The sequence below is a fragment of the Panthera pardus genome, unplaced genomic scaffold (assembly GCF_024362965.1).
Source record: "Panthera pardus isolate Hobbes unplaced genomic scaffold, ASM2436296v1 HiC_scaffold_6, whole genome shotgun sequence".
NCBI lineage: Eukaryota > Metazoa > Chordata > Mammalia > Carnivora > Felidae > Panthera > Panthera pardus.
In genome coordinates, this window is record NW_026526991.1 from 19,004,046 (window position 1) to 19,076,134 (window position 72,089).

General features: G+C 41.2%; 2 long non-coding RNA genes across 2 annotated transcripts; one reads left to right on the plus strand and one right to left on the minus strand.

Moving 5' to 3' along the window:
• Positions 1 to 3,151: 3,151 nt before the first annotated feature.
• On the minus strand, positions 3,152 to 12,107 carry LOC109265275 (uncharacterized). The gene is made up of 3 exons (XR_002079090.2): positions 11,711 to 12,107; positions 4,673 to 4,723; positions 3,152 to 3,343 (listed from the first exon to the last, which is right to left on the minus strand). It is a non-coding gene; the product is annotated as an uncharacterized LOC109265275 (long non-coding RNA).
• Positions 12,108 to 18,757: 6,650 nt separating this feature from the next.
• On the plus strand, positions 18,758 to 36,568 carry LOC109265420 (uncharacterized). The gene is made up of 3 exons (XR_002079175.2): positions 18,758 to 18,865; positions 20,985 to 21,169; positions 35,871 to 36,568. It is a non-coding gene; the product is annotated as an uncharacterized LOC109265420 (long non-coding RNA).
• The last annotated feature ends 35,521 nt before the right edge of the window (positions 36,569 to 72,089 follow it).

The window sequence follows — 72,089 nt, forward strand, 5'->3', positions numbered from 1 at the left end:
AGGTAGTTTTCAGGTCTTTTTCATAGGGAACACGTCCATATGTAGCTGATTTTTTGTGTCCGTGGAAGGAGATGGCTTCAGGATCTTCCTACACAGCCATCTTGAACCGCCTTGCTGAAATATTAGGACTCAAAGCCTCCTCATGGACATTCCGTGTAAGTTTAATTTCCTCCATGGCCATGATTTTGTTAATGTTACTACTATCTTAATAGCCGCACGTCCTTTCCTTGTTGGGCAACTCTCCACCAAAACTTTCTTCTTTAAAAAGGAGATTTAAGATTTAAGATTTAAGATTTAAGATTTGAGATTCTCTTTTTGGGGCTCCTGGGTGGCTCAGTGGGTTGAGCATCTGATTCTTGGTTTCGGCTCAGGTCATGGGATCGAGACCCATGTGGGGCTCCATGCTGAGCGTGAAGCCTGCTTCAGATTCTCTCCCTCTCCCTCTGTCCCTCTCCCCTGCTTGCGTGTGCTTTCTCTCTCTAAAAATAAATTTTGAAAACAGGAGAATTCACCTTCAGTGGTAAGCGTGCCAGGAAATGGGGTACACTGGTGAGGAAGCTGGGGAATCACTGCTCGTCTGAATGTCTTCAAAGGGTTAGGTGGTTCAACCTCACCACTACAGAGCTTTGCAAGAAAGGACAGTTACATGGCCAGGAAAACCATCACAAGAACTCAGTGCGCCTGACTGGTGCTTGGCTGGCAGAGTGACTGGACAGTGACGGATGGTCCTGTGCGGGCTCCAGATGCAGCCCACGGCCTCAGGCTTCTCTGCAACACCAGCAGCCTCCGTAGTGGTACCAGTCACACTAGAGATTTCTTTACAAGTCCTTCAGGCGCTTCTGATACAGCTGACATTTGGGAACTAGTCTCTAAAGCTGTTGTTCTCAAACTTGGTTGAACATTAGAATCACCCGGGGAGCTTTTACAACTTTTGATGCTCAGCCTGTACTCCCAGCAATTAAATCGGAAGCCATAGGCATCGGGCTGAGGCAGCAGTAATTTTAAAGCCCCTTCAGGTGAGGCTCCCGCGCAGCTAAGGTTGAAGCCCGTGGCTGTAAACCAATGTTGCAAAAATTTCAGCTTGTGCAAGAATCACTCAACGTGCAATCTCGTAGCGTCCCAGGGCCAAGTAGGGCCCCAATGGTTCCTAATTGAAAAGGAGGTAGAAATAGGGCTGAAACCCAATTTTCCTGGCCCCTCATCAGGGTATTTGCCACCCGCAAACCCTCCAGGCAGGGTAGTGAGAGCTACATTGGGACTACCTGCGTCCCTACTATGGGATATGTTGAGGAAGTTCAGACACATAGTTCAATGGCTTAATCCTTCCAGTCTTAGCTTGGACACAATTCCCAATGGCTCATTCCCCATCTTGTTCTTCAGGGTTGAGACCCTTATCCAAAGAGCCCCAGCTCTTCTGAGACAGAGGTGTTTTTCTCAGCATACGGGGCTCTAGACATAATGGCTTTCTTTCTGCATCCTCTTCCTCCCACCTCAGGACCCTTGTACAAGCTGTTCCCTCTGCCAGGAATGCTCACTCTTCTTCCCTCTCTCCAGTCATTTCTTCAAGAAAACTCTTCTTGATCCCCCCACCAACAAGCCCAAATTCCCCCTACTGTATATTTTGTATGGTACCCGCGCCTTTCCTACATCACACTTGTCACAGTTTTAAAATGACGTATTATGTTGATACTTGAGTAATTTCTCTGAACAATTCCCACTAAGACAGAAACGACATCTCTGACTCAGAACCGCATCCCAGCCACTCGCACTGTGCGTGGAACACAGTAGGAACTCAATGAATTCTTGACTAAATATAAATCACTCCTCCCAGGCACCAGAGGCCACAGGTCCCTTACATATTCTCCCCACTCCACCCAAGACGATCACCATTTGCCTCAAACAGACAGGCACCCCTATTCTCATTTCATTTGCCAAGATGACTCCTGTAGCCCCTGCTAATCTTCTGGGGACGTACTTCCTCCTTGGATTACTATCCACCCCCAAATTCTGGACACTGTCAGCCCATCTGAGGACCCTCCTTCATGTCTGGGTACAAGTATTAGCATCCTCTGCACAACCCCCCAAGGGACTGAGCCTCCATGGACTTCTTTTGGTGCTACTCTGGCACTGAACTTGCAGAATTCTCCGAGTGTTTTGGTTCTAATCACAGTATAAAGCAGGAGGTATTATTAGCAATGTTCTAGTATATCTTATACTCCTCTTGTCTAAAGTGGGAATAATAATACCTACCTCAGAGGGTTGATGGAGAATTAAGTGAGGTAATCTGCACCTACAATACAAGGCCCAGTCAATAAATATTTAGGATTTTTATTACCACTAATAACTTCAAAAATCCCAGTGGACCTCCCAAAATGTATCTGTGCTTCTGGGTGTACTTAGCGAGTAAGATGATGGGAAATTAATGTGGATTCGATAATAATTTTAAATGAGCTCACGTTTTATTGGTTATGAAAGGATTACAATCCAATAGTCACCTAGGAATGGAGAATAATGTTTATTTCCACTTTCAGAAAATGTGTGGCATGTCTGAGGATGTAAAGGTCCTTCTTAACACTTCCATGCTTTACCCTTCCCACCTGGGTCCTCAGGCTTCAGGTTGGAAAGCAGCTTGAAACTGTAAGCTGAAGGCACACACTTTGGCAAATATTACACACGTGGTCTCTCCTCTCATTTTATTTTTCCTTTAAGCACACTTTGTCAAACAAGCCAGAATACTAGCCCTATTGTCAGCAGTTGCTACTGTTCATCTGTAGAAAGATCGGGACTTTCAGGCTATCTATTTTGTGGCAGAGAACTTGGAAGATATCAGGGCTGGATCCTGAGTATGGGGGCGGGGGGTAGGGGAAAGGAATCTCAGTGTGGCTTCGATCCCATCAGAGAAGGTGTGGGCAGACTGGAGAGGAAAGTAACTCATACATTTATTCTTTGACTCAACCAACCTTTATTGAACACCCTACTATGTGCCAGGAACTGAATTTGGCCTAAGGACTCCCTAGCAGTGTGACCTGAGGCAAGTTAATTAATTTTCCCATCGTTAGACTGTCAGCTGTGACATGGGCATGTAGATTAGCTAAAACAGATTAGCTAAAATAGATTAGCCAAGATAACACGCACAGGGAGAGACACACAGTCAGCGATGTAATGAGTTCTAATTGCTGCTGCTGCTGTTCATGTTGAACACAGTGGATGCAGTGTTACTATCATGACATTTGGGATCAAATGGAACACGGAGAAAAGTGCACAGGAAATTAACAACAGCGATTAAGAGGAGAAGTAGAGGGAGTGATGTGAGCCCGTAGGAAAGGCATCTAATGCAGACCTCCTAGAAGAAAAAGAATTTTAGGTTTACAGTGAGACATGAAGGGTGGGTAGTACCTGTTGAAGAAAAATCATCCTGGCGCTTATTAAAGATGGCCAGGAAGACTTTTTTCAAGGGGGACCACTGCAGTGTGGGTTCTGCAGTGGGAGACGTCAGGTTCAACTCTGAATAGTTAAGGGAGAGGGGATATAACCAAGGAGCTAGACGGAGGTCAGTGGATGGAAAACTACCCAGATGGGTAGGATAATTCTGGCTAAACTGACCAAACAGGATTCTTGCTGAAGGCAGGTCAAGGTGATCAGATGTCACCTGGGAATGATAGGGGATGAGGATGGTGATCAGATATTGAGGGGAGGGATCCTGGCTAAACTGACTTGTCAGGATTCTTGCTAAAAGCGGGCTCTACAAGGACAGAGGCGGAAGCTCCAGTCAGTCTAGCCAAGCAGAGGGCTTAGAGGAATCTGATTAAAGTCTGGTTAAGGAGAGAATCTTTGTCAGCAGTTCCCCGGGGTAAAGGGGGTCAGATAGAAAGACAATCTCATGTGAAAAGACTCAAGGCAAATGGAATCACATTCACACCTCTCTCACGGTCAATAACCCATCTCCAAGAGAAGGATTAACTTTTGCTGCATATTGGAATCACCGAGGGATCCTTTAAAAATACTGATGCCTCGATCCCACCCCCAGAGATTCTGAATTAATTAGTATTGTAAGCAGCCTGGGGTCTGGGTTTGGTTCTTTCCCTAGCTTTATTGAGATATTATTGGCATAGAGAACGTCGTGTAAGTTGAAGGTGTACAATGTGACGATTTGATACATGTATATACCGCAAAATGTTTACCACAATAAGATCAGCTAACATATCCTTCACCTCACATAACTACCATTCTTTTTCTTCTTTGTATTATTATTACGGTGAGAACATGTGAGATCCACTGTCTTGGCAGCTTTCAAGTCTATAATACAGTATCTTAAACTATGGTCGCCCTGCTGTACATTAGATCCCCAGAACGTATTCCTCCTGTAACTGGAAATGTAAACACCATCTCCTCATGTTCCCCATCCCCAGGCCCTAGAAGCACCAATCTCCTCTGTTTCTATGAGTTCAGCTTTTTCAGATTCTACATGTAAGTGAGATCACACAGTATTTTTCTCTGACTTATTGAACTTAGCGTAATGCCATCAAGATTCATCCATCCTGGCAGGATTTACTTCTTTTTATGACTGAATAATATTCCATTGTGTGTATGTGTCCACTCATCTGTCAGCGGACACAGAGGTTGTTTTCATGTCTTTACTGCTGAGAATAATATAAACAGAGGGTGCAGATACCTTTATGAGGTAGTGACTTCCTTCCCTTCAGATACAGGTTTCCCCAGCCATCTGAAAGTAAAACATTTCTTTAGTAAGCTGAAATGGCATCAAGTGAAAAAGCAATTACTATTAATTCGCATGAAAATATTCTTGAGCATTCCCAGACCCCAAAAATAACCTCTTTTAGCTTTTTTAATATTTTAGAACACACATCTTGCTAACGAATGCACAAAAGAAGTGCAGAGAAAGCACAGATACTCACAGACACAGTGCAAAACTCTGGGGGCTTGGTGCTGAGATGCTGAGTGTGGAAGGGGATGGGCAAGGCCACAGTTTTGCTGCGCGGGGTGGGCAGCTGGCTCTAGAACAGCTTGCTGCGAAACAAACGCTGAATGCTACATTTGCTTCTTGCTTTTATTGAAAAAGCGAAAATCCTCTTCGGATTTCTTTCAGTTTGCAAGAACAAGTAATGATGTAGGTCCTTCATAAATGGGGAGAGATGTAACATAAACTTTTGAAAATCACAAGATTCCTGGGTGCCTGGGTGGCTCAGTCGGTTAGGCGTCTGACTTTGGCTCAGGTCATGATCTTGTGGTCCATGAGTTTGAGCCCCGCATGGGGCTCTGTGCTAACAGCTCAGAGCCTGGAGCCTGCTTTGGATTCTGTGTCTCCCTCTCTCTCTCTTCCCCTTCCCCACTCGTGCTGTGTCCCTATCTCTCTCTCTCTCTCAAAAATAAAGATTGAAAAAATTAAAAATAAAAGAAAATCAGAGGATTCTTTTATATAGCTAGAAGTGGAAACTATGGAAGGCACAGTATTTCTATTTTTAACTTTTGGAAGAACCAGCATACTGTGTTCCGCAGTGGCTGTACCAGTTTGCATTCCCAACAACAGTGCACAAGGGTTTCCTTTCCTCCACCTCCTCACCAGCATTTGTTTCTCTTGCCTTGCCATTCTAACACGTATGAGGTAATGTCTCATCGTGACTTTGGTTTGCGTTTCCTTAGTGATTAGTGATGTTAAACACGTTTTCATGTACCTATTGGCCATTTGTATGTGTCCTTTGGACTTCAGAAAAATGTCTATTCAAATATTTGGCTGATAGATAGATAGATAGTTATGGCATAGAAATAAAAGTATGAAAATTCATACAGAAGAAACATACTCCAACAGAATAAAAGCCTATATGACAAGCCCGAGGTTAACATCATATTTGATGGTGAAAGGCTGAAAGCTTTCTTTCTAAGATGAGGAACGAGACAAGGGTGCTCACTCTCATCATTCCTATTCAACATAGTGCTAGAAATCCTGGCCAGAACACTCAGGAAAGACAAATAAAATAAAATAAATAAAATAAAATAAAGTAAAATCAAATAAAATATATCCAAATTGGGGAAAAGGCGTAAAATTACGACATGATCAAATGTCGTTAAGTGACAAATGACATGATCTTCTATCTAAAAAAATTTTTTTTAAACATTTATTTATTTCTTTTTAGAGAGATAGAGGCAGAGTGCAAGAGCAAGAGAGAGAAATAGAGAGAGAGAAAGAATCTCAAGCAGCTCCGAGCTGTCAGCACAGAGCCTGATGTGGGGCTCAATCTCACAAACCGTGAGATCATAACCTGAACTTAAACCAAGAGTCAGACACTCAATCGACTGAGCCACCCAGGAGCCCCACGTGATCTTATATATAGAAAATCATAGGGGCGCGTGGGTGGCTCAGTCGGTTGTGCGTCCGCCTTGGGCTCAGGTGATGTCACGGTTTGTGAGTTGGAGCCCCAGGCCAGGCTCTGTGCTGCTAGCTGGGAGCGTGGAGCCTGCTTCAGATTCTGTGTCTCCCTCTCTCTCTGCCCCTCCTCTGCTTGTGCTCTGTCTCTCAAAAATGAATAAATGTAAAAAAAAAAAAAAAAAAAAAAATTAAAAAAAAAAAAGAAAGAAAATCGTAAAGACTCTACCAAACAACTGTTTGAACTAAAAAATGAATTCGGTGAAGTTTCAGGATTCAAACGTGACATGGAAAAATTAGTTGTGATTCTATACAGAAAACCAAACTATCTGAAAAAGGAAATAAAGCAACCCCATTTACAATAGCATCAAAAACGATAAAATCCTTAGGAACAATTTAACCAATGAAATGAGAAAGTTGTACACTAAAACTATAAGACTTTGATGAAAGAAACTGAAGAAGACACAAATACATGGAAAGACATCCTGTGCTCATGGATCAGAAGAGTTAATATTATCAAAATGTTTGTACTACACAAAACCATCTATAAATTCAGTGCAATACCTGTCAAAATTCCAAAGACATTTTTCACAGAAATAGAAAAACAAAACAAAACAAAACTAAAATTCGAGTGGAACCGCAAAAGATCCTGAATAGCTCTGGGGTTTTTAAAAGCTCCCTAGGCGATCCTATTGTGCAGTCAAGGCTATGAACAACTAGCTCTTTTCACTGCAAGGATGGGGCCTTTACCCTCCGCATATCAACGTTTTATCAGCTCGACTCCTATTATTTCTGTAGGTATTAAATTAGTATCTGTTTTGGGGAACCAATGATAATCATACTGTAGTGGCACAGGCCACGTTTCTCAGACTTTAAACTGGTAAGATTCACCTGCCCATCTTGTTAACATGCAGATTCTGTTTTAATAGGCCTGGGGTGGGGCCTAATAGTCTATAATTCTTTTTTTTTTTTTTAATATTTTTAAAAATGTTTATTTATTTTTGAGAAAGAGAGAGCAAGAGCAAGGGAGCAGCGAGGTGGGGGTAGGGGTGGTAGACCGAGAATCCGAAGCAGGCTCAGAGCTGTTAGCCCAGAGCCTGATTCAAGGTTCAAACTCACAAACCACGAGATCATGACCTGAGATGAAGTTGGACATTTAAGCGATGGGGCCACCAGGGCTCCCCTAAGATTCTGTATTTCTAACAAGCTTCCAGGTGATATTAATGTTGTGGACCTCAGACTGAAATTGGAATCTCAAGAACCTATATGTAAAGCTTTTCTAGTTTTTCTACATTTGAAATAATATATATACTCTCTCTATACTTTTTAACGTTTATTTATTTATTGGGAGGGGGAGGGGCAGAGAGAGAGAGTCCCAAATAGGCTCAAAGGGACATGGGGCTTGATCTCACAAACCGTGAGATCATGACCTAAGCTGAAATCAGGAGTCGGATACTTAACTGACTGAACCACCCAGGTGCGCCTGAAATAATATATTTTTAAGTACATAGCATAACTGGATAGGTCATTCCTAAGGAGTACTGGAAGTACAAAGACAATATAGTATGACTATCCCTGATCAAATGATGTGCTTTACTAGACAGAGGCCAGTTATAGTGATTTGGCTGTAAAATGAATAGCTAAACAACAAACTAGATTTGGACTATTGGTTTTCATTAGAAGAGTGGAAACATACATTTTCAGGGAACAGCTCCCCATGGAATCTGGAAAACTACTGAGGAAGATGAGGTTATATATACAGCCACAGAGAGACCAATATAGCATAATTATTACCAGTTTTGTCTCTGGATTCAGACTCCCTAGGTCTAAACTTGATTCTCTCATTTTCTAGCTGTGTATACTGGTTCAGAGAATTAAACTTCTCTGAGCTGCAGTTTTCTCCCTTGTGGAATTAAGAGAGTAAACTATTTCCTTGAGTTGTGAAGATTAAGGAAGCAAATGGTTGCAAGAAGCTGAGGGGAGTGCATCTATGGCACATAATTTGTAATCAGTAGAAGTCAGCCAGGATTACGTGACTCCCCCTGGGTTGTGTAGTGATGCTGTGATTCTTGAGAATTTACTGCTAGTTCACTCTGTCTTTGAGAGAGGATTCTGCCCAAACCTCTGTTGTGGCCACATTGCTCTCTCTTCCTGTGTTTGATTCTTCAACTTTTTGCCGCAGAGCTCTTTATTCAGCTACTACTATGTGACAATCACTGCCTAAGCACCAGGGTACAAAAACCAATCTTCTGTTATCAAGAAACCCAGAAAGGAGGGCCACCTGGGTGGCTCAGTCGCTTAAGCTGACTTTGGCTCAGATCATGATCTCACGGTTCAGTGAGTGGTTCGTGAGTTTGAGCCCCAACAGCTCAGAGCCTGGAGCCTGCTTCAGACTCTGTGTCTCCCTCTCTTTCTGCCCCTCCCCTGCTCACACTCTGTCTCTCTCCTTCTCTCAGAAATAAATAAACATTAAAACAAAATTTAAAAAAAAAGAAAAGAAAAGAAACCCAGAAAGGAAAGTGAAACAACATCAAGAATAATCATGATGATTATTTGTGTGTGTTTTTTTTTAAGCCTATTTATTTATTTTGAGAGAGAGAGAGAGACATAAAGAGAGCAAGTTGGAGAGGGACAGAGAGAGAGGGAAGGAGAGAGAATCCCAGGCAGGCTCCGTATTCTGCGTGGAGACCACTGCAAGGCTCAATTTCACCACTGTTCACAACTGTGAGATCATGACCTGAGTGGAAATCAAGAGTCAGTAGCTCAACCAACTGAGCCACCCAGGCGCCCCAATCATGATGATTATTTGTGATTAGAACTATCAGACAGGAATGGACAGAGGGTTGGAAGATCACAGAGTACTCATTCTACCTTAGTTAGGAATTGTCTTTGGCTTTCAAACTAAGAACTGCGACGATGCTTTATTGTAAGTGTTCGCCCTTTGATCTGTAAACCCCTTATTTGCAGTTTTGGGCCATCTAAAACTAAGCAGTGTTAAATTGAATTAATAATGTACCATTGAAGTTCTACATTTTGAGTCTACTGAAAATAACAGATATAAGCTAAGATCCGCTTTCAGAATATAATTCTATTTTCTGTCTTCTAAGTCAGGGATCAGCAAGTTGTTTTCTATAAAGAGCCAGATGGTAAATACATCAGATTTTGTGGGCCACACATATATTCAATTCTACCCACGGATCATCCATAAGTGATTGGGTGTGGCCGTGTTCCAATAAAACTTTATTGACAAAAGCAGGCATCTGGCCTAACGTCTCACTTTGTGCACCCTCCCATCTAAATGCTCCTATTCACATGGCACACATTAAAGACAAAAAAGGATTCCATACTTTCAAAGAAAAAAATGACCTCACTGTTTCATTTTCATTTATTATCTTCATCTAGTCATGAAATGCTTGTTTTTCATAAATCTATAAATTGCCTTATCTAGAAAAGTGTTTTCATCATCATTTTTGATACTATAATTTTCTTTAGTATCTACAGCTGTTTCCTACAGCAGCCAGAAAAACTATAGAAGGAAAACTTTAAATATTGTAAAAGAATTCTTTATTCTTCTTCATCTTTCTTTCTTCTTCTTCTTCTTCTTCTTCTTCTTCTTCTTCTTCTTCTTCTTCCTCTCTCTCTCTCTCTCTGTCTCTCTCTCTCTTTCTCTCTTTTACCTTAATAGGCCTCAGAAAACAATGGTTAAGAACATGAACTTTTGCTAACCACCCAGGGTCAAAGTCCTGGCTCCACCATTTATTAGCTTGTGACCTTGGGGGAGTTCTTAACCATTTGGTGCCTCAATTCTTCATCTATAAAATAAGAATATTAATAGTTTTTACCTGGTAAGTCTATAGCAGAGACTGATTCAGATGACATACATAATATGAATAGAACGTAATAAGCACTCAATAAACATAGCTATTACTTTTGTTCTTTCCCCCCTTCTGCATATGGAGGGCATCTGTACCATGTGCTTGCTTCTGTTTCTGCCAAGAAATATGCTCTGAAGCATGAGAGGACCGTCTCAGCATGCTACAGTCCCATCAACTGCAGCAAAGATGTGTGGGACTCACCCTAGAAAGTCAAGATGGTCCTCAAACAAATGGAAGCAAATTTGTAATAACCCTGCTTTAACCTTGAAGAAATTCCTTAAGCCTCAGCTACACATCTTGGGGCAACCTCCATCTACTTTGAGGTGTTTAGTTCCAAGGCAGTTAAATGAAACATCAGGAGGGTCATAAGCGTGTTCGCACAAGTCCCCTTAGACTCTTCACATCACGTTTAAAGCACGAGTATTTGACGGTTATTCTTACAAGGTTGTTTGGTTTCATTGTTGTTGATTCTGCTTCATTTCTACTGTCATTGTTACCTCTACTAAGATGGGTTACGCGGTTGGAGTCAAAGCCTCTCACACATACATTTGGAATATACATATGCATTTTCACTAAAGGCCTATAAATCCTCTCTTTTGTACATTCTCCAATTTTCCAGCAATCACCATGCTTTGTGGCCTTGAGCCAGGTTAGAACACCATAGAGAGAGACAGTCTTGTCCAAGAGACTGTCAAAGGACATTCCAACTTTCCCGGACGGGTAGTCCTTCAGTCAGGTCCTAGGTATGAAAGTGCTTTGAAAACTAGGAAGCAGGAAGCAACAATTATGTATAAAGTACCTTCTTTGTGTTTGGCATCCCCTAGAATATACCGTCCAATTGAACTTTCCACAATAATGGAAGTGTTCAATATCTGTGCTACCCGATATAGTAGCCACAAGCCCCATGTGGCTCTTGAGCATTTGAAACGGAGCTAAAGTTTTCATTGATTTAATTTAACTCATTTAAATTTAATTAGCCGCGATGAAGTTATACAGCATGCTGCATGTGTTAAAACAAAACAACTTGTAAGGCAAGTAGTATATACCTATTCTCCTTTACACAAGAGGGGGAGATCTCAGAGAAGTTGAGGAACTTTCCAAGAATCGCAGACACGCAAGTACCACATGGTCAGGCAGGATTTATTACCTCCCTCTCCATGCCATTTCCAGGGTTTTTTCTTGCATATCAAACTATATAGCATTGTGCTAGAGCGTTAGATGAGATGGGATTAGATTAGATGATTACCATTATTTTTTTGAAATCTGTCATTACATCAACTGAATACTGTTTATGCATATAGAATCACTCTAACCATTCTCTCCAGCAAAACAAGGTTAGCTAACATGACTTGGACCTACGGAGAGAACTCACAACTGCCTACGGATAATCCAGTACCTACTCCCCTTGGAAGACACTTCAGAGTAGGTCTTACCCTTGTGTTTCCATACTCACCACTGAGACAATGGATGATGACCTCAAAAAAACAGTTAGCTATCACAGCAAGCTGGTAGTTTGGGGGCAGCAGCTCATTCCTTCCAACAAAGTTACACTGAATTGATTTCCCAACACATGTTTATAGATGTGCTCTCCTGAGTTCCACACACAGAGAGCCATTTCCCTTTTCAACAGCTTGTCTGGTTACATCTTGTAGTAATTTATCTGTGTGCTCCCTGCCAACTGGTTCGTAGGGAAAACATGTTTGATGCATAACAATAGATCATTTGGGGATAAATCAAACTCTTAATGAAGTCCTGCTTCTCTTCAGCAAGGCATTTCACTCAGAAGAGTCTCTTGGGATCCAGTGACGTGAGGAAAGGGAATGTGGGTGCCCCAATCTGTGAAACAAGTAGGTGCATAGAAAGCTGGTTTTCTCCAAGACAAGACTAACGACACAGCATCCCTGGGGTCCCTTCTCATGGAGTCCAACTGAAACCACTGAAGTTGGATTGGAGACTGGAGCCTGGAGACAGTTCAGATTAGACCTATGTTTGGAAGAAATGAGAGATCTATTTTGCCCAAAGCCTCACACTTTCCTTGGAGGGACGCCATGGCCGCCCACACACCCTTGTCTTTCCCAGTTCCTGTAAGGAAAAAGAAAGTTACAAGGAGATAGAAAGTAAAAAGAAAAAGGAGGAAAGAGAAATGAAGAAACAGTGAGCAGGAAGAAAGGGAGAAAGAAAGGAGAGAAGAAATACGTAAATAGGTGAACTAGGTTTAATAAAATTTAAGTAGGTTTCCATTTCCATTTAAAACCGTACTATCATAAACATTGTTACCAATCGGTTGTAGTTGCATCCCTGCCAAGTGCCAGACGCGATGTGAGGTATTCCTAGACTCTAAAGGCCAAATGAGACTTAGAAAGCTTGAGAAAGCAGCAGTTAATTCCTACAGAGTCCTTAACCTGAGAATCTACACCACACATGCTACTAAGAAAGTCTCTGATCTTACAGCCATTTTCCTCTGGATATCCAGAAGTGAAGGAGTCGGAGGCTAAACAGTGGAGAGCAAAGGCATGAGAGAGTCAAAATAACCGATATGAAATTTTTAATCATATCAGTCTGTCCTCATTTGAGGACACACATCACCCATAGACACGCTTAAATGCCAAATAAAACACATCTTGTGCTTTGAGTCTGAACTCATGAACTTCCCCTGGGAGCCGTGCAGGGGCTGGTATATGCTTTTCACAGAGTTGGGGGTGCATTTAAAGCTAAATTCTGAGATTGTTTTCTAAGGAGAAAAATGAGCTGTGCTGGTGCTTTTCTTTAGTGAATGAGGAACTCTTTCATCAAGTCAACCCCTTTCCCCAGTCTTCTCTGGCTCCCACTGTCTCCAGGATCAAGTCCAAACCCTTTGTCCTGAAATCCAAGGCCTTGCACAGGCTGGCCCCAGACGGCCTTATCAACCATATTTTTCTACCACTCTCCACTGTGAACTATCAACTGCAGTAAGGCTGGTCACGAACATACACATTCTGCCCCTGACAGGACAAAGCATGACTCCTTCAGCTTCCAGTGCCTTTGCTCCCATCGTTCTTTTCACCTGGAGTGCCCTTGTGCCTCTCACCCTTCCATAACTCCTACATAAAGTTCAAGGCTCCATCGGAGGCCAATCTCCTTAGGAAGGATTCCTTGACCACCCAAATAAATCCACAATGATCTCTCCCTACTCTGTCTTTCGTGATATTCAGTTTTGGGGCTACTGTGATGGCAACTATAGATTGTCATTCAGCTATGCCCCAAGTCCTTATGGAGGGGATTGTTTTTGCTTGTTTTTTGTCCTGCTGTGCTTCTGGTTCTCTTGTATTCCTTTTCTGTCTCCTCCCATCATGGCCATCAACACTGCCCATTGTCAATGTTCCTTGTAAATTGCTCTCCGTCTATCATCTCTCCTCACTTGCCAGGAAGCCGGATTACTAATCTGCCCCACCCCCAATGGAGAGAAGTACTTCCTCCCCTCTCTTCCCTAAGGACTCTGACCATCTGCCAGTATTTACTGCAGGGTTTATTTCATTCCTGTGTTAGGCTACAGCAATTCAGGTACATTCCCATCTTCTCCATTACATTGTAAACTCCTTGGGCGTAGGGATTTGGGTCATCTTTGTTTCCCTCTCAGTGCCCACCACAGTGAATTGTATATAGATAATACCCAGTAAATGCTTAGGAAATATATTTTCATCACTATTGCACTTCTCACTGGTACCTTAAATACAGGCAAATATGCTGAATGAAGACTTAAAGAACACAACCATTTTGGGAAAAATGAGAAACATCTGAAATATTTGGGGGTGGAAGTGGGGTTCTTTTCTCCCCTATGTGTAGGATTCATTCTCAGATGGGCTTTTCTCTCATGGGGAGATGTTTCACTTAAGGAAATTCAGGTATTATTTCCCTAAAAAGAAGGGTGGATATAGGACAAGTGGGGGCAAGTTTCCCCTAACTCAAGGACACCCAAAGATTAGAAGCCAAGTATATCAGGGTCTCACCGGAAGCAGATTTGAGAACGACATCAAGCTTTAAGCTCTCAACCTTTCAGGGCCACCTGGTGTCTTCTCATTGCCTCTTTTGGTGAGAAAGATATTCTCCCCTCTCAATGGCTTTTCCTCACCCCCGTAACTCAGCTTGCACAGGGCTTTGTCTTGCTACGATGCTAACTGCAGTGAATAGTCTCTCCAATTTTCTCCCCTACTAGCCGGCAATAGTTACCCAGCTTTCTAATTCCAACGTTCTGAGCGAAGAATGTGAATACCCTTGCTAGCTTTTCTTTGCCAGGCCAGAAGTCCCTTCTGGCTTCAGGATGGGCCACTTCTGAATCAGTTGCCCTCCGTGGTGGCGCCAGCCACAGCGGAGAAACGGAGGGCTGGTGGCAGGTAACGTCTTAGAAAATAAGGCTGCCTGAGCCCATCTCGCTAGCAGGTACAACCACCTTTCATTGGACTTGTCTATGACAACAGACACTTTCATAACAGGGTAGAAAACACACACCCCTAGAGAGGTCAGGCAAAGAATATAGATGAAGAGAACAGTCTGGTGTAAAGTGATGGGAAATAGTGGCTCCGGCAGTTGTAAACATGAGGACATGTTTCCGGATCTTTCCATTTTTAAAGCGAATCCATAAGTATAGATTTTAGTGTAAACCCCCTGAATTTTAAAACATTGTGCAACCCAAACCAAGCTTAGCCGTGGGCCATATTAGGCCTACAGGCTGTCAGTTTGTGGGTCCTACTTGAAAAAGTGATGTGCAGGAGAGATCGGAAAGTAAGCGATGTGTGAGCAACTGACCCATTACGGAAATTTATTTCCTTCCACTACAGTTATTTGCATATTAATCCCTCATTAGATACCTCTGACTTATTAAACTAAGTTATTTGCTCTGGATTGTTTTGAGATTAACACACTTGCATCATTTCTGAACTGTTCCAACTTCTTGCCCGAGCTCACATGACACTATGTTCAAGTAGGAGAAAACAAGGCTCTGGCAGAACTTCAGCTTGAGGTTTTCATCAAAGGTCAATTTGGGGAAACGATCCCTTATTAATGACCTTCTCCTCAGATTTCTGAAAGACCACCCAGGCCCCTGGCTCGAGGATAAATCCCAAACTAAGGACCAGCAGGGTAATCAGGAACAAACAAACCTCATGCCCTTGGAGGTGTAGAAGGTAGATTCGGCAGGGTTGGGCACAGAAGCCAGAATGATGGGCATGTCTCCTATGTCAGGAGGTGATGGATACATAAGATGGGGCTAACGATCCCCACCGCATAGAGATGCCATGAGGATTCATGAACTACCTAAGTACCTGCTTCAGAGTAAGTGCTCACCCACTGATAGCAATTTGCTTTTCACAGCGCTTGGCACAATAACAAGGACTTGAAATGCTGCCCTACTACTGGTCTTGGAAGAGGTGGTCCACATAACATTATTCTGATTAATTTTGTTAATGTTTATTTCTTTCTGAAAGAAAGAGAGATGCAGAGTATGAGTGGGGAAGGGGCAGAGAGAGAGAGGGAGACACAGAACTCAAAGCAGACTCCAGGCTTGGCTCTGTCTGCACAGAGCCTGACGTGGGGCTCGAGCCCATGAACCATGAGATCATGACCTGGGTCGAAGTCGGATGCTTAACTGACTGAACCACCCAGGTTTCCCGATAACATTATTATTAATAATCTCAAGGGGCTTACAATCTAGGAGAAGGTGACAAGGCAAACCGTAAGAACTTTAAAGAAGATGAGGGAAACCTGGGTGGCTCAGTCAGTTAAGCATCGACTTTGGCTCAGGTCATGATCTCACGGCCATGAGTTCAAGCCCCACATCGGGTGAGCTTGAGTCCTGCTTTGGACTTCACGCTAACAGTGTGGAGCCTGAGTGGGGATTCCTTCTCTCTCCCTCTCTCTTTCCCTCTCTCTCTCCCCTCGTGGGATTCTTTCTCTCCATCTCTCTCTACCCTTCACTCACTCATGCTCTCTTTCTCTCTCTCTCAAAAATAAATAAAAACTTAAAAAAAAACCTTAAAGAAGATGAAAAATTGTTCTTATAAAAGGATCCCTCTCCTTTCTAAGCACTTGGCTTATACCAGGCATAGATAGAACGTTGTCTCTTTCCATACACCCAACTATGAAGGAGACAGGTACCATTCAAATTATCCCCATTTTATAAAATGAAACCGTGAAGTCCCATGATGTCAAGTAACTTGCCCAAAGTCACCTGAATATTAACTGGTGGAGCCAACGTTTGCCCCTCTGACTTCGGAGCACATGCTCTTTACCATTTACTCCTTTAGGAAGCTACGGAGACTAGAGTGACCAGTTGTCACAGTCTGCTTGCAATGGAAGAGTTTCCCAAGATGCAGGAAAGTCCCCAGTAAACCAGGACAAACAAACTGGCCACCCTGATAGGGACTTAATCGCAAAATCTATGCTTGCACCAAGATGCCCTGTCTGACTGAAGCAAGGGTTTCTGGTGCTAAGTGGAGAGTACTGTTCTGTCCAGTCAGAGATCTGGAACTCCTCAGCTTGCCCTCGACCTGCTCCCTGCTATTCCCAGTGATATGATAGCTATGGGGACAGGCCTTCCTCCTCCGAGTGCCGACTACATTCCAAATTTTCCCCTCTGCCCCTCAGAACCTGCATTGAGAATAGGCCAGCATTTTTCCACCTTTAGCGTACAAATTGCCCGGGGGTCTTGTTAAAAGGCAGATTCTGATTAGGACTGAGGTGAAGTCCAAGACTCTGCATTTTCCATAAGTTCTCTGATGAGAATTTTGCCGGCTCGTGGCCACACTTCGTAGAGGAAAGGATGCCCATTTTGAAAACGGGCACAGGAATCTTCACTCTTACACAGTGTTTAAATCGGGTGACTCCAAGTAAACAGTTTATTTAACTCTCCTCTGAGACCTTCCCCTGGTGTCTTATAAGTTCAAGCTTCATGTCACATAAATCTGTATTCAAATCTATTCCTCACTGATTAGGCTACTTTAGACAAGTTGTTTGATTTCTCTGAGCTCCAGGTCTCTCACCTGTCAAGTCAACCCCTACTCTTCCCAGTCTTCTCATGAAAAATAAAGATAAGGTCTACGAAGTGCGTACTACATTCCCAAATAAACAGGGATTGTCTTTACTGTTCACAAAAGACTACAGTTAATGCTACTGTTAAAAGTCTCCTTGGGTCAGAAGGACGAAATAAGTTTGTAAAGTCCACAGGGTCATGAGTTGGGAAGGCTGAAAGCATTACCCATGTCTCAGAGATAATTGCCTCTAAGCTCTGATGGACGACCCAAAGAAATGAATCTCAAAATGGCAGCATTTCTGGTTTCCTTCATCCATTTATTCAACAAGTATTTTCTAGGTCACATGACATGCAGACACAGTAATAATAAACAGAACCGGTAAGATTCTTGCATTTACAGAGCTTACTTTCTTAGCAAGGGCTTTCACAATTTCAGGTCGAGAGAGACTCAGGGAAGAAAAGAGCCTTCAAATCATACTACACAGGCTTCCTGACACCCAGAAATGGATCCTCCTTCTAATACTGGGGGTGCCTTTGCATAAAAAGGCATTGTCCTCACACTGCTTCATGATCTGACTACTGAATACTCCAACAGAGAAGTCGACAGGTAGACTTTTACTTTCCCAACAGACCATAACAAATGAGGTGAATAGGGCATCTTAACACTGTTGAAAAGGGAGTATTTCTTGGGAGCAAATTGTTCTCCCAGCCCTCACTTTACACTACATGTATATGAGCACGGCAGCTCTGTTGGATACTTTTCCATGTGGGAAATGACAGGCAAAACTCGCGTATGTGTCACACGGGGTGGCTAAATGGTGGCACAGGCAGAATGCCACCCACAGTGCTGGGAACTCCTGATCAGGGAGGTCAGGCTGTTTTGGTTCCTCTGCTTCTCCCAGGAGTTATAGGTTTAAACATATGACTCCCACGATGTCTTTATGGACGAGAATTGAATGATCACATTCGTGCGTTCCTGGCAGCGACATTAGCAACAACCGGAAGACTCATCCCAGCAAACAGGGAGGATCCATTTCAAGTTCCACGAGCGACTGAAGCTTGGCACTCCCTGACAAATGTATTCCAGCTGGTTTCAACCCACACGAGACACGAGTGTGTGTGTGTGTGTGTGTGTGTGTGCATGCATGTTGACGCGTCCACATGTTAAAGAAAATGCGCCCAGTAAGCGGGAGATCTAGCTCCCAGGGAGAGGGAGCCATTAAAAGTCAGAGAAGATTGTAACTCCAGGCAGTCCAAGGAAATGAGGTAGGTAGTTGGCCTTTGCAGGAGGGAATTTAGGAGATTATCAGAACACCTAATTAGAAGAGATTTTGTTAAGCAACTCCTGCCAACTTGCCTGCAGATAATGGTTAAGCTGTGGGGCCCTGCTCTAGACCACGAGGGAAGCAGGCAGCCATGGCCTCCTCTCGGCATGACGCACCCTTCAAGTTAGCGGAATCTAAGTAAACAACTGATTTCACTCATCTTGGAGGCCTCCCCCTGGTGCCTAATAAGTACAGTCTTCCTCTCAGCATTCGCCTCTTCTCCATGGCTCCCTTATGAAATGTGAGGCTAGCTGCAGAGTTGGAAGGACAAAGGAACTGAGTAAGTGTAATTTATTATCCAGGATTGTTTTCAACCTTTTTCCAATTATACACATTTTTCTTTTGGCTTTGGCAGACCTGGGTTTATGAGGCTGTTCTTCTGATCACTAATGGGCTGAAAAAAACGGGCCCCAAGTATTCCTTGAAGGATGTGTTATGGCCTTTAGTAATTTGCCATGGCTATAGCTCTGTTGAATATGGTTAATTAAATGAGAAAACGAATACTGACTCCTGCTTCTCCCCTACTGCCTGCCTCCTGCCCCCCATGTACACCAAGCCTTAATATGAGATCATTTCATTTAAAGAGCAGAAAGCTGTCAGACCAATAGAGGTGGAAACCCAGACTGGGCGGGAGTGCTCTCCTGGGGATTGATCTATTTGTTCTCACCTGATGGGGAGAAAATTGACTTAGGGAAGACAGAGGCCTCCACTTTCAGATTGTGGACAAAAAGCAATGAGCAGAGGGACAGGGACCCTAGTTTCTGGCCTGGGTCGTGTGTTTATTTGATGTGTAACTTTGAACACGTCACTTTGCTCTCTGTGTTTCAGCTTTTTGATTTGTAAAAGGTGAGGGGTACTGATACCTGCCTTTTGGCTTTTGGAATGGTTGTGGATCGGAGACTCATTTCTTTATCCTACCCACTTGCTGGTGGGCATTCTTCAGGATGTAGGGTTTGTACCTCATTCTTTCCATGCCACCCCTTGATGATGGCACCCCTTCTCATAGCTTTAGATCTGACATCTATGCGGGTGACCACAAAATCTATATTAACAGCTTTGATTTCTGCCCCAAGTTCCAGTCTTATAGAGCTGGACACTTTCTAGGTGACTGTTTTTTGCTTTATCAAATTTACTCCTATTTTACCAGAACTCACCGAGGCCACACTTCAGTCTCTATATGAGAACCACATACATGGCATAATAAAGTATAGGCTTTGGGTTCTAATCTAGTACTTCTAACTTTGTGACTTGGGTGAGCCACCTAATGTACACCAAGTTTGGAATGGTGATAATCAGGCTACTGTATATGGAGAAGTCTTGGCAGATTGGCTATTATTTCACAGACATTCAAGAAATAATATTATTCTTTCTATTCTGGAACTGTTTTGGAATTCCTATAACCCTCACAGTATCCTTTATGTCTATTACACAAACTTTTCAAATACAGAACAAAGAAGTCTCCAAAAACTTGACCTCACAGTAATGTTCTAGACCTTGAGTCTTGTTTCCCCATTGAGTTCCACTATTAATTTGGAGATAAGTTCTTCTGGTGACAAGAAGCACTTTAAATTATCCTAAATCTGGGATGCATGGGTGGCTCAGTCGGTTAAGTGTCCCACTTCAGCTCAAGTCATGATCTTGTGGTCTGTGGGTTCGAGCCCTGCATCAGGCTCTATGCTGACAGTTAGGAGCCTGGAGCCTGCTCCAATTCTGTGCCTCCCTCTCTCTCTGCCACTTCCCCACTCACTCTCTTTTTCTCAAAAATAAATGAACACTAAATTATCCTAAATCTATTTGTAAGAATGCAACAAAGTCTTCTTAAGCACAGAAAAACCCTGATAATGTTGTGACAAAATGCTAGTATTAGCATTCAAAAGATTCACCATTCACATAAAAATAGATGACCACTTATAAAATAAATAAGTGCTGGGGATATCATGTACAGCATGGTGACCATAGTTAAAAATAATGTATTGCTTATTTGAAATGTCCTAAGAAAGTAGAAGTTCTCATCACAAGAAAAAACATGTTTTGAACTATGTGTGGCGACAGCTGTCAACTAGGTTTATCATGTGATCATTTTGCAATATACACAAATGGCCAATCATTACATCATACACTAGAAGCTGATCAAATATAGCTAATTCGCTAATATAGCTAATATAGCACTAGGAACTAATATAATTTAGTTAATATAGTTTCAACTAATATAATAATAAATACATAGAGAGAAAGCAATCAAAAATACCAAGTCCAAATTGTGGAAAACAGTGCAGTGCAGAAGGTTTCTTCTCATCAGACTTGGGTCATTTTCTTATTAATTTTAAAGCGTTTTGGTATTGGTGGTTTAAAAGCACAGTTTATCAGAACACAGCTTATATCCAGCCTTTCTTTCAAAGCTTCCTCAGACCTTTTAAAGTAAGGGTCTGTCCTCAGAGGCTGCACTTATACTTTTGGCCACAAGGTGTAATGAAAACACACAACAGCAACAACAACCTAAGGACCCCAGAGGAAGTAAGTCAAGCAAATCAAAACACGGAGACAAGTGGAGCTGGTCTGGAAAGCCAACAGTTGCTCAAGTGTGGTAAGTAACCTTCCTTCCTTTCTTTCCTTCCTTCCTTCCTTCCTTCCTTCCTTCCTTCCTTCCCTCCTTCCTTCCCTCCTTGCAGAGAGAAAGAGAGAGAGAGAGAGAGAGAGCCCATGAAAGTTGGGGAGGGTCAGAGGAAGAGGGAGAAAATCATAAGCAGGCTCCACACTCAGAACAGATCCCAATGTGGGGCTCAATCCCAAAACCCCAGCATCACCACCTGAGCCAAATCGGATGCTCAATAGACTGAGCCGCTCAGGCGCCCAGATGGTAACATTTCTAATTCTCGCCTGTGCGCCCTGGAGCTGGCTGGGAACCAATACCTGTCCAGGCATCATCTATCTTTGTCACTGTTGTAGTCAACATTGTCATTGTGTCGTGGGTTTAGAGCGCTTCCATTTGCAGAAACTCCATGCTTCCACAGTGACTGTGAAGTGGACATATTTCTTTGGAAATCAGTTCTGCCTCTATTGTTTATGCAGTGTCATAATAGCAATGTAAATACTAAGCTTAGTGAACTGATGAGAGATAGTGGTATCATAAGCTTTGAAATATCTCTATGGAGGATACAGAAGACATAAATTACTCCATTTTATACACCTAAGAAGACTATGAAAAACCAGTTATGTATTTTTTACTCACAATAAAAATGAGCCTGATGCGGCCTCCTCAAGTTGTGCCTTGCCACTGGGATCAACTTGGGGGAGGGGGGAGTCTTAATTTCCCTATGAGGAAGAATCCGCAGAACATACACACACACACTCACACACACACACACACACACACACACTTGCACTAAATTCCTAGCTTAGATGTGAAGGCTTAAAAGAAGAATTGATGGAATAAAACAGATCCTCAGTTTGTGGTAGATATCTTCCTTCTCTAAGAGATGAAAGAATTTTTAACACTGGAAAGTTCTAACTTCGGAAGGTCTTCCGAGGTCCAGTGGGCATGGGAGCAATTCGGCATAGGGTAAATAGGCTAGGACTTCTACCCCAAGAGAAGAAGACTGGCATTTACAGAAGCTTCCATAGAGATTCTCTGATGACTAGTCTAATTTTGCTAATCTCTCTTTGTGTTAATAACAACAAAAAGATCTATGGAAATATGTACTGGAAATCTCCTGCTTCTCTGTCTTTCACATGGATCCCATTGCCAGTGCTTTCTTACATCCTGGGAGGAAATATTCAAAGAGTGGCTGGATATTGTACAAGCGATTCAAGCATTATGAGAGTCATTGGGTTCGATAAACTTGAAGGTCCTTGTCCACCCTAAGACGCTGTGATTCTATAATTTCTTCTTTCATTCAGCTGTGGTGACAGCAATTGTGCTTCCACATTCTAGAATGTCATTCCTTTTGCACCATGATGAGTGGGAAATTTGTGTATATGTGTGTGTGGAGTGTGTGGGCCATTCTGGAGAAAAATAACTAATTTTTACATACATTAGAAACTAACTGATTGATAAATTTCTATTGGCATTAACGCATGCAACTCCATAGGACACTGTGTTAAACTAATGCTGTCAACATCACCCAAAACCCATGTGTCCAATTCAAGGTGGCCAGAATCATCTTGTAACTAGAAAAATAAAAACTAAATGCAAGAGTCAAAGGCAAAGGTTATATGAGGACCCAGATCTCTCTGGTAATTGTGTTCTACAAGTTTCTCAGTAAACTCTCATTTCTTCACGTACATACACCTGATCTGTTGACAAAGGTCATTCAGGGCCAAAATTCCAAATTGCACAGGTTGGTCATCATGATGGCAGATGGTAGGCCAGGACCAGTTAGGTGTTAACTACATTTCAAAGGAAAGTAGTCTTGAGTATATTTCAGTGTTATTTGTATTTTGTCCACAAGATGGTAGCGTACCCTTTCCATTTAATGTAAAGCTGGCCTGTGATCCCAATTTCCCGTAAAGTAGAGAATAGTTTGTGTTGAACCAAGGTCAGCCACTCTGGATATCATTTAGGGTTTTCTTCTTCTTCTTCTTTTTTTTTTTTTTGTGATGAATTGTTGATTTGGAGTATATGAACTCTGCCATAACAAGGTGGGGATTCATCTGAAATAAAGAAAGCCCAGAAATGCATCACATTCCAGCTTCTTAAAGGGAATTTGAGAAGTGGGAATACTTTGGACATCTAAAAACCACACACCAAGAATCAGATACTGACATTTTTCAAAAACACTACCTTAGTACATCATGCAGAAGACATTCAGGATGTCAACTTCAATTAATCTTGGGTGAAATTCTGCACAGTAACCAAGTTCCTGCCATGAAACTAGTTCAAGAGGGCTATAGGTAGTTTTCCCCTCAAATCCAGGGGGAAAGTTAGACCTTAGATGCTATGAAATTTCCGTGAGCTAAATAAGAGGGCGGCATCAGCAAATTGGCATGTTCTTCTGCTGTGTGCTTCCTTCCCTCATCTGGCCTCCATGCCAGAAGGAACGAGACACAGATGGGAAAAACATCTGCCCCCTCTCTGCCTCCATTGACCAGAGGGCCTTCTTTAAGGTTCAGGTCTCAGACTCACATCATCTTTTTGTTTGAACTCTTTTTAAAATGAGGAGCTCAAGTGGGATTTCCTTTCATCTTACTATATTATTTTCAAATTAAATTAGGTCTAATGCTGTGTATCAGAACCACAAAAGCAAAGCTCCAGGGTGTCTCAGTCACTTCCCATTCTGTTGTCCAGAACAGCTGAGACCCCCCACCTAAGAAGAGAAGGAGACGAGCCAGGAGCAGAAGTTGAGACAATGTAATGGCAGAGGAGCAGGAGAGGAAAGGCTGCTGTTGCAACTGTATGGTTGTCTTTCCAATGAGCCACAGAACCAAGTCAAGATTCCTTGGCCTTCCACAGTGTGGACCCGTCTTAGCTATCTTTTTTATTACCCCGCCCCCCCCCCCCAACCCTCCAACAGGCATCCTCTGATCCAACCCAGAGGGGCCACCTCACTGTGTCTTTGATTCTCACTGTTTTCATTCTTATACCTTGTCTTTCATAGTCTTTTTGGCTCCAGAAACTCTGTCCTGAATCAGAAACCCCATGTCTCCAGCTTGCACGGGAGGAAGATTTGTACATCAAACTTTTTCTAAGAAGCAAAGCAAAGGGTGAAAGTGGTGATTTTTTCCCCCAGAAGATAAAAAAGCATAAAATGATGATTAAGAGAGAGAAAAGAGTAAGGCAATAGAAATAAGCAAATTTCAAGGCTATGTTGTGATTGAGTAACTTCCGTTCTCCATAAACTGGATATCTTATCTTCTAGATTAACCACTTTCATCATTACATCTGCTTAATTATATGGCAAATTCAAGGTGACCTAATGGAATTTTCTGCTCTAATTACTCTTGGTAGGTTTTTTTTTTTTTACTATAAATAATAAATTATATATTATGGAATAAATATTAGCAAGAAGAGTTCACTTCAATAATGCCTTACTTGGAAACTTCTGGAAGCCCAAGCCTACTCTTGTGGAGGATTGTAAGCATCTGTTTATTCCAGAGTGGAGTTGGGTTGCTGCAGAAATGTATACAAAGATGGAAAAACTATGGTGATAGAGAGGAAGCAAAGAGAGAAGACCAGAGCAAGAAGGGCTCCCAGTGACCCTCAGCGGCTCATTGAATTGACTAGAAGGAAACTATGGTGCTGTGCCATTCCCTGAATTCTCTGCATTTGCATTTTTGTATTTGAGTAATAGTAGGATTGTTTTCCTCCTAGAAATGCTCTGTGTCTACTTGTCTTTCTAGATAGTGTAAAGGAAAACAGGTTATAGAAACCTGTTCTATATAGTTCCTCAGAGAAGAATTAAGTGTTTTGAAGAGTTCCGTAGTATTTTGAAGCACTCATCTTTCATGCTTACTTGCCCTATCTATCTATCTATTTAACCTATCTATCATCTATCTATCTATCCATCCATCTATCTATCTGTCATCTAATCTATCTATCTGGATTTACTACACATATTGTCGTATGAACTTCCTCTTCATTTAGCTGAAGCTGTCTGGAGATGGTGAATGGCATTGTTACCTCCTTGCCCAGGGAGAAAGGAAAACATAGGCTGGACCATGCTTATTGAGGAGGAACTTTAGCCCTGGGTGGTTGAGAAGGCCATGCCTTCTGACACTGAGAAACTGAGATTCCAGCTGACTGAATGAGCTTCAGTCACCCAAGCTGGAAAAAGCAGGAGGAAAAAGCAGACAAGCAACATTTCTGTGAGCTGTTACTCAGCTTTCTCATACTGTGGCCTCTTTCCCATTGGAAAGGGAGTCTTGGTTTTATGCTCAAAAGGACAACATGTGCTTGGCCTCACAATCACCTATGAAGGCAAGTATCAGTTGACCTAAGTTCACACAGAGATTTATGTGTGGGAAAGTGCTGTGGGTACTGCTTGAAGCCTACACTTAAGATTCGCAGATGTTCTACATGTAGTATTCTTCTGTGTGGTGGAAATTAAGAAAATGTTCGGCTCCTAATTCAGAGTCTAAGTGGAGTCACACAGCAGGAGGTATGACCCAAAGAGAGCCCACGGACATGGGAAGTGGGCCAGTGCCTGGACTGAATCACTTGTGCGAGGGAATGACAGCACGATTAATAAGGCTGTTTGTGCTACACAGAAGGTGGGACAGATTCTAAATCATTTTATATTATGATTAGGTGCCTTTATTTCCTCCCTCACCCCAAATCTTATCTTTTTCAATAAAATATAATTTGTCCTCCATAGTACTTAAGATGAGGCATGCAAACAGGCAACCAACAGGTTCCCATCTGTCTGTATTCCCTCCCCTCCCCTGGGGCGCTGTGCTGAGCTGGGAAAGGGAAGCAGCAGGGAAAATCTCAGGTGGGCTTAGTAGGCTTTTCACACTCACTCAGAAACAGAGGACTTTAGTGCCAAGAAGAATGAAGCACCATGACCTGCCATGACCCCCATCCTTTAAATCCAAGCTTAGTTCGAATCAGTGTTAACTAAGCACCAATTCTATGTCCTGACCGCCATGAACTTGGTGTTTGTGCCTCCCCAGAATTCCTATGTTGAGATCCCAGTCTCAATGTGATGGTATTTGGAGCTGGGGCCTTTGGGAGATAGTCAGGTTTAGAGGAAGTCATGAGGGTAAAGCCTCCCATGACAGGATTAGTGCCATTATAAGAAGAGAAAGAGACCAGAGCTCTCTCTCTTTCTGCCACCTGAGGACACAGCAAGAAAGTGGCTGTCTGAAAACCAGGCGGAGGGCTCTCATCAGACACCAAATCTACCAGAGCCTTGATCTTGGACTTCCAACTTCTAGCACTGTCAGAAATAAGCGTTTGTTATTTAAGGTATCCAGTCTATGGTACTTTTGTTACAGCAGCCTGATCAGACTCAAACAGGGACTGTACTAAAAAGCAATAATCAAACGATAAACTCATTTCTTTATTCATTCTGCAAACACTCCGTGACTGCCTACTGTATGCTAGGCACCGTGATGAGCACTGGGAAGACAATGTGGAAACCAATAGGTGTAGGGGCTATGTTTTCATGAGACTTTCCATCTGGTAGGCAATAGAGATACTACATTAAAAGTAATTTTAGCATTTTAAGAAGTCATATCATACCACTCTCTCACACAATTTCTGAATCAGATGAGAGAGAGAGATGAGCAGTCAGGTAGAAGTCACAGTGCTGGCTTTATGAATGACAAAACTGTCTGAGCATGTGGCTTCCTTAGTCATGTAGCTTTCTAATATTCCCCTGAACTGAATTTTCTCTACAAAACTGCAGGCTTTCTTCACAGTAGACGGAAAGTCCCTGAAGGAAGACAGAGCCAAAAATCATCCAGGTTTCCTGCCAATAGCATCGGCTGCAATCTATGGCCACCTTTACCCTCTCCTATCTTCCCAGCAGCTAACCCAGAGTAGCCCTACCAGTTGGTTAGTCTCCTCCACTGAGGAAGAGAGCTACACTCATGGCTAAGCCCAGTGGTTAAGGGTACAAAAAGTTGGGAGGGGATATGAGACCAAGATTATCACTCTAATGGAGATCTCTCCACATAACAAGCCGAAAAGTGAGGGCTAAAAATATTCCTTATACTTCTGATGAGTCCTTCAGACAGGAAAGCCCAGGGTGTTATGGGAGAGCACAACATGGGGACCTAACTTATTCCAGGGGTGGGCTGTGTGAGCAAGGCACGGTTCCTATTCTCAGGTAATTTGCAATTTCATTAATGGGGAGAGAAGATCATCATAAAATAATGAGGATAAATTATATACTGCCACCATAAGTTAGACACACAAGAAACACTGAGGGAGTAACAAATTGATACTCGCTAACCATGTTTAGCCTTTACCGTCTACCTCTTACCCCTATTCTCACTGGTATTAGAGATAATGCCATGCAGAGACAGTCTCTCTGTTTTTGAAATAGGAGACTAAATCAGGGCACCTGGGTGACTTAGTCGGTTAAGTGTCTGACTCTTGATTACGGCTCAGGTCATGAACTCATTGTTCATGAGTTCAAGCCCCAGGTAGGGCTCTGTGCTGACAGCTCAGAGCCTGGAACCTGCTTCAGATTCAAAAAATGAGAATAAATCAATTATAAACTAGAGATTCCAATTATATTAGGGACAAATTTCAAGTCTGGGTGTTTGGGGTTTTTTGTTTGTTTTGTATTTTGCTATTAGATCTGTGGATTGTCTAAGAAACTACCAAATCAATTGAGCTTTATGATACCATGTAAACAAAATCCTAAATCCACCACAAAGTGAAAACACATCTGAAAATACTTTCAAAAATCTGTTTTTTATTATGAAATTAGTGCATATTGGTTAAGTATTTTAGAAAATCCAGAAAAGTCCCACCATCCACGGCTGTCACTTTGATGTAGTACTTCCTTTGCTTTTATTAATTTTTTTTTTTCTTCTGCAGAGTATTTATTTTGTTTTCTTAGTGGTTTTGTTTTGTATGTGTAACCAGCTCTCAATTATCTGCAGTAGATCAGCTAATTTGTAGATTGTCTCTCCTTCCATCTAAGACAAATAATCTGTGGGAAAATATTAAAACTATCACTACTCAGCAAAAACCCAAAAACCAAAAAACAAAGCAAACAAACAAACAAAGAAACAAAACCCACTTTATTCCACAGATATCTAATGAATACCTATTCTGTGCCAAGCACATAACCACAGAGCACTCAGCTGGCGCACGTGGAGGTGACCGCAATACAGAGAACACCCCATCTCCTCCTTCACCTACCAGCAAAGGAGCCACTTCAGAGCAGAAGCCCCTTTGCCCCCACACCCCGCCCTACACCGGTCAGTGGCCCAACAAAGAAAACACTTGAGAGGCTCTGACTTTTATAAGCTTAAGGTTAGAAATGGAAGGATTAGGTAAAAAAGAAGAAAGAGGGAACACGCCTCCATCCCACTCCCGTATCTGAAGAAAGGCAAAGCAGAGATAACAATCTCATTATTTCATTAGTTAACCTCTTGATCATTCCCCCCCCCCCAAGTAATTAATAGGACATGATTCTTACTTTATTTAATAATTTTTAGCAGTTTTAGCATGTAGGATGGTAACTGGATTCCTAAATATAGAATGGGGTTTTAATCAAATAAACGTACAGTCAGTCCATTTCCTATATTCTGTGGCTGGTATAGTTTCAACCATGATTTGAATGTTCTCTATCAGTTGCTTTCCTAGAGCCCCACAAATAACTTTTATTAGAAGTTGGCTACAGTTGCAATTGTTGACACAGACTTTCTTTTCTCAAAATAACTTAGTATTACTGTAACCAGGTAAGACGCTAAGATCTCTTCCTAAATAATTTTAAAAATAATGTTACCATTATTTCTGACTCCAAAGTAATACAATCTCATTAAAGATAATTTTGGAAAATACAGATATAGTGATGTATCTGGGGAGGTGGAAGTTTATTTTGTTAAATCTCCGTCTTTTCTCAAGTGAAAAGTTGATATTTGGAGGCTGAAGATTAATGCAGAAAACATGTACAAGTAGTCCAAGGACTTTTAGGGTAAAGAGAAGATCAAGACTTCGACCGCCTTTCCCAGGGTTATGGTAATTTATCAGGGTGGCCCAGGGAGGGTCCATACTTGCCCCAGAGGCAGAGAAGTAGCCCAGGAAAATGGGGATTCCAGATAAAGGGGATTGTGGGTGCTGACATCTCACCAACCAATGAGATTTTTGCATTCTGGATGACTGTTATGATCATTTTGTTAAAATTTCCCCCTCTGCCTCCAAAACTCTCTGAACTTTAATCTGATTTATATTAATTCTATACATTGATTTGTAAAGCAGCATCCCCCCCCAGTATTTACTCTGTAACCGTACCCCCCTCCAGAACATAAGCTCTGAATTTATTCAAATCTTCTGCTATGCCCCAAGTATGTTTGCATTTCTCTTTGTATAAATCCTTCTTAGTTCAGAACTTACATTGTATATATATATATACATACACACACATATATATATACATATATGTATATATGTATATATGTATACATACATGTATATATGTATATATATGTATATATATGTGTGTGTGTGTATAACATATATATAATATTATATCTCTATCTCTATATATAATATTGAGATATAATGTCCTATATGTATAAGGATATATGGATAGTACACCAACATACATATGGATATTATACCAACATATATTTATTTATATGTTCATATATTTTATATATAACAATTGATGTATTTTTCACTATATTTTCAGATTATTTCATATTGAAAGGAATTTTGTTTATTTCTACTGTATATACCTTTTAAACCAACAGTTGTTTTTCAATTGACTTTTTGTGATTTGTAGGTAAGGTATCACGTCATCTCGTACCGCTGTGATCTTTATCATTTGGCCATTTGTTTTCTTTCCTTTCCTTCATCCGTGGGCAGCCAGGAGTGCCTGAGGAATATCACACATATGGGGGTGTGGGGGAGAGGCTGTGCTAGCTTGTATTTTGCCCTCAGCCTGCCTCAACCTTCTGCATCAAAAATACTACTAGATCAAAGTGGAATTATAAAAAAGTAGAATTAAATTGATTGGTCTTTTATCTTTATATATATTGGTTATATATTTATTATTTATAAATGTGTAAGTTATGGATTAGAAATTATCATTTATAATTAACTTAATTAATTTGTAATTAAATTTGTACTTGATTGTCTTCCTGCCTCCACACAATTGCTTGGAGTGCTGGCAGCCATCTTGAGGGGGTAACCGTCAGGCTTGCTGAGAGGAAAACTAAAAAGATACTGGGTCCTTGAATGATATTTTGGGCTGCCTTCCAGCTCACTGAACTGCCTATCACCATGCTTCTTTTACCTGCCGGGAAGATAAACCTTATCTTATTTAGGTCATCACTATTTTGGGTTTTCTGTTTTAGGTAGCCAAACAAATCCCTACCTAATCAGTGGATAATTGTTTTTATTGTCACATTCTTTGTCATATATATATATATATATATATATATATATATATATGTATGTATAAGGTTCACAAGTATACATTATACAATTATACAATGCCAGGGCTAAAATACCAAAGTAGTTACCCACTTCTGCCTAAGCCTGAGGCTCTTTAGCTAAGGTTCTAGTTCCCTCTGGCACACTGGTTCTTTTGCTTCTCAAAGTCAATTTTCAGGAAGAGAGCCAAAGGTAATTGTAGTAAATGTGACAAGGACTGAGAGAAGAGAGTTAATCTTTCCACTCCTACTTACATTTGCATTTTAATAGGAACAATGTTTTTAAACAAAGGGATTAGAATTTTTCTCCTTTTAAGTCCTCTTGGAGAGTTTGTGAGGAGTTCCTAGATGGGGCCAGGATCCTCTCTGGTCCCCTCTCCTTACACCTTCCTCATTTCTTACTGAATTCGTATCCTATAGACATCTATCAATAATGCAGACAGCTAAAGGTGAATCCTGGTAAGCCATTTGCTAGATACGTTGTTAGGGCAAAGTCTTTAACCCATCTCCGAACTTCACTCCGATCGTCTGTAAAATTAGTAAGGTCTAAATTAAGTAACATATAAGATGTTATAGCTGGCCCCGATGTTAGCTCTTCATCATTCATGACAAGCATTTACTTTCCAGAAATGAATTGAGTGATTCCAATATCTACCCTGCAGCCAAAATAAAACTGTGTCTACCATCATTAATGCATTCTCCCACCTGCACGTACCAACAGTTTGCAACATACCTTTGCTTTAACGACCGTGAGAAACATAAAGTGCTCGATGTTTGGGATACTAGGCATGACTTCAAAAAAGGCTCACAATCTTGGAGTAAGTTTTTATATCTGTTTACTTGGAATTTAGTGGGCCTTTGGAACAATGTGCTGAAGAGTTTTTCTAGGCCAAGAAAGTTCTAAGTGTTTTTGGTTTGACCTCTGTTCTCTGCCTTCTGCTTCCATCAGCTTCACTAGAAAGCATAACTGGAGTGCAGTTAATTTGCACAGCTTCTGGCCAGTGCTTATCAGGAATTCACCTAGGTCAGTTCTCCTGGCCCAGGATGGAGGGCTTCTTACCTTTGTTGTTCAGGAACTGCATTACTTGTGTTTTTGCCTAAGCTGCTGGCTACCTGTTGCTGAATTCCTTACAATGCTTTGCTTGAGGGAACTCAACCCCCAGAATGCAAATGCACAGTGATAACCACTTTCACCACCATCCTACGGTCGCCTATCTTGCTTTCTGGAAGGAACCCTCTGTAAAATGATATTGAAAGATATATCAGAGGTGCAATGGTGTCTTCACTCTGGCTGCTGTAACAAATACCATAGACCAGGAGACTTAAAAACATTCATTTCTCAGAGTTTTCAGGAGGCTGGAAGTCCAAGGTCAAAGTGCCAGAGTGTCTGGTGAGGGCCTGTTCCTTGTGTCCTAACTTGGTGAACAATAAGGAGAGGAAGTGAACTCACTCTTCTCCCTTTACTAAGAGCGCCAATCCGACCATGGGGGTTCTACCCTCATGACCTAACTGTTTCCCAAAAGCCCACTTCCAAATACCATCATGTAAGGGCTTTGCCAGATAAATTCTGGGAGGACATATTCAGTCCATAGCAGATGGGGAGTAATGCTTACCTAATTGAAGCATGGCTATCTGGTGTTTTGATTAGTAAAGGTCTGGAGTCACTTAGCCAAAGGGCATACAGTGGGGAAGAAATGAAATACCATTCCACCTATCCCAACAGTTTAGGATTTCTTAGTCTTTTTTTTTTTTTTTTAATTTTTTAAAAAATATTTTATTTATTTTTGAAAGACAGAGAGAGAGAGAGAAAGAGAGTGAGAGCAGGGGAGGAACAGAGAGAGAGGGAGACAGAATCTGAAGCAGGCTCCAGGCTCTGAGCTGTCAGCACAGAGCCTGATGCAGGGGCTCAAACTCACAAACTGTGAGATCATGACCTGAGCCGAAGTCAGACACTTAACCGACTGAGCCACCCAGGCACCCCTGGGATTTCTTAGTTTTATTGGGTGATGTGTTGGTAGGCCACTGATTGTTTTTTGTCAATCAAGCTCCACTGACCAGAAAACCTATAGAAAATTGTCACAGATTCTGGCACTAGGTTGTTTCAGTAATCATGTTCAATGTTATGATATTTTTTCTTCCAAGCATAACACCATAGATTTTAATATTGTTTTTTCTTGTAAAAATATGCCTCCCCCCACCATTAATGCTGTGATTTTTAAATACATTGTATAAGGTGTCATTGTGTTTTTAAAATTGAAAGAGACTCCACCAGGGACTGTAGAATTATAAACCCATATAAGTAACCCCTAATAACTCACAAAATAGCATCCTATTTTATCTAATCATTTAGTTAAGCACTCAGATTTTTTATAATTTTTGCTATCACAAAATAATCCTAAACAGTACCATATTACTTTCCCAGAGTGAGATCACTGGGTGAGAGTTAGGACTGTGTTTCAGGCTGGCAACATATGTTAAATACAATTGATTAATCACCTATTAAACTTATCATCTGTCATCACCTAAAGTCTTCTTGAGTTTTTACAAACTTGAGGGGCAGATGAAGTCTTTCTTGGTCAAGTTTATAATTCTCCTTTACTTAATTTAATCGCCTCAGTAATGTCAGATTATTTCTATGTATGTTTCTCAGATAAAGAAACTGGTTTAGAGTGGCCATCTGTCTGAGATCACATAATAAATATGTAGCAAGTTAGAGGCAACTGAGTTAGAGTTATCTTGGGAAACCCAATCTCCCAACCTCAAATCCAGCACTCTTCTATGTGTCTATGCCAACTTTTCCCATATTCTCATTTCACAGGTGAAGACACGAGATAATAAAGTAGTTCTAGGTCTGCAATTTTTATTAAGAACATGATACTGGGAAGCCTGAATGGCTCAGCCGGTTGAGCATCTGACTCTTGACTTCAGCTCAGGTCATGATTTCATGGTTCATGAGATGAAGTCCCATGTCGGGCTCTGGGCTCTGGGCAGACAGTACGGAGCCTGCTTGGGATTCTCTCTCTAGAGCCCCTGGGGCAGTTTCTCTCCACCCCTCCCCGTGCCCTACCCACTTCACTTCTCTTCTTTCAGCAGAACAACCCAGAGTTTGAGTTTATCCACCATCTGAGTTTTGAGTTCAAGGAAGGGGCAATCAAGAAAACAGATTTCAATGACAAAATAATGCTGAAAAGGAGAGCATCTTTCCTTTGTACCCTGTGACAGACCAGTTGCAGCTTTCCTGATGAAATATCTGTTCTTGGAACGCTTCCTACCACAAAGACTGGCTTTCTCATCTTCTATTCTAAATTCACTTACTCTTCATGTTTATTTGACTATGGTTGGGGTAAGAGGCAGTGTCTCCAGGCATGACTCCCCTTGTCTTTGTACTATCTCTGTGTACTCCACACCATGCTTTTTGAAAAGCTGGATTCCTGTTGGAATGAATGGCTATCAATTCCCAACGAGTGTTCATAGTTTCCCAATCATAAAACATAATAACTTTGCTATGCAAACGTCTTTACAAAGACATAAATTATTAGGAGGCTAATGTCACGATGACCGGATCCGCCCCTGCTGCTTTCCCCATCTTTTACATGGTTAACCGTAACAGTATCAGTTGTAAAAAAGTGAGTCATTCAGAAAGCCACAGTAGTTCCGATGAAGGCTACCAGATAGGGGATTCCCACGTCATAGTTAAGAGTTTGGAGGTTTTTGGGTTTTTTTTTTTCCCCTCTCTCTCTCTAGGACCCACCCACCACTCGCCTAACTTACTCCTTCTGTTCTCCCCACACACCAGATGTGGCAGCTGCACTGGGCAACTTAATGAGTGATTCCCATACTTTCTGCTTACTTTCCTGACTCCTTTGATCCTACTGAGTCTTCCTCTGAAATACCTACTGGTATCCACTGAACAAAATCTTACCTGTTGTGATGCTCAACCTAAATTTCATCTCCTCTTCTAAGTCTTCCTTAAAACTTTCATAGAAAGAACTGATCATTCCCTCCTTTATACTCTCATTCTCATGGTTCACTTGTCCACTATAGTTGGTCGTTGGGTTTTTTCCCATTGGTCAGCCTGGTCTGTAAACTCTGCTGGCAGGCACAATGATGTGTGTGTCTTTGTAGCTGGGGCACCTAGCACAGCAAACTTTTTCTGTAAAGGAGCAGGCAGTAAATATTTTATGTTCCGTGGGCCATATGATCTCTGTTGCAACTACTCAATTCTACTGTTACACTGAGAAATATAAACAAATGGGGGTCATATACAATATTTTGTGACAACCTGGAAGATCAAACCAACCGATACTCATCCTTCTTTGGAACTGTGAGTCGTAAATCAGATTGTCTCATCCCAAATGGGACTGATACCAAATTTATTTGGAAGTGGTATTAGGGTAACAATTATGAGACAGATGAGTTGAGGTTTGTAAGGATACCGTGAAGACCAGTAGTCACTCCTGCTTGAGTTGAAAGATGGTTGTGACCCCCTGACACCGGGTAGTAAGGGGCAAAATCCCCAAATACAATGGATGGAAGCCATAGCTGAGAAACAGCCCTCTCAGCACCCAATGACTAATGATAATGATAATGACGACAATAATATCAGCAGTACTGATTATAGGAAACAAACACTGAGGGCTTTCTACGTGTCAGGCACCGTTCTGAGCACTTCACGTGCATTCATTCGTTGAACCCTCGCAAGAATCCTCTGGGGAAAAAAGTATTACTTGTGTCTCCATTTTACAGATGGAACTGAGACTCAGAGAGGTTAAGTAACTTACTCAAGGTACTACAGTTGGCAAGTGGTGACGCTGGCAATCTAAAACTGATGGACAGCACACACACTCTCTGGTGCTTAAATGCAGCTCCATGGTTGAGATGGACAAGAATCGCCTGAAGCCACAGACAGCTACACACCATCCTCTGAAATGCGAGTCAGAACGCATGGAATGAAATCAAGGAATCTCTCTCTCTTTCTCATTCTCTCTCTCTCTCTGTCTCTGTCTCTCTCCTTCTCTTTCAAAGAACCACCCTATGGATTCAGATATGTAGCTGCAATGAGTGGAATGGTGGTTCCCAAAACGATGTGCCCGTGTTCTAGTCCCCCAAAACTGTGGGGATTACCTGATTTAGGAAAAGAGTTTCTTCAGAGGTATGAAGTTAAGAATTTTGGCACAAGGAGGGCCTTATATTATCACGTTGGCCCTAAACCCTATTTCAACTGTCCTTAGAAGAGGAACATGGAGGAGACAGAGAAGAGGAGGAGGGAGTGTGACCACAATGCAGAGATTGGAGCGATGCAGTCACAAGTCAAGAAATGCTGGTGAGCAGCGGAGCCTGGAAGAGTCCTTAGAGCCTCCAGGAGTGGGGCCTGCCACTATCTTGATTTCAGACAGCGATTTCAGCACTGTGAGAGAACACGTCTCTGTTGTAAGCTACTGGGTTTGTGGCACATCATTATGGCAGCCCTGGGAAACTGACTCAGAGCCAGTCTTAGTTCCACTCCTTAATTCCTGACCCCGTGTCTGTGGAAAGTGGGGAAGGCAGCACATACAATGGTCTCTGATTTGAAGTGTATATCAGACTGTGTAAAACAGAACCCCATCATTTCAGGGTTGTCTCTCAGCTGGTGCTGTAATGGAGTCTTCAGTAAGCCAGATACCTCTCAAGTATACCAGCTGGTTTCAGAGGATGGAAGTATGCAATAAAAGCAGCAATTTCATGGGAAGAGTCCATTTCTGCTTTTTTTGTTTTGTTTGTGTTTTGTTTTTTTGCTGTGAGATGACGTTGTTTCTCAGACATCATACTGCACAGGATGGCATGATGGTGGTAGCTGGGACATTCTATAAGTCCATGGTTGGTGATGGTGGGAGAGGCACTAAGGGCTAGAAAACAAATCCATATCCAGAACATATGTCTATTCCAGTGAAGGTGACTCTCTGCCCTTTTAAAGAGAGAAGTTCAGTGGAAGAAATCAAGAAGTAGGTGTGTCTACTTCTGTCTTATGAAGAAGCTGGTCAGCAGTCTCAGCCAGTGTGGCTAGGGGGCTCCAGATTGGACCCCCTTCTTTTATGTGGTATTGCTATGATGTTTGCTTCTTGTCTTAGGGTCCCTATAATAGTTTCCTATTGATGCTGTAACAATTAATACACGTTTATTGGCTTAAAAAGACAAATTTATTATTGTACATTTCTGTAAGAAGTTAAAAATGAGATCCACTGGGCTAAAGGTATGGTTTCAACCTGTCTCCACCTTATTTCTTACTACTTTCTTTCACATACCCTTTGTCTCAATACACGGTTATCCAGTTCTGGCCCCTTTATAATTTGTCACACTGTGCTCTCTTTTGAAGACCATCCATCCCTTGTGCCCACATTCCATGTGTCCCAATCCTTCATCCATCTAAATGCCCAGTTTGAATGTCACAACCACCAACCCCCAGTTGAAAGGAATCTTTCACTCCTCCCAGCTGCCATTAAAATCCTCTCTAGGCCCCTGACATTACATTTCTTGAGGGCAGGAACTAGACCTTGTTTGTATCTTCGTGTCCCCCAAAGCAGGATTGACATGGATAGTTGTGCGGATTGTACGTTGTGACCCTTTTACATGGGAGGCACTTTATCAATAACTCCTAATAAATGAATGACTGACAGTTCTTTGATGTTGGCATTATGTTCAGTTTCTAATGTAATGAACTCAGATCTTAAGATGCTGAAAAGTTTGAAGTCAGAACTTCCGGAGAAATAGAAAGAAAGACAACACTAAATAAGATGCAAATCCTTCACCAGATGATGAAGGGTCTTGACTCCCTTTTAAAAGAGATCTGGTGAGAGCACACCTCCATCTTTCACACACACACACACACACACACACACACCACACAGTTTCTTTCTAACCTTGACTGCCGGGACCACTGTGTAGGGGCATGATAGTCATGCATTTTTTTTGTGTCTGTGACAGGCCTGAGCTTGGCCGCTTGGTTATGCCTTTCCCTACTCCACCCCATTCCCCACACCCCTGCCAGGATCCCTTTACGTGAATACAACTTGCCATTCAGTTCCTGTAGCCAATACCAGGAAAACTGCTACTAGAAATGACATCCAATGCCAACAACGTGATTTCTTTTCATGGGAACCTACCTGGCTTTGTGAAGAAAGAATTAGAATATATCTTAATAACAATAATGCTTCATTGCCAAGAAATCAGATTCTCAATAGATGGACTGTTTTTGAGCTGGACAGCTGCCTTGAAACACAGCTTGCTTATTCAACAGAACTTTGTCCCTGGATAGGTATCACACTCAGCAGATGGGGACAACCTAAGGAGATAACAAGCCAGTGCTTTCCAAATGAAACCAGGTCCCCACCACTCTTGTTACCACTTATGTAGCCAACTGAGATGAGTAAACAAACCAAGACGTCCTGACAGGTATGGGTGTCAATTCATATCCAGATGGCCTGAGCAGTTAGTTCCCCCACCTCACTGCTCTCTTACTGACCTGAGTGCCAGAATTCAGAACACACCTACCCAGGCAGCCAGAACCCAGGATGAGAGGCAATATTGCTTAGCATCGCAGATTAGCGGTGTTGCAGGTTACGGACTTGGGTTTGAATTCTGATCCACTGCTCACAGAAAGTTAATTTCACTTATTCACACTCTGCCATTTGGAAATGTGCAGTCGTGTTATGGGAGGGACTGAGTCAAATTTTACTTTGTACTCACAGGAGAAAGTAATGGTTATAAGTCGTGATTCTGGAGCCAGATTGGCCCAAGCTCCACCCCCAGCCCTGCCACTTATTACTTAACTTCTCTAAGCTTCAGTCTTCCTATCTGTAAAATTGGACTGCTCATAAGAGCACTGAATTCAGAGGGTCGAATATGATATTGTTATAAAATATTTGGTATAGAGTAAGTCTTCAATAAGTAATAGCTATTATTAAGGAGGAAAAAAATGACATGCAATGTTAGCAAATTAGAACCTACATTGATTTTCTCTTTTACTTAACTAGCTGTTTTGTTGTTTTTTTTAAGGTGAATATATCCCGTCTTTCTAAAAATTCTTTTTCAGCTCACATGATTTGAGTTCTTACTATGGGCTGGCCAGGTAACACACTTAACACATGGAATCTCTTTCATCCTTACTGTGGTTATATATTGGTGAGGCAGGTATTATTATCCTCATTTCATAGTTGGGGAAATTGAGGCTCAGGGTGTCTCGTTGACTTTCCAAATTCATTAAATAGATATAGTTGAACACTGGGGTCCCAGTTCTGAAGTTTCCTTAGTCTAAGACTAATTTATGCTCTAATAGCCAAGTGGGAACCAAAATATCAACTTCATCAGTGACCTAATAAAGTAGAAATTGAGATTATCTGGTAAATGTCATTGGATAACACAAAATGAGACTTTATGCTTTATTTCTAAATCCAGATCTGGGAGCCTTATAGCAAGAAGTAAGTCCCTAAGGGTGCCTGGGTGGCTCAGTTGGTTAAGTGTCTGACTTTGGTTCAGGTCATGATCTTGCAGTTCATGAGTTCAAGCTCCGTGCTCTGTGCTGACAGCTCAGAGCCTGGAGCCTACTTCAGATTCTGTGTCTCCCTCTCTCTCTACCCCTCCTCTGCTCACACACTCTCTCTCTCAAAAATAAATAAGTGTTTAAAAAAACTTAAAAAAAAAAGAGAAGTAAGTCCCTAGGTAGCCCCTAAGCCTACATAACCAGTTAGTCACAAGTCCACCTTACCTCCCAGCTGGCCACAGGAGACAGCAGCCAAAAGAGGATGGTGAAATCCCCCAGCCCCCTGTGCTGCCCACATAGAGATAAGAAACAAGGGTCAAAGGCTGGGAGTGCTTGCCACAATATCAGTAGAACATGGCATGATCAAGGACCTTTGAGAGTGACTTCATCCATTCGTAAAAACAAGATGGCCTAGCTTCTCTTCAACCATATTTGCCATTCCTCCCCAAAGGATGAGGGGGTGTATGAATAAGCAAGTGCAGAAAACTGACCAGTTCAGCCAAGACTCACCATTTCTGTGGAAACCTGTTGAAGAAGTGAGGGAAGGTGAATAAGGACACTTTCCTAACGATAATGCTTCCAAAGCTCACTTCATGCCATCATATCTGCCTACTATAGGAATGTATTCTCAACAGATACACAACTTCTTTACTGCAATTTATACAGCTTTCAGTGTGGCTGTCAAAGAAAATAAAGCCTCCCATTGGTCAATCTGCCCTATGGAAATGCAGTCAGAGTCTTCAAGAGAAGGAAGGGTAAAAGTGACTTGGAAACACACACTAAATAGTGTTTTTATTCCCCTGGATTCACCAGATGGGAGCGCTGTTTTCTTAAAAATTGGGGAGCTAGATTCCTCACTGAAATTATGAGGCTTTCAGTATGGTGGCTAAAAGTATTGACATCAGTGTTAGAAAGATCTGGGTTTGAATTCTGACTCTGCTGCTTAGATGTGCAGAATCATTCTTTTTGGCTGGCCCATATCTGAAATCCCTTCCAATGTTTGGAAGATGCCCTCCCATATATAACTCTTCATGGGAGGTTAGGCCCACCTCCAGGTATGAAAGCCAGATCCCGTCTCTCCAATCTCCCTTACAACTGCACCAAGAGCAGGATGTCTAGGGTTTGTGTCATTGTCAATCTCTTTCAGCAATGTCTTACAGTTTTCAGGGAACAGATCTTTCGCTTCCTTGATTAAATTTATTCCTAAGTGTTGTATTGTTTATTGCTATTTTAAATGGGATCATTTTCCTTATTTCTTATTGAGATAATTCATTGTCAGTGTATAGAAATGCAACTGATTTTTGGATGTTGATTTTGAATCCTGAAACTGTTTAATTCCTTTATTAATTCTCTCAGTTTTATAGGAGAGTCTTTAGGATTTTCTCTATATAAGATTGTGTCATCTGCAAAGACAATTTTATTACTTCCTTTCCAATTTGGATGCTTTTTATTTCTTTTTCTTGCCTGATTACTCTGGCTAGGACTTCCAGTACTATTTTGAGTAGGAATTGTGAGAGTGGGCACTCTTGTCTTGCTCTTGATCTCAGAGGAAAAGCTTTCAACCATCCGCCGTTGAGTAGGATGTTTGCTCTGAATTGTCACATATGGTCTTTATTATGTTGAGATAGGTTCCTTCTACATCCAAGTTGTTGAAAGCTTTTATCGTGAAAGGATGTTGAATTTTGTCAAATGCTTTTTCTGGTTCTATTGAGATGATCATATGGTTTTTATCTTTCATTCTATTAATGCAATGTATCCCATTTATTGATTTGTATGTGGTGAACCATCCTTGCATCCTAGGGATGAATACCCCTTGATCAAGGTATATGATCTTTTTAATGTAATATTGAACTCTGTTTGCTAACATTTTGAGAACGTTTGCATTTATATTCATCAGGGATGTTGGCCTGGAGTTTTCTTTTCCTATGTTGTCCTTTTTTGGCTTTGAGATAAAGGTAAGGTGGGCCTTGTAAAGTGAGTTTGGGAGTGTAACCTCCCATTCAATTTTTGGAAGAGTTTGAGAAGGATTGACATTAATTTTTCTTTAAATGTTTTGTAGATCTCACCAGTGAAACCATCCAGTCCTGGGTCTTTTCTTTTGGGGAGGTTTTTGATTGCTGATTCAATCTCTTTACTCATTATGGTCTGCCCAGATTTTCTATTTTTTCATGATTCAGTTTTGGTAAGTTGTATATTTGTAGGAATTTATCCATTTGCTGTAGGATGTCCAGTTTGTTGGCATATCATCAGGGAAATGCAAATCAAAACCCAATGAACTATAACCTCACACCTGTTAGAATGATTATTATCAAAAAGACAAAAAACAACAAATGCCAGTGAGGGTGTGGAGAAAAGGGACCTTGTACACTATTGGTGGGGATGTAAATTGGTGCAGCCACTGTGGAAAGAGTATGGAGGCTCCTCACAAAACTAAAAATAGAAACACCATGTGACCAGCAATTCCACTAGTAGGTATATTCTGTAGGAAATGAAATCACAATCTGAAAGAGATATCTGCACACCTATGTTACATTAGTTACAATGGCCAAGACATGGAAATAACCTAAGTGCCTATTGGCAAATGAATGGATAAAGAATATGTGATATTGATATATATATATATATATATATATATATATGAATATTATTGTATTTTGCTTAAAATATATATTTTATAGTGATGTATATAGGAATATTATTCACCATAACAAAAAGGAAATCTTGCCATTTGTGACAACATGGATGGACTTCAAGGGCATTGTTTTACATACCTCACTCATATGTAGAATCTAAAAAAAACAAACTTATAGAAACAGAGAAGGGATTGGTGGATGCCAGGGGTAGTACATTAGGAGGGAGGTGGGGAGAAGAAATAAGTGAAGATGGTTAAAAGGTACAAACTTCCAGTTTTAAGGTACATAATTTCTGGGGATATAATGTATAGCACGGTGACTATAGTTGACACTTTATTGTATATTTGAAAGTTGCTAAGAGAGTAAATCTTAAAAGTTCTCACTACACATGCAAAAATTGTAACTGTGTGAGGTGATGGGTGTATGAACTAACATTATTGTAATCATTTTGCACCGTGTAAAAATATCAAATCATTATTTTATACACCTTAAACTTATACTATGTTATATGAAAATTATATCTCAATCATGCTGGAAAAAATAAAATAAAATAAGTAATAAAATCTAAAATAATAATAATAAAAAGGACAAATGGTTATTTTTTAGTATCATATGGAGTGATCTTTGTGTCTTATAAGTCTTTGGGAAAGAAATTGCAAGACTTATTTCAGTACTACTGTGTTCTGAAAATATGCCTTCTACCAGTAGTTTATAAATATATACTTTTTCATTTTCAATTAACTTTTATGAAGCATTCAGATTTATACAAATATTTCCATAAAGTTAAAAATAGCATATCATTTTAAAATGCTTTCTTTCTAATAAAAAGAGACAAAAAAATAGATGCTTCAATAGAGAAAAAACTCATGGTTACCAGAGGGGAGGTGGGTGGAGGAATGGGTGAAATAGATAAAAATTAAGAGTATGCTTATCTTGATGAGCACTGAGAAATGCATAAAACTGTTGAACCATTATATCGTATACCTGAAACTAATATAACGCTGTATATTAATTATACTTGAGTCGAGAAATAACTAAAAAAATAAAAAATAAAATGCTTTCTTTCTGTTCCAACAACAGAAAACAGCAGCTTCAACACATAGGCACTGCTTCTTTCACATATCTAGAAGCCAGGAGGAAGTCTGCCTAGGGTGATGAAGTTGCTCACCTACGCTATCGTGGATTTGACCTCTGTCTATCCTTCTGCTGCATTTCCCTTAAAGTGATGGTATCATGGTTGTTGCCTCAGGATTACAAGCAATAAAATCCATCTGTATTTCAGCTGGTAAGTAAAAACTGGGAGGAACTAAATGCCAAAGAGCCACACTTTGGGGGTACAGCCCTTTGAAATGGCTTTTCCTAATGTTTCATCCAGTGGTTTTCTCTTAAAGCTAGTGAAATCACACATGCACATCTAATCAAATCTCTGAAAGCTTCTAGGAGAAAGCAAGTTCCAGATAGGGTTGTGTCCAGCAATGCTTCAGGGTCTGCCACAAGAAGTAATAGAATCAAAACTGAGCTACATGATGGGGCGCCTGGGTGGCTCAGTCGGTTAAGTGTCCAACTTCAGGTCAGGTCATGATCTCACAGTTTGTGAGTTCAAGCCCCGCATCGGGCTCTGTGCTGACAGCTCAGAGCCTGGAGCCTGCTTCAGATTCTGCGTCTCCCTCTCTCTCTGCCCCTCCCATGCTCGCACTCTGTCTCTCTCTCTCTCTCAAAAATAAATAAACATTAGAAAAAAAATTTTTTAACTGAGCTATATGAATGTTCAGATATGGCAAAAGAAAAGGAAGTTTGGAAACTTCATTTATAATAAAGAAAGCTGAAGATAACGTGTGAAGAATAACAATAATAATAACGTACTATAGCTAGCAATGACTAATATTCGTCTGGGACTTACTATACACCAGGCACTTTTCAAACCACTTATACACACTACTTCATTTAATGCTTGAAACAACCTTATGAGGTAAGTGCTATTATTATTCCCATTTAGCTATGCATAAGCCAAGGCACAAAGAAATCACACAACTTGAAGGAAGTCGCTTGGTGAATAATGCTCAAGCTCCAGTTGAAACACAGTGAGCAAAAATTCTACACCCAGTTTTGCTAAGAAAGAAGAAAGACAAGTCCAGGTTTTCCTTGTCTTTATAATAAGATTTTTCTCAGTAAGTCAGCAAATGTTTAGGCAATGTGAGCCTGAGACTTAAATTTCTGACTCTCATGACCAAAAATATCAGAGCAAGAATACCAGTCAGTGCATTATATTAGCATAGGAAATATCTGATTTGGCATTGATTATCCTAAATGATGGTCTGGGGGGGTGGGTGGAAATTTGCCTTGATCATAAAATTACTACTACAAATGTTAGCAACGTCTTAGCTACAGGCCTTCTATGCCTATAGATAAAAGGACATTTTAGAACACAGCAGATACAATGAAGGAAGGGATCCCATAGCCTGGAGTGTAGGCATCATCTCTTCACTACCAGAAGAAACAATCCACATGTGCCAGGGAATCATAACTCTCATCAAACACTACCAGCAACAAAAAGCTCAGATATAAGCTCACCTCTCACTGGCGTAAAACAATGTTTCTCAACCTTTTTTCATCATTGTTTCCTGAGGAGCCTGTGCAGACATTTCCCCCCCAATTGTCCCCTCTATGACATTTAAATACCACAGACATAAGTATAATATCTGTTAATGTTGTGTGGCTCTTAGAAGTTCTAAATCTTTTTAGTCCCTGAGAATCAATTTTCACCCCCTTGACATGATACTGCCCTTGCTTAAAGTGCTTGATTTATGACTTTAAAAGTTATTCTGAGAAATAGAGCTGGCTCATGGCCTCACTAAAATTCTAATAATGGGCAAGTTCCCCTAAAAAAACTTTAATTAAAGCCTTGCAGCTCTTGATATAGTAGTCATTATTGCTATCAATACTTTTGTAGCACATAGGAAGACTGCACACATACCCTCCATGTCTCCATGTGGTTTGAGGAAGGCCACATGTCTGCCCAAAGAGTTGTCAGTGAAGGAATCACGTGTTACTTCCAAATCAGAATCTCCTATTGCTATTTGGAAACATAGAACTCTTGTTACCTCTACCCATGATAAGCAACAGTCAAGATGTTGACTGCTTTGTCAGCCTGGGTCCCAAAGTGATGACGTATGGAGCAGAGCTCCCAGCTGACCTACAATGCATAAGAAATAAACCACTAATATTTGCAGGTTGTTTGTTATTATAGAACAACCCAGCCTACCCTGATTGATACACTGGGTCACTCATTTACTCATTTAAATGAATGAGAACCCACTATGTGCCAATGTCCTGGGCACTCATGATATAGCAATAAACCAGATAAGTCCTTGCTTTCGTGGAACTTATATTCTAATGGAGAAATCTAATGAGATCAAATTCAGCAGCCCTTCAGCCCAGAAGGGAAAGGGCATACTGTAGAAAAGAATGAGCCCTTCTCCTTGAAGATAAGGCTAACATTAGGAAATTCCATCTTGCGAAACACTCTCCACAATCTTTTTTGACATGAAGATAATTCTAGAGGGCATTGGTCCCTCTGCTCCTCCCCCCAAGACAACAAAGGGATGCTAAAATCCTATTTTCATTTTGAAATTTGAAGTTCAGTGATTTGGGAAGGTTACAGAAGGGAATCCTTGGAGAAAGAGCAGGATTTAGGAACGTGTGAAGGTGTGGAGGGGTCTTCTAGATTGCAGAAAATAACGGGTGCAGAGATGTCAAAGTGCACGTACTTCTCACTCCAACCAAATGGCCCACAGGAGCACCAAGATCTAGGATGAGCTAACTCACCAAAACATCAATCTGAGCTCTTGAAAAAAGTCATTTTATTTTGCCTCAGACCCTATATTACTCACAGAGAGATAGATGTTCATTTCCCACAGGATGAAGCCCATTCTTCCTTGAGAGGAATCCTGAACAGAAACACAAATAATTAAACTGAAATAGACCATTTTAACCCCCACTGCAGTTCAAACACCCCAGCCATCAAAGCTGGCCAGCCAAAACCAGCTGCTTAAGATCATCCTTTGAGGTTCAATGAACTAGGGCTTTGTTAGACCAGGAGTGAGAAAGGATTTCAAAGACAAGGGCCCTCCTTGGGAAATGATTTCCTGATGACCTCTTCGAATTACATGCTTTTTCTCATAATACAGTTAGCCCCCTAATCCTTATTCCCTCCACTGTGAATCTCTCCTAAGCCCCTCAGCTGGGCTAGAAGAACATGATGGGAAGAATGGTCACATCCAACTCATGGCAAAATTTCCCCGATTAACCTCACACTCCATAATATAAAATAAACAGGAGACAAGTTTTTCTGTTTCTGACCGCAAGTTATGGATAACTGGAGTTTGGGTCTTTGTATGATGGTTCAATTTCAAAAGCAAAAAGATGCTAAATTTTAGCCTTGCAATTAAACCTCACTTTCAGATACTTGCATCATTGCCACTGTCTACTTTAATAGCTTCACCTACAACGGTTTCTGAAGATTTTGAATACTTGGGTAATTCTGGAGTTTCGAGTCAGAAACAAACACACATAGTTGAGTTTTTGATAGCAGATACTGCTTTTTTTTTCTTTAAAGTGAAGACAGGGGCGCCTGGGTGGCGCAGTCGGTTAAGCATCCGACTTCAGCCAGGTCACGATCTCGCGGTCCGTGAGTTCGAGCCCCACGTCGGGCTGGGCTGATGGCTGGGAGCCTGGAGCCTGTTTCCGATTCTGTGTCTCCCTCTCTCTCTGCCCCTCCCCTGTTCATGCTCTGTCTCTCTCTGTCCCCCCCCCCAAAAAAAAAAAAAAAGTGAAGACAATAATTTCTAAAAGGATACATACCATAAATTCAGCTGTTCAACTTTGAGCTAGGATGATTATTATCATTTAGAAATTTATCAAAGGGCTTTTTCCCCAAGGAGTTAATATTACAATACCAGAAAAAAAAAAAAAAAAGAATAGGAGTAAATGAATACGAATCAGTTCCTAGAAGCAAACACACACCCTGAGACTTGAATATCAATTATGTTGAGAGTGCTCATAATAATCTGTTTTTGAAAAAAAAAATACTTGTCTGGAAAACAGGATTGGGAGTGAGAATTTTGTTTTCTGCCATTAGCTGGTTGGATGGCCTGAGGGAGGTAACTTTGTGCACTGTCTTCCAGGCATCCTATGAAGCATTTTTTATGAATTAACTCATTTACTCTTCATGTCATAACCTTTGTGGCAAGATAGTGTTGTTCCTATCCCCACTTATGAGATAAGGAATCTGGTGCACAGAGAAGAGACAGAACTCTCCCAAGATCACAAGTTTCAAAAGCAGATCCTTGCCCTTAACTCTTTCATCTCTAGATGTTCTTGAAAGTCTCGTGTAGGTTTAGCATTCTAAGCTTCCAGAATCTCTAGTTCTATACATCCTATGGCTTCATTTCTAAAATTATGTGTAATTCTACCAGTGACTTTATGTTTTATTTCTTTTAAAAATATTTTCTTTGTAAGACTTTGGTCTGAAATCTTAAATGAAATCTCAGGTTTGGGTTAAAATTTTAAATGTTCATTTATTTTGAGAGAACCCAGGCACACTTGAGTGGGGGAGGGACAGAGAGGGGGGGGAGAGAGAATCCCAAGCAGGCTCCACGCTGTCAGCACAGAGCCCATGTGGAGCTTGATCTCACAAACCCATAAGATCATGATCTGAGCCTAAATCAAGAGTACACTGCTTAACTGACTGAGCCATCCAGAGACCTCTGGATTCAATTTTTTTAAAATTTTTTTTTAACATTTATTTATTTTTGAGACAGAGAGAGAGCATGAACAGGGGAGGGTCAGAGAAAGAGGGAGACACAGAATCTGAAACAGGCTCCAGGCTCTGAGCTGTCAGCACAGAACCCAACGCAGGGCTCGAACCCACGGACCGCGAGATCATGACCTGAGCCGAAGTCGGACGCTTAACCGACTGAGCCACCCAGGCACCCCTGGATTCAATTTTTAAAAGAGAAGATGAAGAATGAAGAAGAGAGAAAACTTCACTGATTCTTTCTTGAGAATTTGCCCATAAGGGAACCACTTTTAGGTCTATGCAAGGTCTTACTGATTTTTCTTAAGGGGATTGGGGCATCACCAATCCATTGGAAGAAGCTGGAAGAGATGGAAACCAACAAGGATTTGCTGTACAAATATTTATTCATTCAGTTCTATTGTAGTTTATTTTCAAACAGCCCCATTAAACCAAGAATGATCTAGGACCCAACACATCTCACTTTCATTTTAAAACTTGAAAACCAGAGAGGAATTGTATCATGGTGACTCAGCTCAAGAACTCTGGAGGCAAATGCCTAGTTTAAAACCTGTCTCTGCTACTTAGTGTGGGAATGTTATTTAACCTCTCTGAGCCTCAGGGGATTCAAGTGTAAAATGGGGACATTAGCACCTTGCTCTCAAGGTTGTTTGAGGAGAGCAGGCCACAGGATACTCATTAGGCACACAATATTTAAGTGACGGCATTATTCTAATTATTTTATAATTATAAAAACCCATTTAGAGGCTCTAATCATAAACTTCTAACTCTCCTGAAGCGAATCTTTTCTTCCATTAACTCTACATGCAAGAAAATTAATTATGTAAGAACCATTTTGAGCATTTTCCCTAACCCAGACACTATTCTAAGTAGTTTACAAGTATTAACTCAGGCGATCTTCCTTCCAACCCTACCAGGGGGTCCTGTTATTATAACCATTTTGCAGAAAAGGAAACTAAGGCACAAGGAGATTAAGAAATCTACCAAAGGCAGTAATTAATTAAGCTAGGGGTCAAATCCAAGCCCTTGGTCTCACAGCCCCTGCCCTTCTCTACTCTTCTCTGCACACCCATTTGCTTAAATGATATAATGCTGTCATTTTTGTAAGTCAAAAATGGTTAAAAAGAGGCAATTTTACACGATACAGATTAAAACGCTCACGGAGCCTACAGAAGGGAGAAATTAATTTTGCTTGGAGAAGTAAAGAAAAGATTTACAAAGAAATTGGACCTCGATGGAACCCTGCAGGGTGGGTAGACAGTCGCTGAGCAGAGAAAAGGAGAGATGATATTCCAAGGAGAGAAATAGCAGGAAAAAAGCAGAGGACGTGAGAAAGCACGACCTATAGATTCTTAAGGTCAGAATGCAGAATCCACTGTGGGGACTCTGGAATTGAGACCAGCCCATTCGTGGCTAACCTACTTAACTTGTTCACATTCTGACCTCAATGTTATAAAGGGTATTGGTGGTTTTTAAAGAGTTAAGAATGCATTGTGGCATAAGGAAATGAGTATGCATGAATTTTGGTGCCAGATAGACCTGGTTTGAATCCCAACCCCACTATTTCCTGAACGATTGGACTTGGCCAAACCACTGAAAATCCATGAGCCTCAATTTCCTTATCTGTAAGATGGGTTCAATGGTAAGATGGGTTACCCTGCAGGATGGTTGTAAAGATTACAGATGATATATATAAAGCACTCGGTGGATTACCTGATGCATTAATAGTTTTCAATCAGGATTGACCCTTTTTAGCAGTAGTAATAGTATTCATGTCTAATAGGAACAGATTCATTGGCAACCTGCAGGGACTAGTAGCACTAATTATGGTAGTCCAGTCAATGAAAGGTAAATACTATAATTACCCAGCCAGAAGACTTTTAAAAGGCCAAAGATTATTGTGCTGAGAAGATGCCTCATCTGAAAAATAGCCACATCAACTAACATTTGCATAGCAAATTTTCATATGTGAAGCACCCTCTTAACTCATCTGCTAGTCTCAGCAGCCTTATGAAAGAAGTTGATATTATTGTCTCCACTTGAGGGGAAATAAACCTCAGAGAAGTCCTGGCTCACGGTCCCATGATAAGTGGCAGAGCAGGGAGGCGTGATGTAATTGAAAATGTAAACTGTGTCTTTGTCTATTCTTTATGAGACCAAACACAGAATTTGTTTTGAAAGTTTAGGAAGTGGTAACCTGATGGCCTCCGTTAAGAATGATAATGCAGGGCATTATACAATCATAAAATTTTGTGTGAGGTCCATCAACAACCATCTCCCCTAGCCTTCTCATTTTACAAAAGAGAAAATTGAGAAAAAAGCAATTAAATGAGTCTTCTGTAGTCACTTTGAAAATTCATGGCTGTGCTTCTAGTTAGAGATGGCAGATTTAACATATGCTTCACATTAACTCCACCTCCAAAACCCACTAAAAAGACAGTAAAGAGATTGATTTTAAAGACATTAACCCATAAGGACAAAAAGACTAAGAAAGAAAACAACAACAACAACAACATTTCAGAAGATAGAAAGCAGATGGTTGAGTGGTAACTGGCTTAGCAGAACCATGAAACTGAAATTCAAGTTGACAGTGGGGGAAGCCCAGAAGCAACCCGATTTGCGCTGCAAAACCCCAAGAAGCCTCAGAAATTGGCAGGAAGGAGTACCTCTGAGAGTCGGGGTGCAGCGAAAGTTGATATAGGATTTGCTAACAGTCTGTTTGAGAGTAGTCCCCTCCCCTGCTGCCTTCTTCTCCAGGGAGGCTGTATCAGAAAGCTACTAGACAGAGGGATGCCAGGCATTACTGAACGCAGAGAGACTCTATTGAAAACAGGGAGATTCAGTAAAAGTATGCCTTCTGAATGATGAAAACAGCAACCTCCTGTCTTACCTCTGCCCCCCAGAACACTGACAGCCACGATTTTAGTCCCTAGGCTGAAGATTGAATGATTTGGGTCTGGGGACTCTGACCAGCCCAACAGTAAAGACCTAAAGATACTACTGCTTGGGCAGCTTCTAATGAAATGGCTCTGCCACATCACCTAGTGACACCCAGGAGTCAACAAGTTTCATCCAAGCACACAGAGTTTTCTTCAGCTACTTTGTGCGCCTCTCTTAAGATGACCAGATTTAGAAAACACAAATACGATATTTGGGACATACTTCTACTAAAAATGTATCCATTGTTTATATAAAATTCAAATTTAACTGAGTGTTGGGGTGCCTGGGTGGCTCAGTTGGTTAAGTGTCCAACTTTGGCTCAGGCCATGATCTTACAGCTGTGGGTTCGAGTCCCACTGTCAGCTCAGAGCCTACTTCGGATTTTGTGTCTCCCTCTCTCTCTGCCCCTCCCCTGCTCACGCTCTTTCTCTCTCAAAAATAAGTACACATTAAAAAAAATTTTTTTAATAAATTAAATGACTGCTAACTTATCTGGCAACCTTGTCTTCTCTTACATAAAGATGGACATCCAAGAATCACCAAACATTTGAGTAAAACCTCAACATGAAAGACGGTGACTAAAACATACTAATCAGAAAAAAAAAGGAACATAAAGACCAAAAAATGCAAGAAAAACAAACCAAAAAAACTTTCAAAAATAGTGCCATTTGTGGGGTGCCTGGGTGGCTCAGTCAGTTAAGCGACCGACTTTGGCTCAGGTCATGATCTCACAGTTCATGGGTTCGAGCCCTTCATGGGACTCTGTGTTGACAGCTTGGAGCCTGGAGCCTGCTTTGGATTCTGTGTCTCCCTCTCTCTCTGTGCCCCTCATCCCACTCTCTCTCTCTCTCTCTCAAAAATAAACAAAAAAAATTTTATATAAAAAAAGTCCATATCCTAATAATACTTAACTACATCAACTTCTTCTTTCCCAAACTTCATTTCCTCCTCTTTTTTCTTAGATACTATATATTATTTTATTTAAAAAAATAATGAATTCACATTTCTCTAACATACCACAAGATCCATCCATTCAGAAAGTCTCAAAATTGATGCTATGTAACACAGGCGTGAGATATATACATAAGTGACCTATAGAGTCCTGGCACCTGTGCTCATGGAGCTTTCATTCTAGTGCGGAATGAAAAAAGCGTAGCCTAGTCTGAAAAAATTTAAACACACAAACAAATACATTTCTTTATGGGGTAAATTGAGGGAAATAAGCTTCTATGAAAGAAAATAATAAAGGGAACCATTTTTTAGAGTTGGTGGTTAGCAAAGGAATTTCTGAGAAAGTGGCTTTCCAATGAGGATAAGTAAGAGTCAGGTGAAGAGCAGGAGAAAGAGTTTACTAGGAAGAGGAGGATGCACATAGGAAGGTCCTGGGAGAAATCACACTTCTAAGGAAATGAGTTTGGCCAGTGTGGAGGCATGAGACTCTCCAGCAGGAAAATGGTATGAGATGAGGTTGATAAAAATGCAGCATTCAGATTATTCTGGGTCTTTGAATCCATGAAAAATGGTTGGATTTTATTTCACTTTTTTGTTGTTTTGTTTTATTTAATGTTTATTTATTTGTTTGGAGAGAGAGAGAGAGACAGAGACAGAGAGAGAATCGCAAGCAGGCTCCACATTGTCAGCACTCACGAACCGTGAGATCATGACTGGAGTGGAAAACCAGTCAGACACTTAAACTGCTGAGCCACCCAGGTGCCCTGGTTGGATTTTATTTTAAAGGCAAAGAAAAGACATTAAATTATTTTAAGCATTAAAGTGACTTCATCTAATTTACAACATATAATCCCCCTTACGGTTATTTTATCTTTTTCGATCTTGGATGCTCTGCTTGGAGATAAGCAGTGAGGATGTACACTTGATTAAGAAGAAAATGAAGTACATGGAGGTTAGCGGCTGCCTTGTGAACAAGCTCGATGGTTAGTATATTGCAGACCCAGAGCAAGACCCTGGGTTTTCCAACTCCAGTTACCTTAGTACGTTGCCTGACATATAACAAGGACCCAATAAATATTTGTTAAATAAACGCACATCACACTAGGACATTTTAGCTACTGAGATCCATGGGTCTTTTGGTAAGGACAAATGTGTTAAATCAGCCACCAGAGGGAGTGTATACTTCCCCCATGTAATAGAAACATTGACCTTGGCAAAGACAGCCGGCTGAAAAAAAAAATCTTTAACTGAACAAAGTGCTTTCTCCGGTTTATACCAAAAAAGATTTCATGAAATAGAACTGGCAACATCACAACAGACCCTTTGTTATGTATTTGAGCCGGCCATCTGTCCGTGAAGCTCAGCTATGGACAGCCTCCTGACTTAGAGTTCTCCTGACTTCGTTAAAAAAAAAAATTCCTCCAAAGTAAAGTGTAATGAAATGGAAGTAGCAATATTTCCTGACACGATTCAAACTGTACATGCTGAACAAAAGACTTCTTATTTTTTCTACCAAACTCTGCTGTTTTGAATTTCCTTGAACTTGCTTCAAAATAAAGTTTGGGAAGAAGGAAACTTTGCCTGTGGCACAGAAATGGTCCAAGATGGCTACAGAAGTCTACCTGTTGAAGAGGGCTCCAACTGCCCCAAGGAAGATAGGACTGCTTGTTTCCATTGCAGCCAGGGCACAATATACAAATGCACCTGGAAACACACACACACACACACACACACACACACACACGCACACACACACTGTAAAAAGCAATGCTTTAAAAAAGACTTGGATCCAATCTGCCAACTATTTTTTATTTTCATTTAATAAAGCTTTGTCAACAACCAATTGTTAAACAAGATTTTGCGTGGTTGGTTCTCAGCCAATACATGGCTCTAGACACAGGTTTGGTCCACACGTGTTGTCAGCTTTCACCTGAGTTGAGGGATCAAGGAAAGTTTCCAAGAGAGTCCCTTAGGAGTAAATCAACGGTCTATAATGGATTGATGAAAACTGGTCATTCACTATGTCCTCAGAACTGGATTTAATCCTGTGGGAGACATAAACAAGGTACTGACTCACGTTCCCTGCACTCAATAACCAATTCTTTTTTTGTTATTGAGGATATTTTCCAGATATTGCTTTTTTTTTTAATTTGGGGAGCCAATATTAAGGTAGTTAACTCAGTTTAATCTTTTCTCCTGGATGTATAAGGCCATGAAATAATATGCAAAGCTTAATAGATCTAAATTACTTTAGTAGTATCAGCCCAGGTGCTGTACAAGATTCTTAAGATGTCTATGATATACTCTTTCCCCACAAAGGTCTTACAAACTGGACAGGAGAAAAGTTGAGAGGTTAATCTCTCAAACTGGGCAATATAAATTTGACAATGGTCAGGGACACAAGGAGGCCCAAACTAGGTTTTGCAGGGATTCAGAGAAGGGATAGATTTTACAGCATTTGAGCAAAAGTGCTCTTGGGGGTACTAAGCAAAAGAAAGAGTAGAAAAAAAAGGGACAGAAATTGGAAAGCATTGGGCATAACTAGGAAATGCCACCTCATTTTTAGAAAATAGGTTAATTACAGGACAGTAGTGAGAATTAAGCCTGAAAAAGATCTTTTAGCACCAACATATGGAAAGCCTTAAATAGCATTTTTAAGAGGCCAAATTTAATTGAGCAGAGAGGCAAAATCAACAAAAGACTTTCACTAGAAGTGGGCTTCTGGAAGATTGATGTGTGTAAAACAAATTGACAAGAACATAAAATCAAGGACACAACCATTTAAGAGGCCATTGCAGGAGTCCTGACACGTGTAAATTTGGGTGATAACAATTACAACAGAAAGGAGGGAGAGCGGCCAAGAGACAACTCAGGAAACAGCCTAACATAAAAAGTGAGTTAAATAAATGGGGTGAGGCAGAGCAAAGAGTCAAATATTTTTAGTTTGCATGACTAAGGTAATATTTGCACAGTTTACAAAAATAAAGAAGGCAGAAGGTTGAGTAGGTTTGGAGGAGAACAGGATGGTTTTGGTCTTGAAAACTCTGTGCTGCGATGCCAGCAGGACATATAAAAGAAGAAGTCCAGACGATTCTTAGAATTATGGGTCTGGAATCCAGGAGGCAAGAGAGTTTTCTGGAGGAAAGGATTTGGGAGTTGGTTTTACCGAGGTAAGGGTCTGTGGCAGTGGGTGACCCTGTTGAGAGAGAGAAGGGGCGGGGCAGGGAAAGAGTGTGGGGGTGGGATGGGGAGGGGAGGGGTGAAAGAATGGGAGCAAAGGAAAGGAATCCTGGGAATGCTTTTCTTTCTCAGCCAAAGAGAAGCCATTTAGGGAACTTGAGAAAAACCTCATTGCTGCAAAAGGAGAACTACCACCCATTTGGTCAATAGGGCCATATGCCCTGGAGGGGGGTAGGGGGAGGGTAAGACTGCGAAAGAAAAAAGAAAAACAGCTGATTTTGTTGACTGGGGAGTCAAAGTTGAAACAGTTATTTCACCAATTCTTGTAAGGCTTTCAATAACATCCTTGGAGTAGAAGTCAGATTGCAGGGTGTGAGGAATGAAAGGGGCTAAGAAGCAGAACCAGCCAGTGTAGACTACTAATTCAACAATTCCAGTGAGGACAGAGAGGAGAGGGGTGGTGGGCTAGTTTCAGGTTGTTAAGAGATAGATATTTGTATTGAGTCTACATGCTGGGAAGGACATTCTTACAAAATGGGGAAAGAAACTGTGAGAAAGGACAAAGTGGTCCCCAAACGGAGAAAATAACCAAGAGATAAGATCACAGGGGTGGGAGAGGGATATTTGATCATCAGCCCAGGTGGAGACTTTCGGTTTGGTGAGGACAACTCTTCCTCTGAGGGCAAAGGAAAGGAAGAGAGAGTGATACCAACCAAGGAACAAAAGAAAAGCTTTGGAGGTGGAGCGCAGTGGTGAGTTGGGAACACTCATCTTCTCAGTTCAGTGGGTGAGCCTGTAGCTTCTTTGAGAGTCTGGTGGTGAGGAGGGTGGGTCTAAGGGTTGAGAATCATAGAGAAGCCTTAATGCAGCTCCTAGGGTGGGGGCAGGGGGCACAGTGGGAGTAACAAGTGGGGAGTGAAGCAACAGATTTTTTTTTTCCTCTCTGGGCTCCTGGACCCTTAGGCTGCTGTGGCTTCCTACAGCTTGACTTCAAAGCCACCAGGTTGGAACTCTTAGCTTGGTAATTCCGGGCAGTGAGACCATGACACCCGGTACTGCTGTGAGAGGCTTTCCTTAGGCCCCATCTGCAAGAAAAGATATGCCAAGGAACAAGGCAAAGAAGTATCAGTGAAAACCAGTATTGCATCCCAGCCATCTTCGTACCCCTCACTGAGCTAACACGCCAGAATCGGGGAAATGTCAGACCTCCTTTCGTGGGAAGAGTGAGGTGTGTATCAAAACACATAAATCCTAGGAAGCTCTCTGTGAGGAGCAGAGTCCTAACGATTGGTATTTTGATCGCTTTTAAATATTTTTAAAGTGAGCGCTTCCAAGGGTAAAGTAAATAGTCCATTTTGTGGGGCATTTGATTAAATTCCAAACATATCACTGTTCTGGGGTGTGCCTGGTGACTCTGATACCTTTTTGGCAGGTTTTCCAAGAAAGTGCAAATCTGAGGGGAGCCCCAGGGAAACAAGGAAGCTATTCTCCCAGGAGCAGGTTGAAGGGCTATGCAAGGGAGAAATGCTCAGGCTCTCGTCTCCCTCGTGAAGAGGAGATTAGGCTGGAATAAATTAGCAATGTGGGCAAGAGCTGTTACTATATAACAATAACACTTTGTGCTCCATTCAAGGGGCTTCAAGCCCTTTGACAGGACTCTTGGATACCAAGAAGGCACTTGCTAAGCACATCCCAGGTCCGGAGAGAAGTGTCTCTCCCACAATATTCTCACTCTCTGCTTTTTCTCAAACAACTTCTTGCCTTCTTTCCTTTCTGCCCACCTCTGCCCACCCTTCATAACTATGATATCTGCTTTTGCCTGAGAGGAAGCAAAACCGTACTGAGTATCCACTTATAGTAACAATAGACACATTCATTTATTGAGATCATTATGCGATCTTCACAAAAGCTTTATTAGACAAGTGATATTCAAGTGATGGTCAAAAATATTTGACATTAGGTTTCACCACCAACCACCAGCCACTAACCAATCAAAAGGGATATGGAAGTTGCACTGGGGCCAGTATCAACATGTCAGCTGTGCTAACCATTACCTCCTAGCTGCTGGAGCATGGCAAGAGCCACGGGTCCCAGGACTGGATGGGGCCTGAACGCACAGAGTAGCAGAGATGGGGGACACTCAAGTGGCAAAAACTTATACCAACTGTTGCAGAAGTATGTCAATGTTTAGACACCTAGTACTGTTGAATCTTAGCCCCAACTTATCTCCATATGACAGATGAAAATGGAGCCACAGAGGTTTTAAATACCTCACCCAAGGTTGTCCATTGAGTACAAGGATTGGGACCCAGTGACCCTTCTGCAAGGCCTTTTCCGCCCTTTTTGCTGGCTCTCTGACTATTTCCCTTCATCTGTCAGTGTGTGCTTAGAGATGAGAGTACACAGTATTCTGGAGAGGGCGTGTGAGGGCACCTGAGGACTCCCAGGAAACCTCTAAAGCTGCATCTATTAGCTCTCTGTTCGTCCCATTAAAAGTTTTCTCAGTAGTGGCAAGGTCAGGAGGGGAGGGAGTAGGAAAAAATCGACTGAAAAGAAAGCCTATTATTTCCTTTTTACCCCACAGAGAGCAAGAACCTTGTTTATTTTGTTCCTCAGGATACCAACAGAGCCCAACATGTGGCTGACACTCAATACAGCTTTGTTGAATGAATGAATGAATGAATGAAAAATTTCTTCCCTTTCCATAATGCTTCATGTTCTTGTAAGTGCCTTTACACCTGAGCTCGTTGGACCCTCAAAGAGTTCAGCAGGATTATAGGGCAAATATTGTCATTCCCGATGACAGAAGAAGAGGCTAAGATGCAGAGGACTAAAGCAGTCTGCCCACATCACAAAACTAACCAAGGTGGAGCCAGCCTTGGGCCCTGCCAACTCCTGGTCTGGGGCTCTTTCTCGCACATGTGGGCTTTGCTAAATATGAATAAAAGTTCACATAATTGGAAAAACAAAAGAACATATAATTTACAACCTATCATATGCTTGGTGGTACTGTGAAGGCACAATGGGTCTTGTTTCCTCTCCTGCTTACCCCATGTGCACCCCAATTCACCAGACCACCAGACCCAAGGAAACCCCCTCACTCTCTCCGGAGCTCAGCCACATTGCCCTGCATATAACACCTAGATTTATCTTTTTATATATTTTGTAAGTGAATCCCCCCAAGGAATTCAGCTGGCACACGCCTCCCTTCCCCACTGAGTTCAAATATGACATTTAATGGACACAGAAGACTAATGTCCCTCTAACTATGGAGAATGCCTGCTCTTATAATTCCCTGTCTGAGTCCTCCAGAAGGTGGTAACTTTGGGCAGTTGCTATCTTCTTTTTCCTCTTTACCTATTATAAAATTTCCCCAAGTATGGTTTCTGGATCAGCAGCATCAGTGTCACCTGAGAACTTGCTAGAAATGGAAAATTCTCTGGGGTGCCTGGGTGGCTCAGTTGGTTCAGCATCTGACTTTGGCTTAGGTCGTGATCTCACAGTTTGTGGGTTTGAGCCCTGCACCAGGCTCTGCATTGAGAGCTCAGAACCTGGAGCCTCCTTCAGATTCTGTGTCTCCCTTTCTTTGCCTCTCCCCGCCCCCCAACCTCTCTCTCTCTCTCTCTCTCTCAAAAATAAATAAATAAACACTAAAAAAAGAAATGACAAATTCTTTGGTCCCAGACCTACTAGAATCGCAGGCTCTAGGGGTGAGGTCCAAGAATTTATGTTTAAAAAGCCCTCCAGGTGATTCTGGTGTTTGCAAAAAGTTTGAGGGCTACTATCCTATTAAATCCAATTTTTTTTTTCTTACCTGAGGCAGGGAGTCACCTCCTGTTCCCATTGGGTTCTCTGGGGACCACTCAACTCACTGTTTTGTGACCCCTTCTCTCTCCATGGGAAAGCCTGTAGTATAGTCTTGTTAAAGAAAATATTAATTTACCTCCCTGGAGAAACGGCTGGACTAGATGATCCACTGGGACTTTTTCAAATTGGGAAGCTCTGATTCTTCAAGGGAGTCACGGCTAAGCAAATGGCCTTAAAAAGAAGGCAGAAGACTCCTGCCTAGTGAGCTTCCTCTTGCTGCGGGCCCAGGGCTGGAGTGAAGCGAGGACATAGGCCAGTTGCCAGCTCTTAGTTGCAGCCCCAGGAGATCTTTGATGTTCTCCCCTTGCAGTCTAGGGTCCCTGTTTTCAAGAATTTATCAGAATGACCCAGACTTAGCAAACTTGCTCTATGTACCTTGGACAAAATAACCGCTGAGTCAATTCTGCGAGGAGTCTTGGATTGTCCGACTACAAACCTGTTTATAGTTGACTTCCTCTGGCAAACTGCTATCAGATGCAGAAACTGGTGTCATTGGTTTGGCATACAGTGGATCATTCTCAGCATTTGTGTTGGGTGGGTAGTCAATTCAAGAGCCTTTAGCAAATATGAAAAAGAGATGGTCCAGTCCTGCCTTCACATCTCCCTCACTCCCACCCCTCCCTTCTTTCCAAATCCCCACCCCCAAAAAGATAATGTGAGGATTCAAAAGAAGGATAATTTATCCACATTCTGGAAAATCTGACACATTTAAGAGAGGAGGAACCTAATCCCTGTTCGTTTGCTAAGTTCGGATACGCTTTTCCTTTTTAAAGGCTCTACAATCTACTTCTCATTGATTCATTTTGCCAACCAGAAAAATTACCTGACTCCTCTTAACCTTTGTAAATTTCTGTTCCTCCCTCTTCTGGGTTCTTCAAGTTATGAAATCACAATTACTGAATGGAGAGATGGCCAAGTGGGATAAGACCAAAATGTTACAATCTCCATTGAAGACAACATGTGAAGGGCCTGGAATTGGATTCATGAGACTTGGGTCCCAACCAGGGCTTTGCCACTGGGAGATTGTGGCAGGTCACTGCTCCACTCTGGGTCACAAAAACAGATCTTTAGCCTGTTTTCCAACTCTCTGATACTATGAGTAGGCACACATGACATAGGTACATCCTATTAAGGGGTTTTATTATCCTTGTCTAAGAACCTAGGCTTGGGGGCAACAGGTAGACTTAAATTTGTTTGCCAGTTTGACCAATTGGTACCAGCTGTCTGGAATGTGGGAAAGGCTGTCGCAATTGACCAAAAGGTCAGCCATGGGTGTGAATGGAAGAAACGGGAGGGCCAGTGGTTACATTCCCAGTGCTTTGTTTCTTTCATAGTTCTTTTACAACTAGCACTAATTTTATGTATGTGTCTGTTTAATTGTATCTTAGTTGCCTACACCATCATATCATAGAGTTCAGTGCCTGGCACAGAGCCTGTTACCTGCTAGATGCTAATATCTTTTGAGTAGATGAATGAGACTAAGTAACTTAAGGGCATGTCCAGGTAACTTAAGGAATAGAGCAGCAGCAGGAAAGGACTTCAGGAACACTTGACACATGTAGAGAGTCTAAGAGCCCCATTCCACGCATCCTCTCAGATCTTTACTAACTCTGATTCTTATTTTCTCTAAGACTGAATGTCAATCTTTCAACTTCGTGGAGAAGAGGTAGAAGTGGTGGGAGGAGGAATTTTACTGGGATTCAATGAACACTTCTTTTGGATATTGCTTCTTTTTTGAATGTTTTCATTGAGAGTTTGAATAGGCACCAGTTAGGTTGAGAAAAGATTCGGTAGGGAGTGTAGCTGCTCTGTATTGCTCTGATTTTCCAACCACCAGGTGAATTTTCCTTGAGTCTTGAAGACCTCACTCTGCTCCTCTTTACTCTTCGTTTGTGTTGGAGGGTGCATATTATTATAGTTGGGTATTAGACTTTACCGAAGGCTGGGAGAGAGGGAGGCTTTCTTGGTAAACTTGGCTCTGTGGCTTGGCAGTCTCACAATAAAATGACTTTATCCCCAAACCAGATGTTCAAGTTGTTTTAATAATATCTTATGATCCCTCTCCTAAATAAAACAAAAACTCACTCTATCAGTATGTTCTCCAGGATTAGAAGTTCGATTTCTGCTCTCAGGTTTTACCCACCAGAGGGTAGCACCAAGACAAAATTGAAATTAATCGCTGGCAAAACTCAGACTTGGTTTGGGATAACTTGCTCTGGATTCTGTGTAAAATTACCTGAGCATATCAAGATAAGTTCCTAAATGCCTCATAAAGTTTCCAGGTAGCCATTGGTCTCTGTTAGCAGGAATAGTATTGGGACAAAGAACAAATCCTCACAGACTGAGTGAGACTGATTATCATTCTCCTTGCATAATCAATTTACCTAGAACCTTAATTCTAGGTAAGCTATTCCAGCGTATGTGAAGTTGGATTCAGTGATTATTGGGTCCTCTTTAACCCAACGAGTTAAAAAAAAGCAAGACTTGTTACAAAATAACTTACTGACTTGTCCACATTTTCCAAATTGGCATTTAATTGGCCCACTATCATCAGTGGCTATTGACTCAGGGGTATATCCTCAGGGGTCAAAGGATGACCCACTTGAACCTTTGGTAGGATTGTAGGATTCAGGAACTCTTCTTCTGCTCAGTTTTATATTTTCACATAGCACCCTTTCCCTTTCTCCCATAGCAATCTCCCAACTTGTGATTAGACAATTCTGATTAATGTCAGTGGACTGCAAGCCTCTTATAAACATGAACTGTGCATGTTTTCTCACCTGAGCCCTCAGAAGAATGCTTAACACAGACAGGTCCTCCCTCAGTAAATATAATTGAAAGAATGAACAAATCATTGGATGCAATAGCGAATGAATAAGTATAGTAATAAGCATTCTTACGGAAATGTTGTCAAGAAGTTGGAAGTAAATTGCAATTTTTTCTTAATTAATTAATTAAACAAATATTTCTTTTTTTTAATGTTTTACTTAGAGAGACAGAGAGCATGAATGGGGTAGGGGCAGAGAGAAAGGGAGAGAGAGAGAATCCTCAGCAGGCTCTGTGCTGTCAGTGCAGAGTCCCCATGTAAAGCTTGATCCCACGAACTGCACGATCATGACCTGAGCTGAAATCAAGAGTTGGACACTCAACAGACTGAGTCACCCAGGTGCCCCGAAACAAATATCTCTTAAGCAACTGGGTCTAGGCATTGAGAGATGAAAGTTTTTGTTCCTAAAGAATTCGCAGGCTCATGGGGGAAGAAGACAAGAAATTAGACAATTAGAATTGATACCATATGAAAAAGGAGAGCAGTAAGTTTTGTAGGAATACAGAAAGCAATATCTGGCTCAGTCTGGAAAAGATCAAATTCTCAGAGGGGGTGATACCCACTCTTGAGGATTCAGAGGGGGCAGTCAATTCAAGGAATCCCTCTAGCAACAGATCCTCAACACAAAACTTCCTGTAGGGTCAGTAGCCAAATCAGGGAGACAAAATAACAGAGAAGTTAAGAGCCCAGTCCCTAGAGGCAAACTGCCTGGCAGGAATCTTGCTTCTACCCCACTCATAAGCTGTGTGACTTTGAGCAAGTTACCTAAATTCTTGTGTCTAGGGTTCTTTATTTTAAAATGAGAACAATAGTAGTATTAGCCTCGTGTGATTTCATGAGGAATAAATGAAACAAAAGATTTGAAGCACTCAGAATAAGCCTTGACACATGGAAGAACTCAACAAACATTGGTTATTATTATTATTATTGACATTGTTGATGAGTACTTCATGGATGTGGCACATGATGGGGCATGGTTTGGGAACAATGGGGGAGAGAGAACAATGAGTTAGGAAAGGACCACACTGATTAAAAAACAAAACAAAACAAAACAAAACAACCTATATCAACTGTGCCTAAATAATGATCACTAGTTTTGGCCCACCCACCAATCCTCTGTGGGATCATTTTGACATTGCTGATTGTTTGAAGAACAAAATAGAAAATCCATGGGTCTCAACATGTCACTTTCAAACCTGCCTCCTCAGTTCCCGGAACAGATTAAGAAATTACATCAGCAGCAGCAGCAGCAGCATCCTATTTATAAATATGTGAAGAACAGTCTACCTGTGCAAGTTAAACATTAATTCAAATTCATTTATTCAGCCTTTAATGAGCGCTTCCATATGCATGAGCATCAGGGATGACCATGACATGATCTCTGTTTGCAGAGCTCAGAGCCTTATGAGGCAGGTGGATGTGTACACAGAAAATTAGAATACAACAAATGTGCAGTGCCAGAGGAGAAGTCTGCATAAAGGGCTCCTGAAGGATCGAGAAGAGAGCAATACCTTCACCCGGGAGCCAGGAAAGTCTCTACAGAAAAGAAGTAGGACTAAGTCGAGCAAACATGAGAAAGGCAGTCTCTCTGACTCACTTTGAGAAATCCACCAGACTTAAGAAAGTACCTTGTCGTAAAGATGCTCCATAAACAGCTATAACATTGCTGCATGGATGAATAAAGAGGCTCACTTTTCCTACTACCCTATTCTTTTTTACCCCCTCCTCCCAACAACATCTGCCCACATTCTCTCTTCAACCCCAGGGGGAACCTCCATTTCATTACTCATCGCTTTCACTGCCTGGTCTTTTGTAAACCTCTCAAAGGCCTCCTCTAGTATTGCTCAACAAACACAGGTGTCCTGGGTGAAGCATACAGCATTTAAATCATGAGGAAAGCCTGACACAAATGAGCATTTTCCACTAATTTTTCACTGGAGAATGTGAAGTGCCGAATCAAGGAGGGACAATGTGTGCTGTGTGGTCGTTGTAATAACCATGCCATGTCCCACCTGGCCTTTTCCCCCCCGAACTCCCTTGGGGAGACAAGTCTCAGGTCTGCTAAGTTTCACACATGTCTACAGACACAGGCACAAAACACAAGCTCCCCCACCGCTGCCAAGAGTGCTGAGCCCAACATGCCCTGTGTCTCCTCACCACTTCATCAGAAAAAAAGGAGACCCTAAAGGAATCTAGGAAATGGGGCCCCCAAACCATCCCATGGCTGCATGCAAGGTAATGCTTCACTAGATTCAAACCGTGCGTTCTGCCCAATCCATCCTTCCATTCTGCGTCAGCCCCACCCCCTCTTCATCCTTTCCGCACCCAGATTTTGTTCTCACTACTAAACAGCCAACAGTCGAAAAGGTCTTCCAAACAAAATTACATTTCCTTCTCTTTTCATCCCCAGAGCATGGTGTATCCAAACCACGTGGCAGCTTCACTCCTCATAAATCAATTGTTTAATTGACAGAAGAGGAGATTTGTTTAGAAGCTCCCAAAACTCAAAATTGCATATGACCCATCTTCCCCAAATGCCCAGAAGACCTTGATAGTCTATTGTTCTTCCAGGAACTTTGCAACTTCCACAGTCTGGAGAAGGGTCAAGTGCCTGCAGTCCAATTTTCTCCCCATTTTTCTGGTCTGAGAAGATGAGAGTATCATTTGGGATTTGTGGCAAATTATAATCTGTGTGGCCTCTTTACATGAGAATGAGATGGAATGTTTGGATGAAGAATTTTTCTTATCCATAGATTGCCCACAACACTATGCAGTGAACTCTCCAAGTTTTGGAATTAAAAAACAAACAAAAAAAGAAAAAGAAAGAAAAGAAAAGAAAACTTTCAAATATTTGAGGAAGTATTTTAGAAAGTTCTGGGGAAATAGAAAGTACTAAGATTATAGGGAAAAAGAAATGGAGAGAGGAAGAAAATTGAAGCAGGAGGAAAAAGAGGAGGAAAAGAACAATAATGAGAGGAGGCTTATATCCAAAAGCTTCTTTCTTTGAGCAGAAATTCCACTTAAATGCAATTCTAAATTCCCAGAAAGCAGGTAGTCAAAGTCTTTCCAATGATTACTGTAGGGTCTTTTAGAATATTATGGAATGGGCATCCAAGAAGTGACAGGCAACATGTTCCCGGATGAGCTCTGCTATTTTTATTTTATTTTATTAATTTTATTTTTTTTAATTTACATTCAAAATTAGCATATAGTGCAACAATGATTTCAGGAGTAGATTCCTTAATGTCCCTTACCCATTTAGCCCATCCCCCCTCCCACATCCCCTCCTGTAATCCTCTGTTTGTTCTCCATATTTATGAGCCTCCTCTGTTTTGTCCCCCTCCCTGTTTTTATATTATTTTTGTTTCCCTTCCCTTATGTTCATCTGTTTTGTCTCTTAAAGTCCTCATATGAGTGAAGTCATATGATTTTTGTCTTTCTCTGACTGACTAATTTCACTTCGCGTAATACCCTCCAGTTCCATCCACGTAGTTGCAAATAGCAAGATTTCATTCTTTTTGATTGCTGAGTAATACTCCATTATATATATGTATACCACATCTTCTTTATCCATTCATCCATTGATGAACACTTGGGCCCTTTTCATACTTTGGCTATTATAGATAGTGCTGCTATAAACATTGGGGTTATGTCCCTTTGAAACAGCACACCTGTATTCCTAGGATAAATACCTGGTAGTGGAATTGCTGGGTCGTAGGGTAGTTTATTTTTAATTTTTTGAGGAACCTCCATACTGTTTTCCAGAGTGGCTGCACCAGCTTGCATTCCCACCAACAATGCAAAAGAGATCCTCTTTCTCTGCATCCACGCCAACATCTGTTGTTGCCTGAGTTGTTAAAGTTAGCCATTCTGACAGGTGTGAGGTAGTATCTCATTGTGGTTTTGATTTGCATTTCCCTGATGATGAGTGATGTGGAGCATTTTTTCATGTGTTGGTTGGCCATCTGGATGTCTTCTTTGGAGAAGTGTCTATTCATGTCTTTTGCCCATTTCTTCATTGGATTGTTTTTTGGGTGTTGAGTTTGATAAGTTCTTTATAGATTTTGGATACCAACCCTTTATCTGATATGTCGTTTGCAAATATCTTCTCTCACTCTGTCGGTTGCCTTTTAGTTTTGCTGATCATTTCCTTCATGGTGCAGAAGCTTTTTATTTTGATGAGGTCCCAGTAGTTCATTTTTGCTTTTGTTTCCCTTGCCTCCGGAGACGTGTTGAGTAAGAAGTTGCAGCGGCCAACATCAAAGAGGTTTTGCCTGCTTTCTCCTTGAGGATTTTGATGGCTTCCTGTCTTACATTTAGGTCTTTCATTCATTTTGAGTTTCTTTTTGTGTATGGTGTAAGAAAGTGGTCCAGGTTCATTCTTCTGCATGTTGCTGTCCAGTTTTCCCAGCATTTGCTGGGAGGCTGTCTTTATTCCATTGATTATTCTTTCCTGCTTTGTCAAAGATTAGTTGGCCATATGTTTGTGGGTCCATTTCTGGGTTCTCTAATCTGTTCCATTGATCTAAGTGTCTGTTCTTGTGCCAGTACCATACTGTCTTGATGATTACAGCTTTGTGGTATAGCTTGAAGTCTACGATTGTGATGCCTCCTGCTTTGGTTTTCTTTTTCAAGATTGCTTTGGCTATTCAGGGTCTTTTCTGGTTCCATAACACTTTAGGATTATTTGTTCTAACTCTGTGAAGAATGCTGGTGTTATTTTGATAGGAATTGCATTGAATATGTAGATTGTTTTGAGTAGTATTGACATTTTAACAATATTTGTTCTTCCTATCCAGGAGCATGGAAACTTCCATTTTTTTGTGTCTTCAATTTCTTTCATAAGCTTTGTATAGTTTTCAGTGTATAGATTTTTCACTTCTTTGGTTAGATTCATTCCTAGGTATTTTATGATTTTGGTGCAATTGTAAATGGGATCAATTCCTTGATTTCTCTTTTTGTTGTTTCATTGTTGTGAATAGGAATGCAACCAATTTCTGTGCACTGATTTTATATCCTGCAACTTTGCTGAATTCATGAATCAGTTCTAGCAGTTTTTTTGTGGAATATTTTGGGTTTTCCATATAGAGTATCATGTCACCTGCAAAGAGTGAAAGTTTGACCTCCTTCTGCTGATTTGAAAGGCTTTTATTTCTTTGTGTTGTCTGATTGCAGAGGCTAAGACTTCCAATACTATGTTGAATAACAGTGGCAAGAGTGGACATCCCTGTCTTGCTCCTGGCCTTAGGGGAAAGCTCTCAGTTTTTCCCCATTGAGGATGATATTAGCGTTGGGTCATTCATATATGGCTTTTGTGATCTTGAGGTATGATCTTTCTATCCCTACTTTCTTGAGGGTTTTTATCAAGAAAGGATGCTGTATTTTGTCAAATGCTTTCTCTGCATCTATTGAGAGAATCATATGGTTCTTGTTCTTTCTTTTATTGATGTGATGAATCACGTGAATTGTTTTGCAGATATTGAACCAGCCCTGCATCCCAGGTATAAATACTACTTGGTCGTGGTGAATAGTTTTTTTAATGTATTGTTGGATCTGTTTGGCTAATACTCTTGTTGAGGATTTTTGCATCCATGTTCGTAGGAAAATTGGTCTATAGTTCTCCTTTTTAGTGGGGTCTCTGTATGGTTTTGGAATCAAGGTAATGCTGGCCTCACAGAAAGAGTTTGGAAGTTTTCCTTCCATTTCTGTTTTTTGGAACAGATTCAAGAGGATAGGTGTTAACTCTTCCTTAAATGTTTGGTAGAATTCCCCTGGAAAGCCATCTGGCCCTGGACTCTTGTTTTTTGGGAGATTTTTGATTACTAATTAAATATCTTTACTGGTTATGGGTCTGTTCAAATTTTATAATTCTTCCTGTTTCAGTTTTGGTGGTGTATATGTTTCTAGGAATTTGTCCATTCCTTCCAGATTGTCCATTTTATTGGCATATAATTGCTCATAATATTCTCTTATCATTGTTTTGAGCTCTGCCATTTTTAATCAGAAAATGTGGGTCATTGTCTCAGTTCTGCTGATAAAGCAAGTGATCTGGGGCACATCTTCACCTGGCTGGTCTCAGTTGTATTTCTTATATCCCAGCCCAAGTCCAACCACATCTCACCTACCCTCCCTGTGGTCTTTATCACCATCATCTTCCTCTTGGGGAACTGCAACAGCATCAGAAAAGTCTAGAAAGACCATCAGCCCAGGATACTCAGTTGTGGACACATATTAGAATCACCCGGCCAGCTTTTAAAAATACCAAGGCCTAGGGGCACCTGGGTGGCTCAGTCGGTTGAGCGTCCGACTTTGGCTGAGGTCATGATCTTGCAGTTCATGAGTTTGAGCCCTGGGTCAAGCTCTGGGCTGACAGCTGAGAGCCTGGAGCCTGATTCAGATACTGTGCCTCTCTCTCTCTCTTCCCCTCCCCCACTTCATGCTCTGTCTCTCTCTCTCTCTTTCAAAAGTAAAAATTAAAAAAAAAAAACAAAAAAAAATACCAAGACCTAGGCCAGCCTGTTAAATGGTTAAATGGACATCTCTGAAGGGTGGCTCTGGGAGCTGTATTTTTTAAAAGCCCTCCAGAAGATTCTAATGAGCCTGCCTGGACTGAGAGTCACTGTTCTAGCCTAATCTCTGGGAAATTATTTATTTATGTGTTCAAAAGATATTCCTGAGTGCCTACACGTTATCTGTAACTGTGCTGCGTATTTTGCAGTGAACACTATAAAATGTTAAGCTCTTATACATTCAACTGGAGAAAGGAAGACAAAAATCAATCAATCAATCAATCAATCAATCACATAGCTCCACATAGTGATATGTGCTATACAGAATATAAGATGTGATATAATAGAAAGTAACTGGAGGGGTAACTGCATGGTCAGAGAGGGTTTCTCTAGAAGATGATTTGGGGGCTATGAAAAGGATCCTTCCAGGGGATTAGGAAAAGAGCATTCCCAGGAAGAGAAGCAGCAAGTGCAAAGGCCCTGGGATAGATGGCCAAGATACTGAAAGGCCAGCACTGCTAGAACAAAGAACTTCAGTAAAATAGGGATGGTGACAGCTGCCCTTAAATTATCACACTGCTATGTTGCAAAGATATGTGAGGTTTCAGGAAGCACCTGGGAAAGAAAACCCCCCCAAAATACAAGGGTGCACTATTCCGTTGTTATCACATCTTTGTAACACAACTCAATGACCTGGATACCAGATGATAGACCCATGACATCCCACTAACTTAGCTTTGGAACCCGATCACTGCACTGTGATGCATTTGCAGAATCCAGGCCTGGACTTTTCTGGGAAGTCCTGGATAGACTTTATAGATATGCAGTTATGTTCCAGAAATCTGTGATGAAATGCTGAGACAGGTTTCCATTTATTAGACTCTACTCTCCTGACACAAGAAACAGAGTTCAAAGTAAAAATCAGAAGTCCTTAGAGCCACCCAGGTGCCCAAAATCTGTCAATTTTTAAATATTGGTCACTCTTCCAATATTTAAAAAAAAAGGCTATGGCCTGGCTGGCTCAGTCAGTAGAATATACGACTCTTGACCTCAGAGCTGTGGGTTTGAGCCCCATGTTGGGTATAGAGATTACTTAAAATCGTAAACAAAAACAAAAACAAAATTAGAAGTCCTTAAAATGAGCTGAAGGAGGATGGGTTACCAGGCTGCTAAATTGGGTAATGGTCTCCTGTCAGATGGCCTCCTCCCTGGGCAACCTGACAGCTTGCCTTTTGCAACATTCCATACCTTCACCCAGAGATGAGAAAGCCTAATCACATTACCACTTTCTACTATCCCTGAGAAAAGTACTTTGGAAAAATGACATTAATTATTTTTAGCTAAAATTGTTTCATTAATGCTTTAATCACACAAGTAATACATACTTGCATTTTGCTTATTATGAAACTAAAATAGAGAAGGTGGAAGTGTCTTTGAACATGAACCCTGATCTTCAGAAGTAGCTACTATTAATAGATAGTTGCTGTGCATTTATGTACATACATATGTGCCCATGCCATGGAAAATGTGCAGAATTTTTTTCTTTTTATATAAATGGCATCACAATGAATGTCTCCAAAGGGATATGCACAAGGATACTTACTGTGAATGTTGGCTGTCAGTAGGGGAATAGTTGAATGCATTGTGGTATATTCAAACTTGGGGATTCTGTGCAGCTGTTTTGAAAAATAGCACAGCTCTAAGTGAACAATTAAAGCTTCAAGAGGCACTGCTGAATTTCCTTCACTTTCTTTGGACTTGATTTTGTTGTTTCTTCAGTCATGTCTCAGGAGTCAGGGAGGTTTATCCAGTTACATAAAGAAAGTAGAGGCATCTGGAAGAGGCAACAGGAACAGGCTCCAGACCTTCCAAGAGAGGTGAGATGGGGAGACACAGTGAGAGAGAGGGTTGAGTTTGGCAAACCAAGCATATTCAAGGGTATAGAGCAATCTTGTTATGGGTCAATTTAGTAGCAATTGGAAAACAGCACAAGAAGGTGAGTTCCAGGAGGTAGATGAAGCTCAGAAGTAGAGAATTCAAAGCAGATGCTACTTTGACATGCTCAGCTGTGGAAGGTCCTGTTAGTGGTAGCTGGGTTCTGGGAACTAGGCTGGAATTCAAGGCCAGGATGGTCAGTCCCCAGAGGGAAGCAAGGAAGAACAAGGCAGAGTCACTATTTATTGTTCCATGTATGTATGTATGTATGTTTATATGTATATATGTATTATCAAACATCTCCTATGTGTTAAGCACTATTCTAGGTGTTGCAGCTACAGCTCTTAATATGACAAGCTCAGTTCCTTCCATAAGCACACAAATATATATTTTCAAAGAGTGACAAATATCTAAGGACCTAGAGAGGGTCAAGTGCAGACTACATGAGATGGGAGTCAGGGAAGGCCTTTCTGAGGAATAGACCTTGCAGTAGACACCTGAGTAAAGTGAGGGATAGAGCTAGATAAATCTCAGAAAGTATAGACTATGCTTAAAAATAGGGATACTCAAATGGAATTGGAAGGAGATAGATTAATTCAATACACTCTACTTCATCCGTTCATTCATCTATCAAGTATTTGTTGAGGGTCCATTTTGGAGTCAGACATGCCCCTGTTGCACCACAAGGTCAAGGAAGTTGAGAGTCCACTTTGTAAAGCATTATGCTAGGACTTAGGAACACAATAACAAGCAAGGTAGACAGGGTCCTGCCCTCATCAAGTTTTAAGGATCCTTGCCAAACCCAACCCCAAGATAGAAAAAGTTCTTTTTCTAAGGCTCAGGAATTCATCATCAACTTGTATTAGCAAGCGGACCTGTGAAGAATTCTATCAAATCATGCAGCCTAAGTGACTAAATTTAATAATAAAAACAAACAAACAACAAAACAGAGAGGGAAGCAAACAATAAGAGACCCTTAAATACAGAGAACAGACTAGGGGTTGCTGGAGGGGAGGTAGGTGGGGTGATGGCACTCACTGGGATGAGCACTGGGTGTTATATGTAAGTGATGAATCACTGGGTTCTACTCCTGAAACCAATACTACACTGTATGTTAACTAACTGGGACTTAGAAATAAATTAAAAATAAATAAATATCTATTAAGAAAAGAACTTTGCTTTTTTCATTTGACAACATATCTTAGCAGTATATAGTGTTGTATTCTTTTATACAGCTGCATACTATTTCTTTGTGTGAATGTATTACAGCTTAATTAATACCTCATATGCGGATCTTTTTCCTACTTCAACAATGCTGTAAAGAATCAGTCTGTACCTTGGTCATTTTTATTCATGATGTTGACCTTTCAGTTTAGCATATTTTATACTTTCCTCTAGGATTGCTTTATAAGCTGAGATTTTTCCCTTACTCTGCATGTGCCATTTTGGTGTCCTACAGTCTGAGTATCCAACTTACTTCTTCATGCTGGACATGGGGAAGAACATTTATGTACTATCTTCAGTGCAATCCTTTTCAAACTTTAATAAACAAAACATTCACAGGGGACGGGGTGGAGCTAAATAAAAGTTCATATTCCCGGGTCCCTGTCTCCAGATACTCTGAAAAGTGGTTCCAGAGTGGAACTTGACCTCTGTATTTTAAAATAAGCATCTCCGACCCACATTAGGAAGCAGATGACCCACTACACAAGCACAAGCAGGTTTTCAAATATTGGTTACCTGGAAAGTATAGGGTGGAAAACATACCAAGGGCTCACAAGAGGAAGATACATTCTCTGGAAAACACAACCCACATCTTAAAGCACCTGTTACATTTGCTGACTCAATTCATCTTGTCTCCCTTGATATTTCCCACCCCCCACTGTGTATTATGGGGTGAGAGCTGTTATGGGGATAGGGATAAAGGTGCGGAATTAGAAGGTAGGGGCGAAAGATTGCTTAATTTGGGCGGAAGCCGAGCCTGTGTACAGGCAGGCTCTGAGATGCCAAGAAGCAGCTTGAGTTCAATGGAGTTTTCTAAGATTCAAGCCAGACTGAGTCCTCCCTTTGCTTATGTTCCAGGAAAACAACACAGCTGGCAGAGTGACATAGATATGCCAGTAGTGGTAACAGAGCCTGAGAACAGGCCCTAAGAAGAAAATCCGATACAAAGTGCACGGAGAGAAAAGAGGTGTCGGGATGGGTGCAGGCTCTAAGATGTTCAAAAAAGGGCTTTAAGATGGAGTAGGACAGGCTTCCTCTGACTACAGCCATATTT